The sequence below is a fragment of the Cornus florida genome, unplaced genomic scaffold (genome assembly GCF_030987335.1).
Source record: "Cornus florida cultivar Cherokee Brave unplaced genomic scaffold, ASM3098733v1 CherokeeBrave_3.0.0_Hap2_Chr03, whole genome shotgun sequence".
NCBI classification, from domain to species: Eukaryota; Viridiplantae; Streptophyta; class Magnoliopsida; order Cornales; family Cornaceae; genus Cornus; species Cornus florida.
Genome location: NW_026775573.1, coordinates 5228114 through 5299896, shown reverse-complemented (window position 1 = coordinate 5299896; position 71783 = coordinate 5228114). Strand labels below are relative to the sequence as shown.

The 71783-nt window shown below is 34.1% G+C and overlaps 6 protein-coding genes across 7 annotated transcripts; 3 read left to right on the top strand and 3 right to left on the bottom strand.

Moving 5' to 3' along the window:
• The first annotated feature begins 10293 nt into the window (after nucleotides 1-10293).
• Nucleotides 10294-19277, top strand: LOC132299163 (uncharacterized). The gene is made up of 13 exons (XM_059795641.1): nucleotides 10294-10451; nucleotides 10594-10655; nucleotides 10926-10997; nucleotides 11736-11817; nucleotides 12100-12170; nucleotides 12446-12547; nucleotides 13597-13686; nucleotides 13815-13889; nucleotides 15134-15166; nucleotides 16004-16081; nucleotides 16764-16829; nucleotides 18430-18545; nucleotides 18902-19277. Exons 1-13 carry the CDS (start codon nucleotides 10397-10399, stop codon nucleotides 18921-18923), a joined length of 924 nt encoding a protein of 307 aa, XP_059651624.1. The 5' UTR covers nucleotides 10294-10396; the 3' UTR covers nucleotides 18924-19277.
• Nucleotides 19278-19871: 594 nt separating this feature from the next.
• LOC132299162 (uncharacterized) lies at nucleotides 19872-27745 on the bottom strand. The gene is made up of 8 exons (XM_059795640.1): nucleotides 27694-27745; nucleotides 25667-25796; nucleotides 24475-24733; nucleotides 23176-23304; nucleotides 22996-23045; nucleotides 21970-22067; nucleotides 21610-21897; nucleotides 19872-20619 (listed from the first exon to the last, which is right to left on the bottom strand). Exons 1-8 carry the CDS (start codon nucleotides 27739-27741, stop codon nucleotides 20131-20133), a joined length of 1491 nt encoding a protein of 496 aa, XP_059651623.1. The 5' UTR covers nucleotides 27742-27745; the 3' UTR covers nucleotides 19872-20130.
• Nucleotides 27746-28321: 576 nt separating this feature from the next.
• On the bottom strand, nucleotides 28322-30941 carry LOC132299164 (type III polyketide synthase A-like). Its single transcript, XM_059795642.1, has 2 exons — nucleotides 30185-30941; nucleotides 28322-30081 (listed from the first exon to the last, which is right to left on the bottom strand). Exons 1-2 carry the CDS (start codon nucleotides 30384-30386, stop codon nucleotides 29105-29107), a joined length of 1179 nt encoding a protein of 392 aa, XP_059651625.1. The 5' UTR covers nucleotides 30387-30941; the 3' UTR covers nucleotides 28322-29104.
• A 131-nt stretch (nucleotides 30942-31072) lies between these two features.
• On the bottom strand, nucleotides 31073-44444 carry LOC132299161 (probable helicase CHR10). 2 transcript variants are annotated; one of them, XM_059795639.1, is made up of 17 exons: nucleotides 44208-44444; nucleotides 43914-43921; nucleotides 42883-42961; nucleotides 42583-42743; nucleotides 42247-42378; nucleotides 41539-41719; nucleotides 39460-39595; nucleotides 39102-39219; nucleotides 38557-38646; nucleotides 38154-38261; nucleotides 37649-37852; nucleotides 35909-36034; nucleotides 35179-35837; nucleotides 33562-33707; nucleotides 32623-32787; nucleotides 31403-31517; nucleotides 31073-31305 (listed from the first exon to the last, which is right to left on the bottom strand). In XM_059795639.1, exons 1-17 carry the CDS (start codon nucleotides 44386-44388, stop codon nucleotides 31281-31283), a joined length of 2634 nt encoding a protein of 877 aa, XP_059651622.1. In that variant the 5' UTR covers nucleotides 44389-44444; the 3' UTR covers nucleotides 31073-31280. The 2 variants fall into 2 exon arrangements, with proteins under 2 accessions (XP_059651622.1, XP_059651621.1); XM_059795638.1 differs by lacking the exons at nucleotides 43914-43921; nucleotides 44208-44444 and having other exon boundaries at nucleotides 31424-31517; nucleotides 42883-43059.
• Nucleotides 44445-48607: 4163 nt separating this feature from the next.
• LOC132298613 (carotenoid cleavage dioxygenase 7, chloroplastic) lies at nucleotides 48608-54268 on the top strand. Its single transcript, XM_059795015.1, has 7 exons — nucleotides 48608-49423; nucleotides 49552-49680; nucleotides 50162-50293; nucleotides 52008-52286; nucleotides 52707-52792; nucleotides 53554-53868; nucleotides 54125-54268. Exons 1-7 carry the CDS (start codon nucleotides 48676-48678, stop codon nucleotides 54266-54268), a joined length of 1833 nt encoding a protein of 610 aa, XP_059650998.1. The 5' UTR covers nucleotides 48608-48675.
• A 1256-nt stretch (nucleotides 54269-55524) lies between these two features.
• Nucleotides 55525-65076, top strand: LOC132299160 (nuclear pore complex protein NUP62). The gene is made up of 9 exons (XM_059795636.1): nucleotides 55525-57028; nucleotides 58633-58726; nucleotides 59170-59248; nucleotides 59498-59620; nucleotides 60099-60176; nucleotides 61355-61458; nucleotides 63778-63865; nucleotides 63947-64045; nucleotides 64723-65076. Exons 1-9 carry the CDS (start codon nucleotides 55609-55611, stop codon nucleotides 64807-64809), a joined length of 2172 nt encoding a protein of 723 aa, XP_059651619.1. The 5' UTR covers nucleotides 55525-55608; the 3' UTR covers nucleotides 64810-65076.
• Nucleotides 65077-71783: the final 6707 nt, after the last annotated feature.

Here is a 71783-nt window from a genome sequence, read left to right as displayed (position 1 = left end):
GATTCTTCTAGAGGAGGGGCAGTCACGTAGGAAATGGTAATTGTTGGGTCATATGAGAAATGGTAATTGTAATGTCCCGCATGGCACGAGGGATACCCCCCCCCCCCCCCCAACCACACGCGCGCACACACAGACAGTGAATTGTCACAATATTGGTACCCCCCCCCCCCCCACACACACACACACACACACAGAGTGAATTGTCACAATATTGGTACTATCGGGAATTAAATGGCGTTGTAGTCCTTGGGAATTAAATGGCGTTGTAGTCCTTCAACAATAGACTCCCCACGTAAGAAAACTATCGCAGCAATCTCGTCTAGGGCTGTTAGGCATTCCAAGTTTCCAACCATAGAAAGAGAGTAGGGGACAAGAAATTAGTGGAGGCAGTAAGACACAATTATTCTCTGGGGTTGCATGACATTCTTATATTTGAACAATCTCTATCACTACGTAGAAAGATTTAGCACAAAGGACATGCATGATAATTGAATGAAAAATAAATAAAAGCAACATAAAGATGTGTTGTCTCACCCCCCCCCCCCCCCCCCCCCCCCCTCCACACACACACACACACAGTGTGTTGTCTCTTTCTCATTTAACGTACACATGTTGTTACATATATGATATGTCCATCTCTAGTTAACCCCATTTTTTTCGTTTGTTTGTCTCCACTTGAAACTCGTTTGAATTCTTCTTTTTTGATCCAATTATGAAGACAATTCGAACGTCCGTTGTTTTCTTGTTCTTTTCTTGTTCCGGGATTCTTAAACTTTATTGTGAAACATTGAATTCATTTAGATATTACTTCTGCAATATTTTAATTCAATAAATGAAGTGGTAATATTTTGTATTAATAAGTAGAAAAAAGAGAAATGGGAGGCTGCTAAATTATCAATGGTATTGAGGAAATCATATAAAAATAATAATAATTAATGACGAAACTGGTCGAAGGGAGTTCAGTGTTGGACCTACTGGTTCATCAAATTCGAATTGAAGAATTGACAAACTCCAAAATTTCGATTTATTTTGTGAACAATCCAGAATACAATTAAATTTGAGAAATAGTCACACAATATATATATATATATATATGAGAAGTAGCCACACATGAAGAAAAAAAAAAAAGGCAACTCAGTGCTTCTCACCATTACAGAGTCTCGAAAGGTTCAGTTCTAAGCAGACTTACCTTCGCATATCCATGCCAAAAGAGTCCATAATTTATCCAAGTTTACCAAAATAATAAATCACAAATAAGAAAAGCTAAATGTTGAGGAATTAGCAGAATAATTGAAGATATATAAAGATCTTACATATATATATATATATATATATATATATATATATATATTATCTTCATAAATAGGCAAGAAGGTTGTTTTCTTAACAGTAACAGTGTTGGGAGAGATGGAGCTAAAGTGACTGTCTAGTTCAGTTGTGCTTTCCCAATAAATTCACTGACATTAAGGCACACAACATCTGGGTCAAAATCTGCTAAATCCCAGATAAAATCTGGAGTAATATACAAATATAAATATAAATACACATGTATGGTATCAAACCCTAATTCTAGAGGGGGGAAATTACTCTACTTCGAAACCTTAGTCATACAAGGATTATTGGAGTTTCCCATCCCTCTTTACTCCCTCTTGTCTTCCAAACCATGAACTTTCTTTTTATTAATCATTAGATTTAGACCGTTTTTAAAATATGTGAAAAATCAAAATAAACATTTTAATAAATCTCTTAATCTAGTGATCAATAAAGCCAAAACTTTATATTATTATTTTGACAATATTAATCTTTTTATATTTATTTTGTCGTTTAAAATGCGAATACATACACCATTAATGTTCAATGTTTTTTTTGGGTAATATTAATGTTCAATGTTCCTAGGGAAGACACATCTGGAAAATTTGTTCACATGGAATGGTCACGATCATGATTTCAAAATAATGGATGATATTAATTCAAACCAACAGTGTTTGTACTTTCGAAGTATCAAGAGAGAGTAAATGGACGTAGGAGACGGGAATTTGAGAAATATGACGGGGGTAGTTTTGTCATTTACTGTTTTAACTTCTACACCCTGTTGGTATTGGAATTTTTATCGGAGGAGAGGGAGAAGACGGTTAAGCTCTCTCTTTGACTTTTGTTTTGAATTTTATTGCTCCGAGCATCTCCAATGATAAAATACTAAATTTAGATGCCAAATCTCCAATGATGTATTTATGCAAAATGCTATTTTTTAACACAACCACTATTCTTTTCAACTACCATTCTCACCATTCATATTTGCATCAGTAATATTAATATTAGGCACATTTCAAGTCAAGTTGTAACTATCATTCTCACCATTCATATTTGCATCAGTAATGTTAATATTAGGCACATTTCAAGTCAAGTTGTAGACATTAGAAGGAAACTAAAATTAAACTTAATTAAAAAGAATCAAAAATCTAAAATATTTGGTCAAAAAAGGACTCAAAAAAAAATATATATATATATATATATATATGTGTATAAATTTATATATTTGATTATATTATTATATAAAAAAATTATATAAATTTTTTTTTCTTTTTTAGAAATTTATATTATATATATATATGTATATTATATATATTTGATTATATTATTATTAAATATATATATATATATATATATATATATATATATATATTTAGGGCAAATCATTTCAGCCTCCCCAATCGCCTCGATCTCCCCCCCCCCCCCCCTCTCTCTCTCTCTGTGTGCAACTGCAAACTACAAAATCAACAAGAATCAGAAGTTCAAAACCCATATCGATTGATCAGAACCAGACACTAGATCAAAACTAGGCATTGTTCCCGGGTAACTCAATGTTCATTTGGTTTCTCACACGCACGATGATGTTGGATGGTTGAAGACTGTTGATCAGTACTATGTTGGTTCTAACAACACCATCCAAGTCCTCTATCTCTCTATATGCATGTGTCTGTGTGTATATAATATATATTACATTAGTATCTCAAATTTTTTTCTTTGCTTTATTATTTGATTTTTGAACTCCATGGCACCATATCCCCTTACGCATGCATGGGTATTGTTTTAATTTTTTTTTTTCTGTAATTCAATATTATGATGAAGGTTGTAATTCTAATTTTTTTCTTGTAATCAAGGATTGTAATTCTTTTTTTTTAAAACTAAATCCTATTTGGTGTAATTCTTTTTTTTTTTTTTTAACATATATATATATATATATATATATATATATATATCTAAATAGTTTCTCTCTCTGGAATAGATGTTCTCTCTCTCTCTCTCTGAGATAGCAGTAGCTATTTCTTGTGCTACAATTGGCATAAGAAATAGCAAAGTTAAAAAATAGCAGGTGATATAGCATTGCATTGGAGAGCCTGTTTTTAAATCTATTTGTTATATTTTGAATTGGCAACCCATATCACAGCCCCCATTGGAAATGCTCTTATATTATCTTTTTAAAGCTTTTGTCATTTTACTGGACTAGTCCATGTACGAGGTGTGAATCAATCTAGGAATAGGCCCACCATGGTGTTTAGGCTGCGTTCATATGGGCCCTACCAGGACCCAAATGCCCGATAACAATGGATTGGGCTGATAAAGGTTCTATTCATTTTTTGTTTGAAGCCCACCATGGTGCCGGGTAATATGGGCCTTTCCAGGACCCAACAGCCCAATGACAATAGATCGGGCTGATTAAGGTTCTATTCAGGCCCATTCCAGGACTGCCCACAACATAGAGCCCATAGAAACTGGCATCACATTAACAAATAAAAAAACCTTTTATAATCCCGCATAACCTCGAATGTTATTAGTTTTGGTACGTAAATCAAATAATACAATGTAAGTAAAAGTTCTTAAATTCATAAAGATAACAGAACAGTATATAAGTTATCATGCTTGAGTCAAGAACCTTAATTATTGCAAGTGTTTTCTTGAGTTGAAAGAAAGATATTTGTAATTTTAGTTTTAACATTTTTCTCTCTTTGCATTGGTGATAAACTGCTTGCAAATTCATCAAAATCTTGATACAAAAGCCCTGGTGCATTCTACGGATACGTTGGACATCAGGTTATACTAAGGATTTTAGACTTGAATTGAGCTTATTTTTGAGAAAATTAAATTTTGGTGACCAAACCTAAATAAATTTGTTCAAAAGTGACCCCAAAATCAAAAAAAGATGAATAATCATCAATTTTGAAACTTAATTGCTAATGAGTGACTATTTAAGGATAGTTTGGTCAAAACATCTACTTATTTATTACACATTCTAAAAATAATTTTTAGATGGTAAAATTGCCCTTGGATTCATCCTCCTATCTTTCTCATCCAACCTTCTCTTTTTTCCTTTTTAGTTTGCAAACTTACCCATTAAAACATTAAGTTTCTTTAACAACCTTATCTCTTAAAATTAGGGTTTTTGTGAACCTTATCTTTTTTTCAAAGTTCTTCACCACAGTTTTTAAAAATAGAAATGCTTTTCAGTAGTAGAAAAGCAATCCCAAACACCCACTAAATACATTAACCAAAAGAAAATACAAATATTACTTACTTAATTGATGTATATGTGTGTGTGTGTGTAAATAACTACCTTCATATACGTATGAGTTTTTTATTTATATTTTTTTCTCTCCTCAGGCTCTCATGTGGTCCAAAAGAACGGATTTTTCAGCGGACTAAGAGTCAACTAGTCAATTAGCAATTTTTTTACTTTATCAGACCTAACCTAATTAATATTTGTTACCTTAATATTCAATTTACCATAGTTAATATTTGTTATTTTTATTCAATCTCTCTCTTTCATCTTCCTTGCCATCTCAACCACTTCTGCCATATCCACACCATCATAGCCACCATCTTCACCACTACGACCACAACACAACTACCATATTCATTCTCCAATGGGCACTCTCTCTTTCTTTCTCTTCTTTTTGCACTTTGATTTATTTATTTATTATTTTTTTTGCTCTCTTAATTTTTTTTCCCTTGATGGCCTGACTGTTGCTCTCTTATTTATTTATTTATTTTTTTGCTTTCTTAATTTTTTTCTTCAACCCATTATTTTTCACATTTCGTGAATAATGGAATCTCAAACAAAAATCATATATTGCTTAATCCTGACATGGAAATAATAAAAGGTCTCCAAATTTGGATTTTCTAAGACAAAAATAAGAAAAATCTCCAAATTTGATTTTGGCAATTTTCTCGTTTTCATTCCCATTTATGTTTTCACGGATTACAATTTCCTTCAAATTTTATGTCACAAATATAATTAAATATCCAATCTCATCATCCCAATTTTGGAAATTGTTTATGGTATCGAAAAATCATGCATCCGAGTGATTAGTATCTCCTCTATGTCCTCTATGCTCTTCTGAGGGATACACTGGTGTATGAATCAATTGGCCTCCACCCACCTCCATTGAGCTGGAAGTCGATTTGGGGAATGAAGCTTCGAAATTGAGGTGGCTAATGGTCTTTGTTTTTTGGAAAAAGTCCAGAGTGAATGATATATATTTTTTATATTGTGTTTGGAGGCAAAGGGTTTGTTTAATAGTGTTGCAAATGAAATTCTCTCTTGAAAGAAAAAATAAAAAAAATTGAAAGGATACAATGGTGACTGTGATGGTGTGGATATGACGGCAGTAGTTGAAATTGCAAGGAAGATGAAAGAGATTAAAGGAGGAGAGAGATTGAATAAAGATAATAAATATGAACTATGGTAAATTGAATATTAATGTAACAAATATTAACTATGGTTACGATAAAGTAAAAAGTGTTAATTGACTATTTGACTTTTGGTCTGCTGAAAAATCCGTTCTTCCGTTCTTATATATATATATATATATGGGACAATACTTAGCTACTCACCGGTGAGTAGCTTCACCCTACTCACTCCTTAGGTGTGTGAATAATAAAATAACACATCAATTTTAATAAAAAAATTATCAAAATAATAAAAGAAGAAGAAGAAGAAGAAGAAGAAGAAAATTGGATAGACCCTTTTAATTAGGGAACCACCCTTTCTCTTTTATCTCTCCTGTTTCATGGAATCCAACCCACGCCCTCCTCTCTCTACTGTTCTTCTTCTTCTTCACCCCCTCTCTCTTTTTATTTCTCTTTTTATCGCTTCACAAAATTAATTGTCAAAATTGCTGGTGATGTTGCAATTTCACGGGAGGGGGTTTGTGAGTGAGAGCAATGATTCGGTGGCGAACAACTTCTCCCTGTCAGCGGATAGCAAAATTGGGTTACGTAATTGTTCTTGGCAAATCAAATGAAAAGTCAGCTAATCCTTATTCTGACACCGAAGATCATAACTCACACCAAGGAACCTCAAGGCAAATCTTTATTCTGATACCGAAGATCATAACTCACACCAAGAAACCTCAAAGCGAATGACCAGGTTTGTTTTATGAATTAGATCCCCAAAGGCAGAGAAGAAGAGGTATAGGCTGGCGCCAGATAATCGGTATCCGGCAGCCTTTGAAGATGGGTTTAAGGTGTTGCATTGGCTGACATAGCAGGCAAATTTGTAATATATATATATATATATATAAACAGATTTAAGCTATTCTGTTGCTCTTTTGGTTTGGTTTAATTTTGTCAATTAATTTTGTGAAGCAATGAAACAGAAAAATAAAAAAAGAAAGGATGAAGAACAGTGGAGAGAGAGGAGGGCGTGAGTTGGGATTCAATGAAAGAAACTGGTCCGACTTGTTTTTATTTATTTATTATTTTGCTAATTTTTTTTTTTTTATTAAAACTGATAATATTATTTTGTTATTGAAACACCTAAAGGGTGAGTAGGGTAAAGCTACTTACATAAGTAACTAAGCATTGTCCATATATATGTGTGTAAACAACTACTTTCATATCATTTTATATATATAGTAAAAATATAATTTAAAAAATAAAATAAAATAATCAATTCTCATAATGTTACTCGTTTTGACAAATAAAAAATAATAATAATAATAATATAAATTGTGATTATAGGAATTGGATGTGAATCCATATATAGCGCGCACACATATATATAGTTAAAATATAATTAAAAAAAGAAAATAATATATTCCTGTATTTTTTTTTTTTTTTGGCAATCTAGAATGTTATATAAGGGATAAAACTGAAGAGAAGAGAATAAAAGGAGAGAGATAAGAAAAGGTTAAAGGATAATTTTGTCATAAAAAATTATATTTCTAAATTTTCTTAAAGGCCGAAGATATCTCATAAATAAACTTGTAATTATAAGAATTGTAACCAATAAAAAGCACCAACTGTGGAAGAGTAGCCGTGCACCCCATATTAATAACATCAATAATTGAGTTTCTAAACCACACACCTATCAAATTATATCTATAATGTAATAAAGTAGTCATCAAATTTTCCTAGTAACATCAGTTTATTATTCTGGTAAAATAGTGTATGTGTAATAATTTAATTAACAATTTAATATGTTTAATTGTGTTTAATGGTCAAGGTAAATTTGTTTAATTAAAAAATAATGTATTACAATAAGGATATTTAAGTAATAAACTATCAAATGGTCACTTGCTAGTAATAAAGTTTTAAAATTTGTGTAAACCATTTTTTCTTTTCTTTTCCCACAATTAATAATATATAAATACAAAAAAAAAGAGACGATGTTAAATATATCTATTAAAGATCCTTATTGGAAATGACCAATTAATATTAATGCTAAATATATCTATCAAAGATCCTTATTTAATCTGCATTTTCATGAAAAATGATGATAATGTCATTGAAGAAGCACTGTTTATAAGTACTATTGTTATGAGAGGGCTGTCTTCTTAGCCTTACTGTTGTTATTTTATACTACTTTGCTGACAATTTTTAGTGAAGGCTTTAAAAGTCAATGAATGACGCCAATTACATGTACGTATTTATAACCCTTCAAGGATGCAAATAAACACAGAAACTGTTGCCATGTGGAAGGTGAATACGTATATGGCATACAGTTGTGCCTTCAAAAGACTGAAAAAATAGGTTAGTTGATTGAGTTAATTTGATAATAATTGCTTAATTATGGCAGTTTGTTGAACAATTCTTCTATTTAAGTCTAAGGAATTCTTTTTGTGGCAGAGATTTTTTTTTTTTAGGCAAATACTCACACACACACATTCACATATGTCCATTACGGGATTAGAATCCCTTACCTAATCTTTACCTATCTTTTGAAAGATGAAATATTATACCAACTGAACTAATGATCTTGCGATAATTTTTGTATGGCAAGAGAAGCCGTTGTTTTCTTCTTCTTTTGTTTTTATTTATTTATTTATTTTTCCCCAACATTTTTATAATATCGTATTTTTTATAGGGAGGCGATATGTATTAATAGTTAATAGTACTATACTATTTGATAAATGCACTCGACTTTTAAAGTAAGTCGATATTATCGTTCTTAACTTTATAAATGAGAGATGGGCAACACGGAAAGTTTTTTTTTTTTTTTCATTTATTTTTTTTAAAAAAATTATGGAGTGCAATTATCAATAGTGAATAACATCGTCTCTTTTTTTTCTTTTTTTTTGTATTTATATATTATTAATTGTGGGAAAAGAAAAGAAAAAATGGTTTAAAAAAAGAAAAAATAATTTGAAAAGATGAAATTGTCCCTTAATATTAAAATCAATTTAATTGTAAAATATTAGACATATTGAAATGTTGAAATTACCCTTGAGTTAATATGAGCTATAAAATGATGCCAATTTATTATGCTGAAATTCATTAATTTCTCTCAGGTGTTGTAATATTTTGATTGCGGATTTTTTTACCAAAGATTTCTTTGTATGTTTAGTTATTGTATGAAAATTTTCGTAATTTTTGGCCAAACAGATATTTTTATAAAAATTCAACAATAGCTACTGTCTGGAATTTTTCACTTTTTGAAATCAGGTTTTTAATTTATTTATTTGACAGCCTTCTTAACATCTGATCATCACCAAAATTTTCAGTTTTATACATCCGTGAGTCTCTTTCCAAAACATTTTTGTTTGCTCCATTTCAATTTCAAATGAAATTTCTATGAAATTTTTATTTATTGCTGTGCAGATTTTTCCTTTAAATCGGCACTTCAAGTTTTTTGCTCCAAATATTAATAAGGAATAGATTGGTCCAATTCATTAAGTTGTAAAGTTAAAAAAATTCACTAAACAATGAAAGGGCAAGTTGGTTAATTTCCCATGTGTCATATGTGGCAAGTGGCTACAGGGGTGTTTTTGTAAACTTTTTTGAAGTTTAGGGGTGCCATTGTTAAAAAAATAACCAACTTGTATATGACTGTTTAGATGACGGACGTGGATCCTCTAGGTTAAATCTTTTTCTAAATTATTCTAAATTGAATTATCTGCATATTGACACGTGACATTTAAAATCTATCTACTGCTTGTGGTAAATCACGTCAACTAATTTAAAGGAAGTTTGAAAACTGTTTTGAGATAAAGAAAATTTACTAAAGTTTGAAAACTGCACTGTTTTGAAATAAGAAAAATTCATCCTATTTTAACGACGTTAAAATCGTTCTCTCTCCTCATTTTTTCCAAAAAAAGATCGCTCATTCTCACATTGGGGAATATTTCATTCCAAAAATGAATGTTTTCCCATGATTAAACATTCTCCTAATTGTGAGAATGAGCAAGAGGAGAGAAAATGAGCGATCTTTTTCGGAAAAGATGAGGGAGAGAGAACGACAAGTCCCTTACTTGACAAACAAAGCGGTCGCATAGGAGCTCCAATTTGAAAGGGTCTCAAACTTAAAACATAATGCAAATATGTATATATATGTGCGTGTGTGTATATATATATATATGACTTTCGGTATTAAAGGTCCATACATACTTATTTTTGAAATTTCAGAATTTCCCTAGACAAACCTCAAGGTATCATTGTACTAGATTTTCATATGAACTCACACAATTGTAAAGGACAGTTCTTAGACTTAGTTTTGATTCAACTACAAAGGACGGATATAAGGAAATGATCAAAGATATATCTAATTTTGACACTATTTCGATATATCATCACATCAAAGGACAAACGTTACACGCTTGAATAAATAGGAGCACCATATAATGTTAAAAAATAATTTTTTGGGAATAATATATTAACTTTCTTAAAAAAATAATCAAGTCAACTAAATTTATTTGTTTTATGAACTCACAATCCGCACGTGTATTTTTGCACCACAAGGCCCATTTCACACAGTCGGGTGAGGGTCAAAAATGTCGCCGACATACAAAGGAAACGGCGTCGTTCTAAATAAGTAAGTATATAAACAAACCCAACTCTATTGCTCCGAACGTTTCACCTCTGGTCGGAGAAGGAGAAAGCTGTGTCTAGGGTTCCGGCGATGGCGATGCAAACTGGCATAGGGTTTTCTAGGATCCTGTTCCTAGCTGGAGCAGGTATATAATATATCTGTTTGTATATGTATATCTATATGCATATGTATGAACAACATAGGTGATTGATTTCGTTACCCAACTGTCCTGCCTTTTAATTTCGACTTCGTTTTGTATGTGACTGCGTGTGTATATACATGTACAGGCTACACTGGTTCGGTCCTTATGAAGAATGGTAAAGTATCTGATATAGTCGGCGAAGTTCAGGTACTCGATTATCACTTCCTCACTGATCTGGTCTTATGTTGTGTTGTGCAAATTCAAATATAGACCAAATGAAACAAAACGCAATTTTCGTGTGTGTAGCGAAGGAACAAATTGGTATTATAGTTTAATACATGGTGAATTTTCAATTGGCATGATTGGGTTTGATTTCTAACCAAGAGAGACAATTTTGATTTTGGTTGATTATCTTATGTGTATGTTCAGTTTAATGTTTAAGTGAACTAATTTAAATGTTAATTTGGTTCTTGGCAGTCACTGTTGAAAAGGTTGGATGCGCCTGAGGATTCGTCAAATGCTGACTCGGGGGATGCAATTACTGCACAGGTGTCTTTTATGATAGAAAGCAGCTAAATTGAACAATGAATTATTTTATTGTTTCTTAATCATTTTTGCTAATAGGAATGAAAACTGGAATGACAAAATTGACTTCATTTATTTATTTATTTTTTTTTTCTCTCTAAGATTTGGCAAAATTTTTGGTTTTTTTGGTGTAGCTCTCCTTTTTACATAAGTTGTGTATTTTTAGGATTTACCTTTACTTATCTAAGAAAATGTGGAGTTATGTTTAGATAACAATGGATGTTGTTATATGAAATTTTATTGATGCATGGGTTTGGCTTATGAGCTTTACATTTGAGCCTACCTTCTTAGAGGCCATGTTAGGGAGTATTGCTTTGTTGCTGAAGATGATGCGCTCTATATAATATGGTAAAATGTGTTTTTTTTGGGGGGCTATCTTAAAATGTATACGTTATAGAATCCAGATCTGAACGCCGGGATTGGTTTTTAGTTTCTCATTACTTGCAGACTATATGAATTTTATATATCATTGGAAGTAGTGACCTTAAATTGCTCTCCGTGCTGCAGTAAACTTTGATATCAAAATGTTATTGATCCATTAAGTTCATTTTGTTATCATGGAATAATTAAGAGCTAAAGCAACTGCATAATGTTGTATTACTTATAGCAGTCCATTCTTAGTTACTTATATCGCTGTGTGTCCCATTCTTAATTGAGATATTTATTCTCTTGTATTTGATTTCTTTCTTGGCTGTCTTGTAGGTGCGTCGATTAGCAATGGAGGTCCGACAACTGGCCTCCGCACGACAGATAACAGTTCTGAATGGGGATTCTGGACAAATCGGTATCTCCTATCTATACTTTATTATAGCTTATAATACTGTTACTCTGTTTCCTTTTCACTTATAATATAAGTAACACGATCATGCATCATGATTATATATGCATTTTTTTTCAGTTGATAAATTCTATACCTGCACTCTCGATACTAGTATTAGAGATCTGGACACTTTTTTTTTTTTTTTTTTTGTTGATATCATTTTATCTATTTGTTTTTACATCTCACTTTTTCTTTCTTTTTCATTTGTTCTTGTCTTTTTCTTGTCTTGTCTTTTTACACATGCAGGAAACATAACATCTCTTGTAGTACCAGCTGCTGCCGTAGGTGCATTGGGTTACGGATACATGTGGTGGAAGGTAGGATAAAAAACTACATCTTTTTTTTATAAAAAAAAAAAACTGATTTTTTGTTGTTTCTTTCCAGTATCTTTGTGGACTACTTTTTTTTTTTTTTCTTTCCCAGTTTTGGGAATGGTTACTTTCTGTTGAATGTCCTGCCTTTTCCTTTTCCTTTTTTTTTAAGAGATCGTTGTGTGTTTACTTTTCATGTAAATTGATTCTTCTTTTCATGTAAATTGATTATTTGAAGAGACTAACTCAATCTTTTGTTTTGCTTTTTAAAAAATTCTTAGGGTATTTCATTTTCAGACCTTATGTATGTAACAAAGCGTAATATGTCAAGTGCTGTTTCAAACTTGACCAAACATCTGGAAAATGTATCCGAGGCTCTTGCGGTAAGTTCACAGATTATAATTTCTTCTTATTTGATGCTCTATTTAGTAGTTTCTTTGATGGTAGTTGTGCATTATGACCTGACAATGAAGTCTATTGTGATTAACTAATAGATCTACTTAGCTCTACTACATTGTTCATTGTTGTGCCTTTACATGTATCATGAATCGTGCTGAATATGCATTTTTTTGTCCATTATCTTGTTGTTGCTTGAACCAAGCATTATGTTTTGTCATAAACATAATGATGAAAAATAATTTAGTTCCATGTCAAATAAAATTTGATGTTTGTTTCAGCATTAAAAAAGAACCAACCTGACAATATTTTTTAAATTGAAGGCACGTTATTGTGGAGAGGTACTTCCACATTTTTATGTTAGTAGACATATACTTGTCTTGTACTCTTTCCGTCCCATTCTGAGTGTCTCTTTTTGGGAACCTATCTTTTTTAAGGTGTAGTTTTTAGTATTCTGTTATTGCATTGGTAGTTGTGAATAAATTACCAAATCTACCGATGGTGGGTCCAAGCGATGTGATTGATGTTTTGTTTTTATAAGTCCGATGCAAGAAGTGTAAATTGGGAATGTTGTAAAATATTGTACCTTGACTTTTGAATTGGAACAATTATTTTATGACAGCTAATTATGGAAAGGCGGACACTTATTATGGGAGTGCGTTACCGTGTTAGAATCAAGTCATAACAGTTTGTTACATCTGGCTCCTAGTGATTCTTCTATGAGAACTTCAATGTAAAGAAGCTTATCTCCACATGAGAAGCACCACAAATCATTGATCTCTGTTATATAGGCACGTTTCTTGTTGTCTGTCAGAGCGGACTAGACCAAAATAAGTGAGCCCTTTAATTAGGGAAAAAAATTGTTAAAAAATAAGTGAGCCCTTTTTACATACATACAAGATTTGTTTGTTAAAAAATTGTTTTCCTTTTGAAGTAAATTTGTGCCAAGTTGCAATCTTCATTTTAACACTTCATAAACATTTATGGAATTCGTTTGCAGCTAGTCAATTGTTGCTAAATCTTGTCTTTTGACCAGGCAACAAAGAGACATTTGACACAGCGAATCGAGAACTTGGATGGGAAACTGGATGATCAGGTGGAGATATCGAAGATAATTAGGAATGAGGTACATGCATGAGAGGGGTTCTGTGATGTCTTTATGTGTATATTTGGGCAGGCTGATCAAAGAATCTGATTATGATTTAAATCTGCTCAGGAACGGCATAACTATTTTTTATCAAACATTTGAAACAGGTTACTGATGTTCGCGATGATCTTTCTCATATTGGAATCGACTTGGATGAACTACGGAGAATGGTTTCTGGCTTGGTGAGTTGTACATTTTGAAATTTTAGATCTCACACTTGGTATCAATTCAGAAGAAATTTGTGAGTTTGATTTCATCTAATTTGTCAAAAGATCTTAGATGGAGAAAAGTCCCAAAGGAAGGGTATGTTCTTGTACTAAAAGGAACAAATCATAATGTTAAAGGCCATTTGTATTGAATTAATATTTCAAACTTTAAGAAATTAAGGTTAGCTGATTAACATAAGCTTTAAGAATCAAATCATTCAGATTGTCTTATTTTTTTAAGTATCTCTAGAAATCATCAGGAAAATCTCGACTTTGTGAACCCCTTCTTGTACTTCCAGCTTTTGTTGGACTGCTGAATAGTTTAAGATCTTAAAAGCTTGTGCCTTCACTCTCGAGGGTTTTTCAGAGTGTGTTAACTACATATTCGGTTTTACGGGTGGATTGGGTGATGCGAACTACTTGTTTTGTTTCTTTGATGTGGACTGGATTTGATACGAGATAGGGGCTAGCTTGTTTTTTTAATTTGGGAACTTCATATGGCATCTTCAGAGGGATAACCAGAGTCTTAATTGTTATTGGTAGAGTGGTCATTGCACACTGCCTGCTTTTCTATATAAACTAAAGTCACGCAGCATGCACTTGAGAAGATGGAGTTTAAGAATGAGAAAATAAGAGTCTCTGTTTAAGCATTTGGATAATGCAGTATAGAACTCTCTCTCTCTCTCACTCACTCATATACAACATGGAATATAAGGTCTAACTATCTTTGACAAGTGGAGCTGTTCATTTGTAAGCTTTGCACTCATATGGAGTATTTGTGCTCTTGAAACATTGGGTACCTGTTTTTTTCCCCTTTTCTGAACTTATGCGAACTCCTGCCTCTCCTTTAAAAACACTGATCATAATGACTCTAGTGTCAAACGGAAGGGAGTCCCACTCTCTTTTAGACTCTAAAGCATTGACCTTTCACTCTTGATAGAGATCGGGATCCTAGTAATATGATAGCAAAGCATTGACCTTTCAGTCTTGATACAGATCGGCATCCTAGTAATATGATAACTGGATCATTAATAACTACAAGAAAAGACATCAGAGACTTATTTCGGAGTGGCTAATGCTTTGGTAGTTGACACAGTACAACATCCTTAGCATACAGTGACAAATTTTCCTGCCATTAGTTAGTTATTTATTATTCTGGAAGTCTTTCTTTACTTCTTGTTGATTGCTCTCTTTTTTCATGATTGTTTTTTGGTTTGCAGGATGGGAAGATTTGTTCGTTGGAATATAAGCAGGTGAAACTTGTTCCTTGTTTTATCTGATCTGAAATAACAAAGCATATTTTAGTATGGCACTATGACCCATTGACCAAAAATTCACCTTCAGTTCTTATTTCAGCCCTTGAGAAGTTTACAATTCAAAAGGACAAAAAAACCTTTAAGCTCTCGAGCTATCCACAAACTCATTTACCTCAGCAAAAGCTATACCAATTCATTAATCTGAAACCTAGCATTCTTATTTTCAATATATAACTTTTTTAATATATATATATATATATATATATATATATATATATATATATATATATTGGTGTTTGAATCGGCAGCCTATTGTAAGAGATTTAAAAAATAAAAAGTCATGTTGTACCTATTAACGGCTCCTTACAACCGGTTCCAAACCAGAAAACGAGAGTTTTGTCAGTTTTGACTGTCAATATAATACCTTTCAGACTCCTTATGGCTTTATTAAGTTGAGTTGGTAAAGCTTAAAAATAATAATAAATTATGAACCAAGCAATCCTGGCAATTTATTATTTTGGCTTAAACTGTTTTACTAAAGAAACATCAACTTAATTTATGTCGTCAATTTAAGAACCTAAGGTAACAGGTGTGAGCCATGCCCTCATCAACCCCCTCTCACACACACAAAAGAAAAGAAAAGAAGGCTTATCTGATCTTATTTTCAGTTTTACCTTCACTTGGTTGATCTTGGTATTTGTAATTATAAGTTGTATTCTACATATCCTACTGAGGGAAACGGCCTTTTGATCTGGCATTATGTTGATGCTTAAATTTTAGCACTTCATCTTTAATTATCTGCTGAGGGTAATACTTACAGAAGTTTGGCAACAGGATGACACGAATCTAGGCATTGCATACCTCTGCAACGTTGCTGATGGAAGAAAAGTGAAAATGCCTCAAAGACTGCAGGTTTGTACTGGTTGCTACATAAGTTTCAAGTTTTCTGCTGACTGTTTTTGGGTTCCTGTTGGCTGAATTTTTTGAAGATAGACTGGCAGCTTAACTGATTTGTGTATGTCATACTTTTAAGGTAGCAGGGTGATTTCGTGACTGTCTTAGTGCGATCACATTATAGATAACCATCAGCTCTAAAAGCTCGAGCTGGTAGAGTGATGTTACTTATTTATATCAAAATGTCCTCTACATAGTTTGACTTATCCCGTTAGTGATTTGAACACAATAATGTATTGTATGAGCAGAGAGGTTTGAACATGCAACTTGTGATGTGTGTTTGATACCATGACAACAAATGGCTGCCTTGAATGGAGAACGATGTAACTTATTTATATCATCACTACATTGTAATTCGCATGTTAATGATGTCATTTCATATGCTACCTGCTCTTTGTGGCGAGACTTTCATCAATCACATGATTATTGTATCCGCTACAGTAATGGCATATGTCTTTTCACTGCGATTAATTTAAGACATAAATCTATCTATGTAGTGGGCAAAATTGTTCACTTGGAACTTCTTCAGTATTAGTTTTGTCAATTTTTTTATGGTTTTTATATTTAAGTCTCAACTAAGAGTTGGTCCTATCCTCTATAAGCATTCGTTTATAATTGTTTGTTTCGCATGTTCTTGCAGGAACAATTTAAACTTTCTGGCCGGTCTCATGCTTATCTCACATCTTCAGAAAGTCCAAGTCTCAAGGTTTATTTTTTAAATTATAAGTTTTTTTGTTTCCGGATTTATTCATATATAAGCTAGTCATACCAGAAATAGAGTCTACGTTTCTTGTATCACAATCTAGTTGATGATGATATTTTCCTTCAAAGATTTTACTACCTCATTAGCTCTTATATTGCTTGCTTATAAAGTTTAAGGGTTAATTGCAATAACCCCCTTGAACTGCGTAAAATTGTCCCAAACTATGGTAAATCTGCAAATAAGGCCACAATCAGAAAGGGAGGTCAAGAGGAGTATGAAACGACTTGTTTGTCCTTTTGTGAAAGAATAAATAATTTTACCAAATAGTTGTTGATTTTTCAATACTAAGGTTGCTCCATTGTGACTTGGAGGTCATGGATTCAAATCACGGAAACAGCCTCTCAGCATGCGGGGGTAAGGCTACGTACATATGACCTCCCTAGACCCCGCAATGGCGGGAGCCTCGTGCACGGGCTTGCCCCTTTTTTAGTTGTTGATTGAAATGACGTCGTTTCAGTCGTTTAGCATACCCTAATTCAATCTGAGTGCTTCATTTCACTGCTGCATTATCATAGCTTGTCAACTCCCCTTTGGCAACTTTGATTGACCCAAACTCCGTCTACCCCATATCAACTTCCATTAATCTAATTTTTCATTTCTCCATCTCATATCTCAATCATCCTCAAGAAGCAAAACTATCTCTTCAGCTTAACTCCAGATCTTCAATGGGTAGGTTTTGTTAGATGTCTAGCTTTTATCTGTCAAAGTAACCAGAAAATATATATATATATATATCCAGGACTTGACAGATTGTATGCACTTTTAGGTTTTAAATAGCAGTAGTATGGGTTATAATGAGTAAGGTCGGGTCTGGCAAAATGGTCATAAAGGGTGTTCTCTGAATAGAGGAACAAATGAACATATGCTTTGCATTTGCAGAGGCAGTGGGGGATAACTTGCAAAAACTGTGATAGCTCAAGGTTTTATTTGCAACCAAAAAAAAAAACATAGTTTAGGGGTTTATTTGCACAGAATGACAGTTTAGGGAGGGTTTTTTTTTTCAAGTTTCTCTAAAGTTAAACGCCATTTTCATGTAATCACAAGTCACAAATTGGTTTTTACCATAAATGTATGTTTGATTTTGTGTAATATCAATTATTATTTTGAACTTGGGAACGAAATTTAAATCATTCAAATTGCACACTTAGATTTTGATGTAAATTTCCGAGCACTAATCCAATGAAGGAGGATATTAACTAAAGATCATGTTAGGCAGACCTAAGAATTAATTGTTTCAGAATCTAGTGTTCTTCTTTAATCGTAATTGGACTTAGTAAAGGGCTTTATGTGCATTTTATGTCATCTTAAGAAATCTAAAATTTATAAAGGCCTTGGATTTCCAATGAATCTATAATCTATAATTGTTTGTTATAAGTTATTGTAATTATTCCAGTATGAGCAATGTAGATTGAAGATGTTGAAATTTGGTTTTCTCAATTTATTTATCTATATATTTTGACAAGTGAAAGGAGGAAGACGATTCTTGTGTAAACATGTATGCAACTTCATTTGAAACCGAGTTACATTATGTTTGTTTTTGCAGGGTCTCAAAGAGATTGCGGATTCTTTAGCGTTAGGAAATGCCAATAAGGCAACAACGGATGGTGTCATGGAAGATGATATTGCTAAGATGGATGAGCTGCCTAGAGAACTGATGAGGTATGAACCAGAAAGTGCATGTTGAGAGAGAGAGAGAGAGAGAGAGAGATGTTGGGGGATTGCATATAGTAATATCGAAATGGATAATATTGTGATGTTGGGGGATTGCATTTAACTATTTAAGTATGAGATTTTATAGTTGAATTTTGTATGCACCAAATTACAACATGGCGGGAATGTTATCCACTTTGGTATAATTCTCCATGTCCAAAGCTTGATTATGGATTGGACAGCACACGCTTTCATGGTCATATGCCTTTTTAACTTTTGAGGTTTTCATTTAAAAGCATATATGAAAACTGTGATCATATCTTTCTCATGTTTTGTGATTTTGTATTGACATGATATTTTTACAGGATGGCTTCGACCAAGTGTTGATTGATATATTGGTAAAACAAGCGGCTTTCTTTTCGGCATACACGTGGAGGAAGATTACGTAATTTCCACAACAGAAATTTCAGTTATATATGTGGTCATACTAAATTTGATGTGTTACTACAAAACAAATTATTGAGTTAATGAATTGTCTTGCTGTGAATCATTGAGGTGCTTGTTTGATTTTTTACTTTACTGAATGGAGGTCGAAGATCCTGTGACTTCACCTGGCTCAAATGGTTGTTGAGTGTCAGGTGGGGTGTGGGTTTTGGTGTGTTCTTATCACATTTTTGTTGTTTAAATGACGCAGTCTAGTACTTTTGGGAATGAGATTGGAGCTCCTCCCTAAAGGGCTGATCCTGGAATTGTTAATGGGGGTGGGCTAATACTAGTAATATAATATTGGACTGGGCTAAAATTGACTTTATATATATATATATATTTTTTGGGTGGGCACAAATCCACCAGAGCCCATTCCTAAATATGCCCTTGAACTCTTTTGTATGACTGACTGACTACATCCATAATCTAAAAATTTATTACATGGTCCAGAATTACATGATCCTGGACAATTACAATTCGACACAGCAAGTAAAAATCTAACCGAATATTTTTTATTCATTCATTTAGTTATTTATGCAAAATATAATCAAGGACCCGACTCCTTTATTTTTGACATAAATGACCAATTAAAAAATAAGCTTGTGATCTTTCCTCAAAAGAAATGAAGCCGCTTGTGATCCAAGAACTGACAATATGAACAAAGAATACTCCAACTAGTAAAAAAAAAAATGAAGAATATTGTATAATACAGTTCCGAAGGAGCAACAAATATATTCAATGAAGACTGAATAGTACTACCAAAAATATCATAATTACAAAATGAAAAGTGAATAATGTTGGCCTCATGATTACAAAATTACGGGAAGACTATAGAGAAAACTAACACGATTACAAAATTAAAAGTGAATTATATTGGTGAATTGCAATTAAACTCGGCCCAATCTTTTACTAAAAGGATTGAGCCGAATACAAAGATCCTAATTGCATATATTTTGGATAGATACATACTTATCTAGATATATAAGATTTGAAATAAAAAATCTAAGACTGAACAATTCTATTATTGTGTTGGATCCTGGTTACAAAATGAAAAGTGAATTATATTGGCCTCATTATTACAAAACGAAAAGTGGGATTATATTTGGCCTCATTCATCTTTCTTGGCAAGTTCATGTCTTTTTTTCTGTCCAACTTCAACAAGCAATGTCAGAAGAGCCTCACAGACTTGAGATGCATCTGCTTCAGAAGGGTCATCATTCAATGATGAATAGACCATCCAAGCATGATCGAGTTTACGCTGTGGCCTCACGACAACAGAGCCAGGGACTTCTGCATCCCGACGAGTTACAAGCCCGTCACTCTTCTCGCCGTACCTGACCTGAAGTAGCTGGGCACATGCAGCCATTGCAGCACCAAGGGGCATCACCACGGGGAGTTTTGCAGGTTGGCCTGCAGATAGTGGGGCAACCATGGGTACTTCTGCATGTGCAACTCGAGATAACGTGGCCAAAACTGCAGGAGAAATGCTGGCTTCTGTATGACATGAAACAACAGGGAGTTCTCGTGGCAAAGGGTTTTTGCTCAGGAATTCTTTCCTCTTCTCATAAGTCAGATCTTCTAGAGCTTGCATGTCACCCTTCAAAACAGCTTTAAAGATTAGAATGCTTTCATCAATGAAACACTGATCAAATGAACATATTGAAAATATTATCCTACATAATTCTCAAGCACATGAATACTTGTATATTGAGAATATTATCCTACATAATTCTTTGGTAGTGTCATGAATACCACCGTCAATGGGTAAATAATTATTTCAATATTTTCTTTGAACAGAAGCAGATAAAGTTTACTAGTATCCACTTAGATTCTTCAGTCAAGGAAAACTGTTTTCCATATAAATGCACCATGACACAATAACATAAGATGTGGAAACCATTTCAGACTACTGTTAAGTATTGGCAACAGGCCTGACAATTATCTAGAAAACCAAGTTTTGATCCAGTTTGTGTCTGTCGCATTGGTGCATACATGATCAAAGAACATGCCTAATTGAACTTTAACAGCAAAAATTTCTTTGGACACCACAAACACATTTTACTATAAATTTTCATATATCCTGGCTTACATCATCAGTCCTCTGAACTACAGTTTCACACGCTTGTGAATTGAGCAAAGTAAATCATCCGTTGCAACTTTACATGGTGTCCCTATAAGCATAACACTGGTTCTTCTCATTATGTAATTGTCATTAAGCAGGAAAGCAAACAAAAACTTCAAACTGAGGAACGGTTAAAACCTCTGTATCTCCCTCAATTAGTTGTGTGTGTGTGCACAGCGATACACGGGATTTCTACAACTCCTGCAGGCTTCAGTTACCAGTACCAAAGGGTCATGTGAGAGTCCATGGGTAATTTGAACAGAAACACTATCCCAACTTAGAAAAAAAGGCTGAACTAGTTCACGAAATTACACATCTATTCTAGTGTGCTTACAAAGATGCTCTTTAAAGTATCACCAATTTCTACACTACAAAATTAAAGATCAGACACGAGAAATAAAACTAGAATAGGGAACAAAACACGGCATATCATGCGAACACAGCAATAAGAAAGTAGAACTTTACCTTAATTACTTTACAGATCAGGATCTCCATGAGTTTCCGTACATTAACATAATCACCAAGCTGTCCCTCTCTCAGTATATCTGAAGCAATTGGACTACCACCATATGGACTCTGAGCTAATGCCAACCCAGCAACTTTATCTTTCAAATCAGCCCAGTACATGGATAAAGCAGCAGCTGCATCTACTCCACCTTTGCTATGTCCAAGAAGCAGGACACGTTTCTGGGAACCCCAATAGATTTCCTCAATGTACTCTTTTATCTCTCTAGCATTTTTTGCAACTGAAGCCTGAATATTAGATGTTCAGTATGGGACCCAATGAGCAAAGAATTACAGACTAGTTGGAGTAACCAAGCATACCTCGCTGTGAATCTTGGCAATATGACAGGCCAGACCCATCTTGGAGAAGCTTGTTTTTGTATTAATAAAGTAAAGTGGACCATGGTTACTGAAAAGTCCTGCAGATAAATGTGACCAAAACTAAGGAGCACTTAGATTCAACCCAAGTTGCATTAACCCTGAACAGTCGAAAAGGAAATTATATCATGAGCATGACGGCTAAAGAACTTCCTTCTCTTACCTCTGCCATGCAAGTGATGCCAGGCCAATTGAATCAGAGATTTGTAGGAAATAAATTCCTATCAAACATTTGACTACTATTTTAATCTAAAACCCATTTTAATAGTCTAAATTTCATTTTCAGACTCGCTTAGTTTTACTACAAAAGTCTCGGGTCTTACCAAGAACCTTTAACCCATACGATATCAAGAATTTCAAAAATGACAAAGAAACTGAATCAGAGGCTGATCTCGCCATTTGGATATCTTGGGAAAAGTAAGAGTAGTTGGCCTAACTATAAAAGATATATTACGGTAGTTAATTAAAAAGGCGATCATTGCAGCTTAACCTACATAAGCATACATATGAGTCAATAGTCCGCATTGGAGTCACATGCTTTTACTAGTCTGATGCTTACAATTGTAGGTAAATGATCTATTCAGTAGTAGGGAAGTGAAAGGAAAGGGAGGAAGGGGGGGAATAGAGAAGGGGATTGAAGATAGAATATTCCCCTTCCAATTTGCCAACCCCCTTCCCAATAAAAAGCATAAAGATTAACTGACTGATGATCCTAACCTACGACCTTCACCATATTTCTGCACAAAATGAGAGAAACACTTAAACAGAACACATAAATATGAGAGATACATTGACCCAAACATGTAATTTGTTAAGCGGTTTGAATCAACCATCATTGGGACCCATCAGAAATGACCTTCACATGCATGACATGCCATATAGCAGCTGGGGAAGAAAGGTTTCTCACACTATCATGCCCAACTGAAGTAGTACTACTACTATATTGGGACATAAAGTATTTTTTGCTACCTGGAACCAACAAATAAACCACCGAATTTGGCAATTTGTGTAGACCATGCCTGATAAAGGGAGAAGCAGCTTAATCAGCAATTGTAACCAAGCCACGGAATGTAGGCATGTGAAATAGCACCAACCATAAACAAGCAAGGGAATGTAGGCATATGAAAATAGTAAAGAACCTCATTTTACCTAATATCATCAAGTATTTCAATAAACCTCTCTGTTCCATCTTCAACTGGAGGCATTTCTGAAGCACGTTGTAACCATCCTATGTCATCTGCGGACCCACGAACAGTCCTTCGTGCCCGTTCAATGAGGCTGAAGTTCAACATCACCATGATAAATTCATTCGCATTGATAAATCTTAAACAAAACTGATTGTGCTTATGCAAATCGGTAACTCCATCAAGTAAAGGATATCTTTATGCATCTGATGAATATTAAATCATTTTGTTATTTCGTTTAAAACATCTGACATGAATCCGATTCATCCTAGTAGTTGAAAAGAATTTACTTTCTTTGCAAGTCAGGCTTACATATATAGAAGTTTCATGCAATGAGGAACACAATCCTCCATAATTTTTGTCAAAAATACAAAATCCAGTAGCATATGTTGAACTGAATGGTTCAGTTCCAGGGCAGAAGACATGTTCTCTGTAATGACTAGATTTCCCATGCATGTGTGACACAAGGCTGCATATTGTTCTCTCCTACAACATAACCTTCACACATTGGCCAGAAGAAATCATAATAGAAGTACATAATACATTAGAAGTGTACTACATACCCTACAGTTTTCTAATACATCACCGATACCAGAAACTTCTAAGACATCTAAAACCTATCATGTCAGGTAGGAAGGTCACATACCAAAGGTTAAATAAAGTGTCCCTCATATGTTATGTATCATTCACTAATATAATTATTACAAATCAAGGGCTTTGTGGTTGAAGTGTCAGCTTTTACAAACAAGGGAGGTAGTACAGAAAATGGAAAGAAGTGCTTACATCTTGGCTGCAGAGGAATTTGATGATGTTTTCAAAGAAAGAAAGAAATTAAGGAGGTCAGAGTACTGTCAGGGCACAAGGGGAAACAATTAAAGAATGGGAAAGTAAAAAACAAAAGAAAAAATAAATAATTTTTTAATCAGGCGTCAGCACAAAAATAAAATGGAAAAAGATCAGATATACGTTATAGCCATTGGCCACATTTTTTTTGATTAAAAATGCATTCCTATAGAGTAGTCATAACCTAGCAAAGGATAATTGGGATAGGAAAAAAAAAAAAAAGTAACAAATTTAAAATCAAACATTATGTATACAAGAAGACAAAACATATGACTAGTGAAATTGCAAAGATCACATCTAATTAAACATCTTAAATAAAGTTTTACTAGGTCATTTTAGTGCTACGTTCATATTTAACATCAGATTTGTTTTAAAAAATTTAATCATGAAACTCATCCATGCTTATCGAAATAATAAATACCCTTGGAAAAGAGAAATGCCATTTTGGCTGGAAGGAGTTGATTGCACAAGCGTACTAGCATTTTGAGATAAATCTCCTGCTGAACTTCTTGTTATTCCATCATGTGTAGGAGGAGCATCAATTGCTATATTACATGATCCAGAAAAAACTGAAAGACTTCCACTTGGAGACGTATCGGTGTGAGCAAGAGATCTATGGGATTCTTCAGAAACAATTGTAACCATTTCCTGTTGATCAGGATCCTCGTATGAAGGCTCCACTGCAACATGGGACAAAAAAGAAAAAAGTGATCACCTTAACCAATTATGATGCTTAACTTGGAGAAAGGTACAGCCTATAAACAAATCCATGCAAAAAAACAAATATATAGAACACCAGATCTTATAGAGGAAAGGGAAACATGCAATCAGAAAACCACCAGGAAACATCAGCAGAGCTAAGAAGTTCTAATACTGACAAGCAAGAAAATAACCAGCCTGGTTCCAAATTAAAATCTTCATTGTAAGAAAGTAGAGCCAGTAATAGAACACAGCAAACAGTACTCATCTAAAAATCTTGAACATAAAAATCAGAAATGGCCAAATTGGTAGGCCATTGCAATCCATGGCCTTAAAAATCAGAAAGTGTGAAAATGAGAACTCTAGGAAAAGGCATATAATGGAATAAGCTCTCAAGGGACAAGCAAATATTTGTACCAAAAAGAAGAGCCCCAAAAAAAACATATTGTTTAGCAAGACATAATTGGACAAATTTTCAGACTCCAGAAGCCATTAAGTCTTATTATACATTGATGGTAATTAAACTTTGATTTATTTATTTTTTCAAATTATAAGAAACTGATTTATTTATTTATTTATTTATTTTTATGCAAACTGTCAATCCAAATGTTGCTACATGCTAAAGACAGTGCAGACACATGTATAAACAAAAAAATAAAATAAATAGAAAATAAATCAAAACAGCAATATCCTCATAAATCCTTCCTCAACTAACATATACTTTGTTAACATAAACACCCATAAATCTTAATAGACGCATTAATGCTAAAAATAAATAAATAAATAAATAATAAATGCTTGACATGAAGGAACACTTTCCAGGATGATAAACCTGATTTGTATATTATATTTCCATACCGAAAAATAAGATAAGCAAAACGAAGGAGAGAAGCAGAGAGAGGGAGAAAGCCCACCAGAATAATCAGAGAAACAGCTGGTTAACAATGAGGTCTTCTCCACCAGATAAGAAGCAGCTTCATTGATAGCTGGAACGGAGGGAAATAACTGGGGGATAAGACGGTCATTTCTCAAACCGTTGTTTGCCTGACAAACAAAGGCAGCTGTTACAGAGATTTCAGATAGTCGACTAGCTTAACAGATTTTCAAGAAGGGAAACATGGACCTTAAAAGAATTAAAAGCATGATATGACAGAGATGCAATGAGCAGCATATTACAAAATGTAAGATCCTTTTTAACGGTAATATCCAATGGATGTAACTAGAAATTTGTTATAATATGCATGTGGAGTCATATTACACGAGGCAGTTTCAAATAGAATACCCAAAAGTTGCGGAACTTTTTCAAATAGAAACACTGCTCAGGAAGACAGTATTATAACACCAACAAAAACTCAGAGATTGAGATTTTACATAATGGAGGGGTAGAAAGTGTGGAGTCACCCATCTCCAATCACTGATGGTACTATGGGAAGAAAAAATTTAGAGTTAAGGCCATTTCCAAGTTGCCATTGGGTTGAGATAGAAATATAATTGAAAGCATTATGGCTGCTTTCAATATGTCGAACAATAACTTGAACGACAAGCAAGTTCTTTTGGTTGTCAAGCCAGTCAATGACTTTAAAATATTCGGGTTTCGACCTTCTGCTAAAAAGCATGGACAGTTCTAAGGAGAAGCCATGTACGTGTCATACATTTTGGATAACCAACTTTAAGCTAAAAAGCAAGGACAGTTCCAGGAGGAGCTGCAATTGTGTCAACAGACTCAACACATGACAAATAACGACATTTCTGAAACACTTGAGGATAAGTGCCACTACATTTTGAACAAATGTATAGTATAATATAATTCTAAATCTAAAATATTTGGCTACCACTTCTCATGCACTTCCTGGCATGTTACTAATAAACCTTGGACATTGGGTAGAAATTCTTTTTAGCAAAAAAAATAAAATAAAAAAATTGTAAAAAATATAATAATTGAAGATTTATAAAGAAAATATAAAATGCAGAAATCTTTAAATTTAGGTCTGGGCATGAGTAGGAAAGAAATCATCAAATTGTTATTAGACTTATGTAATCTACATATAACAATGATGATTATGACTATAAAACTATGTCACAAATTTCATGCAATCGTTATTAGATTTAATTATCAAGAAATAATGTTTCTCGTATATGTTATATAAAAGGTATATTTAAATGTAGTGTCTTGCTCCTTACCAGGCTTGTTCGAACTCTCAAGTGTTGCAATGTCAATGTCCCCATATCATGTCTTGTTCACATCATTTTTCTTAGCGTTTAAGCTGGCAATCTAAGGCCCTGGTATTCTGGAGTCAAGGAGAGGATTGTGCTTTTACAAGCTAGCCTTGCCAACGATCCAGAGTACTTTCTTTGTTTTTTGTAACTACTACATAACTTGGCCAATTGGATTAGGCAATCAGTACCAAAAAAGCATAGAACTTCCCAGTACTAGCCAATGGCATCAAAGTAATATCTTAGAATGTGCCATTTCTCTTTACATAGCATCACTCTTCCTATTCTAACGTTTGCCTCATGTTCTAACTATTTACAGGTTTTTATCCTTCTGACAATACGTATCCATGAAATTTAAAGTAGATGGCAACTCCATTTATTAATACAACTACCTAGAAGCACGTTCACAGATAGTAGTAAATACTACTATCTAGCGAATTTTTTTAACTCCATAACTAGCGAACGGTAGTACTATTTGGGGTTTTAAGAACAGGTATAGACCTAAATTTTGCATTATTTGCAGAAATACCAACTCGACGATTCCACATCCCCACCCTTATCTGGGATCTCAAAACTTCATTGAATCATGAGTTTTTCAAGTTATTCAGTATATATATATATATATATATATAAAGGCAACAATTATGAAAAGCACAATAGTTGATTGCTTCAGAACAAAGAAATTCCAAATGAGAAACAATTCCTCAGACGATGAAGAGAATAATACCACCAATGGCGCGCTTGATTCTCCCGTATTAGGGTTTCCGGTGTCCATTATGGAATTGCTAACAAACACAGAAAAACTAGACGCGTTAGATTCAGTAACACAAATTCTCATTTCTCACCCATTTCTCACCAAGTAAATTCAATATAAGAAGCAAAATTTTGAATTCAAAGCTAAGGATTTAAATAAATTGAACAAATGAATCCAACAACAAAAAGAAAGAAGAGAAGAGGAAATTAGAATTACCGAAAATGCATGAAAACTTACACGAAGTTTCGAAACCCTAACACATGGTTGAAAGGGGCATCTACGGAGATAAATTGCGCTTTATTCTATAGCTTTTGTATGAAATTCAATTCTCTTCTTTCGCAACAAGCGAGCGAGAGAGAATTTTCGAATGTTGAAATTTGAAAAAACCTTGGAAATTAATTAATGTTGTAAAAGGAGGAATTAATCGGGAATTTTGAAATGCCCTACAATTCAAGCCGAGTCGGTAGGCTCCAATACACACAGGTGGGTGTGTTTGACGTGGCCTTCTCACACTCACTGCGCATTGGGCCATAGGCCTTACACACAGGTGGGTGTGTTTGAGGTGGCCTTCTCACACTCACTGCTCATTGGGCCATAGGCCTTAGCCGCCTTAGTCCATAAAGTGCCAAAGAAAAAAGAAAAAAAAAAGGTAAATTACACCTGACACAAGTCATTTCAGGATTATTGCTTTGACCTCCCTTGAGCTCTGGGTGTATGCTCAACAATCCTCTTTCTATCAAAATTTATAAAAAATATTTATAAAATGATCAAGTTGCCCTTACACTTTTTTTTTTTTATTTACAATATTTTTTTTAGGAGGGGTAACGGTGGTGGAGAGGAGAGAGAAAGTAACAAGAGAGATGAGAAAGAAAATTAATTTCTTTAGATTTTATATTTTTTATTATAAAAATATATTACATATAAAGGTATAATTAACTTTTTATAATCTTAAGGGAAGTCAGAGTAATAAATTTTAACTTTCTACCCATATGAGATTTGTCCAAACATCAAGAAAGGTAAGTGTAATTTACCAAAAAAAAAAAAAAAAAAAAAAAAACCCCTGAACTATTTGATGCTTGTAAGCTTGTCCTCCCATTAATTTCATCACCCATTCACACGTATGAATTATCTTAATGATATAGGTTAAAAGAATAATCAGAAAACATAAATAAAAGGAAAAAAAAAAAAAAAATGGTGTAACTTTTGCATTTCCTTGCTCAAGCTAGTATTTAAATGAAAAATAAAATATAAAAAAAAGGTTAAAACCAGAAACTAGGTATATAATAATGCTTTCTTCATTGCAGAAAAGTTCAAAGCTTTGTCATAGCATAAATTTCTTTAACCCCACTTCTTTCACTAACATCAAATGCAACATTGCTTCAATCTAAATTAGGCTACGAATGAGAATGCCTTCAAAAGTAATCCCAGGTCCAAATGCCAAAGCAAGTCCCCATTCTTCACCTTCACCACCCTCTTTCTTCAACTTCTCCCTCATATATTCCATCACATAGAAGATGGTGTTGCTGCTCACATTCCCAAAGTCCATCAATGCCCTCCTACTGCACTCCAGTTTCTCTGTTTTCAGCTCCAGTTTCTTCTCCAACCGGTTCAGAATCGCCGGTCCACCCGGATGAACCGCCCAAAACATGTCATTGAACTCCTTCAAACCACCCTTTGCCATCAGCTTCTTGCAGAACTCCTCTATGTTGTCCTCGATCTTCTGTGGGAGGTCTCTCCCCAGCTTGAAATTGATACCCTCTTCCGAAATCCGTCCATCGATCACATTCTGTGTCCCGGGGAGGAACTGCTGGACTGCGTAGTTCAGCTCCATGAAGGGCGATTCCGTCCCGGTTATCGGATCAGAGCCAATGATCACAGCACCAGCACCATCACCGAAGAGAGCAGCCCCCACCAGGTCATAAGGCCGGGCATTGTTTGGTGGCCTAAAGCCAAGGATGGTGGTTTCGGAAGTTGTTAGGAGAACCCGGCTTCCCGGGTTGTTCTCAGCTATGTCCTTGGCGACTCTGAGGCCAGTGACACCTCCATAGCAGCCCAGGAAGTAGAGCATTACGCGGCCAACGTCGTTCCTCAGCCCGAGCTGGCTTGCAAGGTAGAGGTCACCGCCAGGCAAGCGGATCTCACTCGAGGAAACGTAGACAATGTGGGTGATGTCTCCTACTGGCCTTCCCCATTCCTTGATGCAAGCTTGGCTTGCTTCCATTGCCATCTCCACCACTGCCGGGTTGGCTATGTCGAGCCTCTGCTTGATCGTTGGCGACCCTTCCGTTGCTAGCTCTGGATACTTGTCCAATATTTCCTTCGACATGACTGTGTACCTTGTCTTCACAGTAGTGGTTTTACCTAGCAAAATACAAAAAAATTGACATATATGGTTAGTCGACTGCACGCGCATAAATAAGTGTAAACTGTCTGCCGTTAAATGATGTGAATATAGTTTTCTTACACAAACGCTCCAATTTCTCCTTAATAGCCAAGTCGTCGCACTTTGTGTCACGAATGTAGCCCTCCACCAAGCATTCCTGGGGAATGAGTTGGCTAGGGAAGGCTTTGCCCATGGCAAGGATTGTGGCCATTCCTGGCGTCGGAAGGCGCTTAGCTACTGAAGGATTGTGCTTAGAGACGCCATTGTTGTTGCTGGTCGACATAGCTTGATTAGCAAGAAGTAATTAAACTTTGGTTTGGTGAACACTTGGCATAGAGCTATCATAGCTCAGATGAATATAAAGGGAAGCTTGGCTCATTCTTGGAGAGAGGTTGGTGTCGAGGGATGAGTAGCATGAAAAGTAAGATATGCGTACTTTATTAGTTCTGGTTTTCTTTTTGGTTCTTGGGGCTGGAAGTGTGAAGGTCTTAAAGAGCAACAATCTTTTCCTTTCTTTAAATGGGTTTCTTAGCTGAGAGAGAGTACCCAATTCCAACTTACCATCCTTTCCTTCCAAACAGTTGGATTTGCCAGGGTACCCAAAGGCCACAAAACAATTGTACATCACTTTTAGGTTGAAGTGTATCTAAATTGCCCTTCATGTCATTATCATGGTCCATCCTATCATTTGATAGTACCTAGGCTGAACTAATTAAGCCTATTTAGAACTAGTGAGACGATATTCTGATTAATTTAATTTACAATTAATTTTCTAAGATAAAATCAGGCTTAATCACACAAATGTGTAACTCCCAGGGAATTTCAATTGCGCCCATATTCATCACTGTAGGAATGTGGTTCGTTCAATAAATTCCTACCTCTCTATCTATCTCGGAAATGTTCGGATTTTTCAAAACTCCATGGACATGTAGAAGAGAACTGCCATCCCCACTCGGACCAAGACACAACTTTCGTACTAACCCATTGGAGAACACATTTTTTAAAAAAATATGTACAAGAAAAAATGCATCCATAGAGAAACTGCTTCAAGACAAGGGAAAAATAAAAATAAATCCTCAAATGGTATACAAAAGCAAGCCAACAACGAAGTCACAACAGTCAGTTTCATAAAAGGACATCAGCACCAAGGATATCTCACAGGAAGATCTGTCCAGCCTCAAGATGAACGTCGGAAATAATAGCTGCAGAATATTATTAGAACTTGTTAGTAAATATTTGAGAGGTGATATTACATGTGCGTTTGGAGAGCGAGAGAGAGAGAGAGAGAGAGAGATGTACACAAAAATCTTGATGCCATACATAGCAGCATACTTGCGTAAAAGACGTTCAACAGTATACCATTCTGAGCGATTTGATCCATCTTGATACCCGATTCGTGGCATGTGGATTGAAGCTATCAAAGATTATGGGGATGAAAGGCGTATAAGATGATTGCAAATGTAGACAAAATTCATGACAAAAAATGGTCTTGTTCATTAAATAATGATCAATGGGAATGTCTCCATAATTCTTCTGTGCAATAATGAAGACCATGCAAATACATAAAATCCTACCTTTCTGTTTCTATATGAATGAAGAGTTCAATTGCATATATTGCATCCGTACAGTAGCATCAGATTAAATATTGAAAGTTGATGCTGAACCATCAAATTACGCAGTAAAAACACATTAAATGGAACTATGATACTAAAAAGAGTAATGCTGCTCAGGCCGAAGAGTTGCAGTGAAATGCCTAACCGAATGGTTTTGATGGGTTATTTATGCAAATTACAAGCAAGTGGAGGGTCTCACTCCCTTATTTCTACCATAGATGACCAATTAAAAGTAGTAGATCTTGCAATTCACTGCAAATACATAGACTCCTACCTTTATGTTTCTATTGCATATATTGCATCCATACATTAGCATCAGATTAAGTATTGAAAGTTGATGCTGAACCGTCAAATTAGGCAGTAAAAACACATTAAATGGAACTATGATACTGAAAAGAGTAATGATGCTTAGGCCGAAGAGTTGCAGTAAATTGCCTAACCGAATGGTTTTGATGGGTTATTTATGCAAATTACAACCAAATGGAGGGTCCCACTCCTTTATTTCTACCATAGATGACCAATTAAAAGCAGTAGGTCTTGCAGTTCACTGCAACTACTCGGTCTAAAAATCATTTTCCTACTGAAAACATAGTGTCACTGTCTCAGAAATCAACACTAGGACCCACAAAACAGTAAAACACAGTAAATTTAGAGAATCTACATTAGCTAACTCGAAAATCTTACATATCAAAATAAGGAAACTAACATAAAAAATGTCTTTTTAGAATAATTGTATAGTGAAAATGCTAGAAACTTATATAGAATTGTCAAATATGGACCAATAGGCCAGTAGCTTAACGGTACCAAGCCCCTACTTCTCAAAGAGAGGTCAGGAGTTCGAGTCTCAGTGGAGGCATGTGTGTGTGAATACCAACTAGGGAAAAAAAAATTGTCAAATATAGATACCAGAATTTTGAGCAGCCGAGAATGATGCTTTCAATATGCAGCGCTCCAAATCAGGAATAGAGATATTGCTGCGAGGGACTTTACGCCTAGGATTGTACGATTGTACAACAGCCAAAGCCACCCACTGACGAGCATTAATATCCTTAATGTGTTCATCAAGGTCCTCTGCATAGCAACAATTGGATTTGAAGGTGACATTCAGGAAAATAAACTAAAGAACTAAAAGTAAATATACACAGCTCTTAAATGCTAAAACAATACCGAAAATAAAACTATTCACAGAACGCAAAGCATTTATTCATCACATTGGCACAACTGTTTGTACTAATTCTTTCAACAGTTACTTCAATTAGCTCACGAGAAAATGAGATACAAGAAAATTAGGTTACATATATAATGGCCTCATAAATGCCCCAAGGGGATAGCCTAGTGTAGGGCTGTCAACTCACACCATGGAGGTTGGGAGTTTGAATTCCCTTGGGGCCACCCCCGATATTGTTCCAGTAATTCCCTGCGCATGAGGGACGAGGGGACTAGATGTGCCCGCTGGTGGATTATGGGGTGCTCTAAGAGGCCCAACACCACCGTGGCCGACAAAATAAATAAATAAATAAATAATGATGATGATGATGATAATGATAATAATAATGGACTCGTGAAAAGGGATGCAAAATTCGCAAATAACTAATGGCATATGAAATTTATATTCTCATCGAGTATTGTCAATTTCTTCACTGGTATCTGTTGGTACCCCAGTTTGCTTGTGGGGTTAAAAGATGAAAGAACCCCTAGTTGTTTGGTAAAAACTAATGGTGTCGGTATTCATGTGTGTGCGCGCGTCACCAATTCTGGAAAAAAGTATAAAAATCTTGAATGTAAAAAAGTAAGAAACAAATTTATTATAAAAAAAAAAAGGTATGGTAAGAAACAGGGGCTAACCATTGATTTCTATAAGATGGAGATCACCCAGATGGAGGTCTCCAAATTCAGATGCTCGTTGATACGCACTAGGAATACTTGCTGAAAGTTTGGCCAATGCATCAAACATACCTCCGTTGCCCCAGTTTCCAGAGTCATCAACACAGCTGCAAAGAAACATGTCGGTAAGAATGAATTTTTAAAAAATAAAAAGTGAAGTGGATGGCTCATCAAAGGAGTAATAAATTTAGTTCAATCAATTACACGGCAGCCAAAGAAACATGGCTCATGGTCTATTCAAATAAATAGGTAGACCGTGGGGAAAATATCCACTAGACAGGGTGACTTGCCAAGGGGAATAAGCAATAATTGTGAAGATGCTATAAAGAAATGCAAATACAATTCTGAATGAAGCCCACAAAAGAAAATGTGGTTCATTAGCAAAATCTTTCCTCTCCATTTCTACAGCAGATAGTCATGATTCATCAAGTACATTATATATTAATAAGACCATATTGACCATCATCGATAACAATTGATATTAGAATTCACAAGATTAGGCACCACCAAACTCGGTTCTCAAATGTGGGAATCAACCCCCTTGATTCCATTTATCTTCTAGAGGGTTTTCCCTCTATAATGTTAAAAACTCATAAAGATAGCATAGAATGTTGCTCATCAAGCCTAGCCACCACACAGCATTCATGATGACAATTAAATAGAAAATTGAGATAGAGGACCAACTACACTAACTAATGAGTCATGTCACTACATACATATTAAACCCTAAAATGATAAGCCTTTACATATACTCGCGAGAGCACACTAATGTGAACTAGGAAAACGAAACCCAACAAATAAGGCTCTCTAATGTTATATCCCAATATGTAATGACTGCATTAAAAAGTAATTAAAAAATTTTGACACTACCAAATGTTGGTCCCACATACGTTGGTTGTTGTCGGGGGAAAACTGGACATAGACCTAACCTTTAACATTACTTTTGCCCAAAGTAGCGGCATTCAGACATGAACAACGTCGTCATGCTACATGATAGACCAAACAATATCACCACTCAACTGATCTCAGCATTCTATAACTGTTAAAGAGCAACACAGTGGCCCTTACAAATAAAAATATAGTTTGGATGGAGATGAACCAAGTACTTGAACAGCATAGAATGATAGCAATGAGGTATAATCTTCATTTATGGTGCATGACAAAATTTTTAATTTCTTCAGCAAAAGCAACCATCAAACTATGGGCCTATGAATATAATTATTTATTTCTATCTTGCAAAGAGACAGATAAACAATCACTGACCAACAGCAAGTAATAAGAATTTATTTCCAGGAATCACAAACATGAAACATTTATTTATTTCCTGTAAAGAGACAACAAAACAAGATTGAGTAATATTCACCAGATGGTCACGTTCAAAAGATCCGAAACAAGAAAAACAAAAGGAAAGCAAATGCACCAATAAAAGAGAGAACAATAAGGCAGGTGTTCCACAAAGGACATATCAGCAAGCATGATTAATAATGGAAAACAGGTCATCTACAACTGTTTCTCCTGAAGTATTACAAGAAAAGTCATGAAAGATGATTCATGTGCATTTTCTTAATGAATATTCACCTGAGTATGACTGTTTGCTCTGATGGACAAACCTTTGATGGACGTGTACAGTCTCCATAAACAAAATGAACAGAACCTGAATCTGACATCGCATCAGTTTCTGCAGGGCATATAGGATCCTGCAGGGATAATGAATGGTATCCAAGAGCTTCCCACTTGGACAACTTTTGTTCCTCTGCCTCTTTCCTTGCAATCTCAGCTTTTAAATGCTTCTCCTTGGGCAAGCTTCTCCTATTTCCCAACTCCACAATAGAATTATCATTAGCCTGTGATGCTTCTTTTATCTTTTCTACCCACAAGAGATATGAAGCTTCATCAAAACCAGGATCAGAAGTGACAGAAGCTGGATCCTTTTCCAAAATATCGTTTCCATTTAATAGGTTCACTGAATGAATCTCAAACATCCTTTCATCCTTGTTTGATTGCTGTTTGTGGCGTAATTCAATTACCTTTTCAGCCATAGCATTCAATTCTGGCATAGTTTGATCTGATTTTTCATTATCTACATCTGTAGGATCAAACATATGTAACCCAAACATGACAGATCGCAAGTCACCAACTTCAGCTCCTGCCATTTCCTTTCCTTCACGGTCCGTAACATCCTCTCCTACGACATTGTGGCTAAGCTGCAACTTCCTCTCTGCTCTGCGCATGATAACCTACTTCAAAATTGAAATCAAACAGTAAACAAGTCAGCTTCAACTCTAAAAACAAATATGTATGATCTCACCTCCTCTATAGTACGTCCGGTGACTAGGTTTATAGACAACACGTGATTTATCTGACCAATCCGATGTGCCCGCTGCAGAGCCTGCTTGTCCACTTGGGGATTCCAATCTTGCTCATAAAATATAACCTACCATAAATTATTATCACCAAGTCATTAGAAATGCACAAGTAACATAGAAGTACACATCTGTTGAAAAAGAAACCAAAAAAGGGTAAAATAAAGAGCACTTATGCTGTACTTGGGAGCAACTTCAAGGGCATCAACTTACCGAGCTTCCTTCTCCTTCTTGGGTAACATAATATGTTCTGAACTCAAAAAACAGGGCTCAAGACTTGGTAGAGGATAAGAGAACTTCATGGGTATCAACTTGGTCTCTTACATTGCAGGTCTATAGAACTTTCCAACCAATGATCTCTTTTGTTGACCTCTAGCAGTGTCAAAGTTTAATATAAAAACAAAAGAAGCAGGAACCACCTGCACTGGGGCATTTGAATCTAAGAAAGATGCATTCAGTTGAAGAATCTTTCACTTTGAAAAGATACCTCAAGTCTCCTGCTAAACAATTTCTAGCCAATAATATCATTCTTCTCTGAAGTTGGTTCTAGCTAGTCATGATGGAAGCCTCTTCAAAGACTTATTTGACAAATAAGTTAACAACTAACTCAATGACACTATATATCCAAAAGGTTTAGCATTGCCTAAACTAACACTTTCTGCTATTGAACTCTATATAGAGCCATGCCTTCTGTGGTCCTATTATCCTATAAAACTAGAGACTATTATTTGACTCTCCTCAGCCGCAATTCATAAACAAACTATTAATGTTTAAAAAAAAATTAAAATCTTATTTTACAAAAAGAACAATATTGGCTACAAAAGAGGATTGTGGTTTCTTACATAGCAGCTTAGAGCCGAGAAATCTACTGACAAAAGATTTTATAATTCTTAATCTGCGCTTTTGCTAAATTGATGGTTGAAATAGAGGGGATGAACTTGATGTGGTCATGACAACGAGACGCATAGAGAATTCGGGATAGAGAAGAGAAAAATTGACCGGGCTAAACACTTTTTATCACAATTCTAAGAAAATATACATGTAAAATTATAATTAAAAAAAAAAAAAAAGGATCAGTGGGGGCAACAGCCCCCCACAGGACTATATGTGCCTCTGCCACTAGTTTGATACACTTTAACACTCTTGATGATTTTTAAAAAAATAATTCATTGACACTGTGGGTATCAAAATTTCTAGTGGTTTTTAAGTTGATGCCAGTTGAAATCTATTGATGGTGCACTAGCTATTATACATAATAAAGAACTCTTAGAACCAAATAATTATGGTTATATATTTTGATCTCTAAAAGCATAAGTCAGTTTCAAAATAGAGTTATGTGACCTTCATGTTTGCATTTTATTAACCTCCTTTTAAGGCTTTATCTTTTCATTATATTACCAATATACTTATGGTTCTACATTATTCTCCACCAAAACTCCAAAAGATGATCTGCATTCTTGGTAGTTCGAATTGCACTGGATACTTACAAACTATTTTTTATATCACCTCTTAACTAAGTGTATCTTCAGACTTTTACCTTGAAAATTAAAAAGTTAAGCTCCTATGAAATACAAACACTATGAATAAGTTCCGCATGAACCATAAAAACCAGAAACACACATTTCAAAGCCATTTGAGGTAAAATTTATAAAAGAAATAGTTGGTTGGATTTCCATAGTACTCACTGTATCAGCAGCCACGAGATTCAAGCCAACTCCCCCAGCTCTTGTAGAAATCATAAAGACAAATGCTTCATTCTGATCAGCTTGAAGATATGAATTCCCCTTTACTGGTTGTCGGCTAAAACTTCTTATTGCAGCAAAGCGTTCCTCAGCACGAATTGATCCATCAAGACGCTCATAAGAATATTTCCTTAATTCCAGAAAATCCTACATGGCATAAAATTATATAACTTTATGATATTATAAGCTCAAGCGACCTACTACTTGATGCAATGATAATAGTGCAGACTCTGAAGAATAAAAACTTGAGTACAAGTCTTAGGACGGCCACTTTATAAAAATATGTCAAAGGTCAGGTCTGTATCCAAATCATCACAACACCCTGATAAGCAACGGCCAACTCTAGGTAATGGCCAATAATTTAGATGTTCACGCATGTATAATCAGTCACAGAGATATAAAGCTTCTACCTTAAATTGGAAAATGAAAAAGAAAAACAAAAGAAAACCTGTAAGATGTCAAGTGTATTGGTCATCTGAGCAAACAAAAGAACACGATTTCCAGAATCATGTAGCTTCTGAAGTAGTTGGTCCAAGATTATAAGTTTGCCACTAGCCTGAACAGAAATCACAAATGAACAGGAGAGAATGTCATATGATTGCCAGAAACTTGATGCAACAACAAAACACACAATCAGATGGTAAGAAGACTAAGACACGCAACACAAAGGTTTGATTATGTAGGCAACTGGAGCATAACCAGGCAAAAATGTTATATTCCTTCTTTTTCTTCTTCTGAGTGGTGAAGATGTTGATGAATCTTGAACCACATATTTGGTTCATAGGTAGTTTTAACTCCCTATTTGTAGAAATTCTGTTATTATTTAAATATGCACAAAATAGGTGGGCTACCTGAACCAGGTGTTCCCCTTCTTCGTATGGTTCAGGCTCGATACCAGGGAAAAGATAAGGATGACTACATGTTTTCCGTAGCTGTATTACCTGGAAAAAAAATAAAATAAAAAGAGAGAAAAAAAATTTGTTAATTAAAATTTTAATCAGCGATCACATACTTGAGAAAGATGAGTTTCTACTTCCGTTTGTGTTGATCTAATTTCTACTTATTTTCCAGAATAGAACTTAAAATACGTTTCATCAAAAGCAAAGAGAGAAGGGATCATAAAAGCGAAAGAGCAAAGAATCAATCGCAATCCCTCCAAAAGTATCAAGAGATGGGATGAGTCTAACAACTCAAGAAATTCCTGGGGTAGGGAAAGTGGGAGATACATTAAGGAGAATTTGGACATGGATGACTTGAGATGAGGAGTAGGCTTATGGTGCATGCTCATAAAAAAATAAATTACTTTCTTAAACAATTGGGAGTCAAGTCTGCAGTATGATAGTAGATGAGTTACACCCATAAAGGAATATGCTAGTGTGAAAAGATATCAACATACAATATTTTGTAAGGATTGATGACTAGAAGCTCCGGAAGATAATGCGAGAAGCTTAGGAAGCTCCTTTCTCAATATTGACATATACACCTTCTTTTGCAGGGCCACCAAGGGTGCCATCCTATCATAAAAAAATAAAAAAATAATTATAAGCATCTCAGCATCACTCCATGTGAACAAACAAGACAACTTTTGTAAGAGATGTTTGCAAGAAAGCTTTAAATTACATGTTAAAAAAATAAGCAAGCTCCAACTCTGTTGATTTGAGGAATTGTGAGAGGTTATATATTCAACTTTTTTCAAATGGAATGATAGCCAGAAAAAGATAAAAGATAAAACGTAACCAGGGTAAAGAACGAACACAGTGATTTCAGTAAGAGGCGGCAGCATAAGAGTTCCAGACTTGATGAGCGTAGATTTCGTTCTTCTAAGCATAAATGCTCCCAATATATACTTTAAAATTTTAAATTGTTCCTTCACTTTTGCTGCATTGTGAACTGCTAACAAAAGGTCACTTTAGTTTAATAATTTCCCAAAAAGAAGTTCCAATTATCAGAAGAATGCTAACTGAGTGAGATGGAAACTAACCCAATAACATTAAAATAAATGCAAGCAATTTAATAATCCAAGAACCAATCAGATGATGTGCATAGTAACATCAAGCTAGAAATAGACAGAACCCAGGCAGAAGATATATGACACAAATACACACAAACACACACACACACACATCTATTTTGACAAAATCATCTTCTTTCACTACAAACACCAGCAGTAACATTTCAATCCAAATCCCATTGAGCTGGAGATCTGGAATGCACAAATCTTAACATTGCAATTGTTTTGCATTAAAAGGTAGTCAACTCTTAGCAGGCTACAAGTAAGAGATAAAGTTCAGAAATAGTGAACCAAGACAGTAAAATTTTAGAGGAAGGAGAAGTAAACCTGAAGCGACTGCCTTAACAACCATCTTACTAATCATAATCAGACCCTTATCCTGACAGCCTTGGTACATTAATTTGAATCATTTCTATCTGACATATCTTCGAACATTATCGTCTTCTCTCTACAATTTTGAACCATTATCATATACAAAGATGGTGCCAACAACTGTATTTTTGCCCAGAACTAAACCAAGTCAAGCAATGGTCCTCAATTTTCCCAGTCTAATACTGTAATGCAGCAAACATCAGCTCTGATGAACCAAAATGAGTGTTATACTAAACCAAATGCCGCATCAAGGTCCTCAGTACCAAATGCACTTAAAAGTTTCAAGCTGATTTTTTTTTTTTTTTTTTTAATGGAGGACTGTAATATATTCCAGAGTGAAAACCAATTAGTAGTACACAAAATTAACTCCTAAATTCCATGTGTGTAATTAGAGCAAATATCATCTCTGCAAGAACTGAATTTATAGAAAACAAAAGGGCTTACATAGCATTTTATACGTGATATTTAGTCCCACTGCTTAAAGCCTATAAAATGGAAAAGAAAATTAATAAGAGTAACCTAATAACTCGTGGTAAGAAATAGAAAAGGTTAAGAAGAAACTTTTAGTGCAGTGGCAATGATACAAGAACACTCGGCCAATGGAGCTTTAAATGAAAGAGTACTACAACTAAAATGAAGGACTCAATCACATACTAAGATTATTTTATTTAAGCTTTAAGCAAAGACATATTCTTTACGCCGTCATGCTTATAATAAAATTGAGTTTGTCTACAATCCACCAAAAACATACAACACCATCAATAAAAGATCAAAAGATAATGCGTGCATGACAAAGTGAATCTTCAAAAATTATGCCCGATTGTCAGATGCGCTTGTATTATGTTTGCTCAGGTATGGTCCTATGGATTTAGGACTTTGCAACAACTTTCAGCTAGGACACCAAGGGGCTCCCTTGGCAGGTGTGGTGGTAGCACTCCACACCAGAATTAATATTGGGATCTTTTTTTCCAATCCGACCAAATTCAGTGAGTATAAATAGCCCTTAAAGTAGTTTTATAGTGTTAAGAAACGTAAGGTTTCGAACTTTCATAGTGAGAGCTCAGAAGGTGTGGATTTCTTGTAAACCAAATTTGTAGTGAATTTGACCTCCCTTCCTCCATGTTCTTATTGCGTTATTGTATCTTCCCCATAATTTTCTATTATTGATCCTGTATTTGTACACAACAAACTGTAAGAATGAGCACAATTTTCAGCTTTTAATTTGATAAACGAGCATCAACATAGAAAAATAACAGACCTCAAATGAAAACTTTTACCACAAGTTGCAAGTATATATATACACACAAATTGAACAACTAGCTATTCCGGTAATGCTTGAAGGAAGAGGTAAGGAAAGATAAAGAGCAATAATAGAGCATCTGAAATCTAGAATTTTGAACGTAAGAGAGTTCTGCTCACACTATGGATCCATGACAAGTAAAAAATTAACCTGGTAAAGAGTTTCCGGCATCCTTAAATTTGGAAAGGAATTGCTCCAATGTCCCAAAAATTGAAGGCATACAAAAATGCATCAAAGCCCAGAGTTCAGTAAGGTTGTTCTGAATAGGGGTGCCAGTCATCAATAACCGTCTTGGCATAACAAAGCGCTCTCTAAGGACATTATACAATACCTGTTAATCTTTTAGTAATTAGGAAACTGTAGTGAAAGCAAACAAGGAAACTAATTTAGCTAAAGCATAATTCACCTCTTCAGGTTTAGCCTATTTTTTATCAGTATAGCACTTCAAAGGATCATTAAAAAAAAAAAAAAAAAAAAAAAAAAAAAAAGAAGAAGAAAGAAAGAAAGAAGAAGAAGAATAAATTGTAGCTGGTAGTTTAAGCCAACATATCTGAAACATGTAAACATTATTACGCATCGAAGGGAGACAAAACTTTATATTTATTTTTCTCTGGTAGACAAATTACCAATATATATGTGTGCTGATTCTCCTAAATAATAGAATCATAACCACATTCTTAGCATAATTCATTGAAATCCAATTATTTTTAAAAAATACCAGGAAAACCAAAATGTAAGAAGTTCTGTAAGCATTTAGTGAGTTGTTTTTCTCAATTACCACCATGCAGCAAATCAGCAAACAGGTTGCTAGTATAGAAATAAGAGATAATGAACATATTAGAGGGGCTTATCACATACGCTGGAAGGATTTTTGAGTCTTTGAGCTTCATCTATAATTGCAAAATGCCATGGAATTTGAGAGAGAAAATCCTGATCCATCAATGCTATGTCATACGTAGTTAATAGCACATCAAAAGGTAATGATGATACCTGCAAACGCATAAAACATAATTAACCATCAACATATACATATAGACCGATAGCAGACACTGAGATAGCAAATCAAACCCTATGGTAGTCCTAGAGGGTTTGATGAAATCACAAATTTGAAGGGCACAAAACTAAGACCAGTAAAAACAATTTAAATAACATTCTATCTTGCAATGAAATACATCAACAGCATCCAAAACGTACATCAGATTGTAAGGACTGCTCTTTTACGTGCTCAGACATTTTTCTGCGTAAGTCACGCCTGAGTTCTTTCTCGCCAACATAACGAAGGACTCTTAATTTTGGAGTGAAGTTGGCTACCTCTGACACCCAACCATCAGTCACACTAAGAGGACATAAAACCACTGCATGTAATTTAACAAATCTAAGAGCACAATATTGATGCCAAAAGAAGGGGACGAAAAAAATAATAATAATAAAAAAAAAACCATCATTTACACTTCAAGCTTGACATAATAGATTAAAAAAGGCTTTGTTACTTACAAAATGGCCCGGGTGTCATCTGACAAACCTTCAAATAGCTCAAGAAAGAGATAGCCTGCAGTGTCTTCCCCAGTCCCATCTGCCAATAAACCATATCATTTACAACCACAATGAACGTGAGCTCCGGTGCATTGCAAACAAGCATTTCTTTGACACTTATTAGCACCACTGTAAGCTCCGGATTTACATTTTTGGCTTATGGGCTATTGCAGCAAAGCTTTACTAGGGTGAGATTTGCACAAGTTTTCTGCTTCGTGAGTAAGCTTAAGAAGAATATAATATTGGGAACACCACAGAAAAGCCGTGTTAAATAGGGTCTTACACATATATCCTAAGCAAGCATCAACCATTCTACCCCTTGGGTTAATTTACGAGTATGAAATATTAATTGCAGGTTTTTCAATATCATAAAAAGGATTAATATGGACAGCAAATGAAACAAACATCTATCCCGGAAATTCCAGCTGAACATACTAAAGCAACCTAACTGAAAAATACACTAAAAGCAAGGAGCAACTGTCAGAACAAACAATTCAATAAGGAAAACATAAACTTGACAATCTGTATTTGAAATAAACACCTAGGAGGGAGAACCTATTCTTTTTAAATGCTGACAAGAATCCTTGTTGAACTCTATCCACTTGAGTAGCCCAAAAAACCAATCAATTTTCGTACCATTACTCATTCAATAATAATTTTATTTAATAACACAGCTGGAAGTTATACTAAATTAACGACCCATTCAATTCTTCTCTGCAGTGACGCTTAGATAATAATGACTTCTTTTGGTGGTCAAACAACAGGTGACTGGATTTGAACCCTGGTGAAAGTGGAGAGTAATGGCCCCAACTCATCATTAGGCCAGGAGACCAGTTATTAAATAATAATATAAATCAATATACAGCTTCAGCACATTAAAATTGAACCATCAGTAATTGGGTTTACCTCATTAACCCAACAGGTGAGAAAAATTCTTACACTGTGCGAATCCAATCAAGTTCAGAAATTCACAGTTCGTAAAGAAATCATACCTCATCTCCTACAAATACAGTCAAACAGTACAATCACCATGGATATTCTCATATTATAGACTTGTATACAAATAATAACCATACTGCTCAAAATTTTAAACGATGCTCAGTTTGGTTTCAGAGAAAAATGAAGAGCCAAAAGAAAATAAACCACCAATTCACTAAACCTATTTTGCAAAATTTGTTCGTTTAGCTATATTGGGTTTTTCAGAAACCAATTTTACTTTTCATTTCCAATGATTTCTCGGTAACCAAACAGATTGTAAAGAAAATGATGTTCCAGAGAGACCTTACCGAGGATGACGTTGACGCCGAGATTGTATCTCCGTATGAGCCAAGAGACTCCTTCGACTTGGTGGGGTTTAAGTGTCGCAGTGACCCCGAAATCGGCACAGTTGACCGGCACGTCGCCGGCGCGTGAATCGCCGGCGAAGACGTACTTCGCCGCCGCGATAAGTCTCTGCTCGTAGTTCATGTTGAGTGAAAGATACAGAGTAGGCGGGAAAGACCTGGGTTCCTTGTGTGAAAGAGAGAAATGGTTTTGATTAAATGACTATAATAGCCTCGATCGGGTTATGAATTTAGGGAAGATGCTACTGTTTTGAAGAGACAACGACTGGAACACCAGGAGGGTACTCTGGTGTTTTTGGTGCTAATTTTAAATTATTTTGTATACCACGTGGCGTCTGACTAGGCTACAATAAGGTGACCGACATTTTGATTGCTGTGACATGATTTAATGAATTTAATTGAATATGGGCAAATATATAATAAAAAATATTAAATTCATAGGAAGTTATTTTTTGAATTTGTAATAAAAGATCTTACCTACCGAAAGAAAGAAAAAAGAGAATTTGTAATAAAAGTTTAAACATGATTTTGAAGTACAAAATTAGTTTACAAGATTACACCACCACTCAAATTCCACACACAGTCTAGGTTTCATATGAATAATTTTAACATATATTTGTTTTTAATATCTCGGGCTAAATCTCGTATACATATCATTTTGTTTTGTGAAAATTATTAAATGGTTCTAAACTTATATGTCATTTATTGATGGATCCCGAATCATATAATAATTTCTCTTTATTTTGGACATTATTAATGGATTGACCAATTTGATCATGAGTAATTTTTACTCCCACGACTTACCTTATAATGTTAAGGTAATATTATTCAAATTGAAACTATAGAAATGAATTTAATACATATTTATGTTTGAGGAGGAACATTAGCACAATGGTAAAATTATGTTGGCATGAAGGTTTTGAGATGGGTGGATGTAAGGATGTATACATTTATCCCCCTTTTTCACACTAAAATGCTTTGCATCAATTAATTGACTTCTTTCTTTTATGTAAGTGCAGGAATGTAATATGGGGTTTGGGACTCCAAATAAATTTTCTAACACACTATTTTTAAAATCTAACTATTAAAAGAAGTGAAATATAGAGTGTTTTTTTTCTTTTTCTTTTTTTTCCTACGTGTGTTCTTACACATTTTCAGACAACTATGATTATGAAGGGTTTGTTTGGCAACTTTGCCTTTATTTTTTCCACTTGAAAGAGAAACAACGTTTTGTGATATTGAATGTGTTCAATAGTGATTAAAAGTATATTTGGTAACATAAAATTTACAAATTAATAAAATAAAATAACTAATTAAGAGACTATCTTCGCACTCCACTTACCTTTTTTATTTTAAAAAAAAAAAAAAAAAAACCCCTAAACTAATTAATGCATCATGGCTTTATTTCATAATGTCATTACTAGCTTTTTTATAACTTCAACTTTTTTTACTATTTTTTTTCTTGTGCTATACTCTTCAGTCTTTTAAAATTGGTGTTTTCAATTATAACATTTTTTTAAAATTGGTGTTTTCAATTATGACATTTAAAAATAATAATAATAATAATACAATTCAAATCAGAACAAAAATTACAAAACACGAATTTCGCTTTTGTATAAAGTGAACAATTCGTAACAAAACAAATAATAATAATAAATAAATAAATACATAAATCGGTCAGAAAGAGCCAAAGTATCAGCTCCTCTCTCCCCCATTATAAAAAAGCATCCCCCCGCCCTCAATTTCATATGTTGTCACACATTCATGCAAAAAAAAACTCTGACAAGACACTTGTCACCAAACAATGTCCTCAACTCAACCTTCGACCTAACCTAAACCATGGTCCTACAATCACCAACCCCACTGTGGTCGGTCAACCTAACTTTTTTTTTTTGTTTTTTTTGGAACTTTCATGAATTTAGCCAGAAGTAGCCATTAGCATTTTTCTAATGCTAATGTGTTTTGATGTAATTTTTTTTTCAGGTAAAATATTATTTTATTTTTATTTTATTAATATTTAATAAAGATTTACATTGAGATTGAGTTTGAGTTCATCGAACGGAGCATGTAAAATAAATTATCAAAAATTTATGAATAAATTTTTTTTGTTAAATTTTTATTTTATTTTTTTTTGTAAATATTTTACGACGGCTAAATACCAAAAAATAAAAAAATATATTTCAAAAAATATATTTTACATACAAACAAACGGAGGCTAAATGTATCAATGTCTTCATTGTATGTGTTGCAAGTTTGTGATATATAACTTTTGAAAAAAAATATATACGTGATATAAGGTCTAATAAATTTTTTTTTTTTTTTTTTCTCACCCTTCAATATTCACATTAAACCGGACATACGACTTTAAGTACATCTCTATAAAATTCTTTACGAAATTGTGCAAAATTCACGTATTCAACTCGTGGGCTGTTAAAAAATTTTAATTCGATAAAGAGAGTAGTGGCATGGGAATATATATATATATATATATATATACACACTAGTATATATAAGTGTCCTTCCCTTTAAATATTAGTACTTGAATTGTTTTGAATGGTGCACTAGGGCGTTAGTTTGGAGGATGACCTGAGCAGATTCCTCTATTGACGGCCAAACTAGATTCGCGGTCCCCTTGTTGTCATCATGCGAAGCGTATCACACCAACAATGCTCTCTGGTATCAAAGTGCTCATCATTTGTTTTTTTAGTGCATTTGGTTTAATAATATTATTTTTCTACACCGTCAAATTGCTCTTGGATTATGCATAAATTACAAAATAACCATTCTCCATTTTTTTTTTTTTTTTTTTTTTTAAGGATTAGGATTGTATAAGAATTTGGGAGTGTACATTGTTATTGTATTGTATTTTAAATGTATTTTCGTATTAGTTATAAACTCATTGTTCTTAGTCTCAAACATTCATTCTCTTCTTTGAGGACGAGAGTTCATGCCATTCGGACGGATACTTATTAGTTAATCACTCACATTTAATTGAATGCTTTAATATGTTTGGAATGAATTCATCACAAAGGTGAAATGCAAATTTGTACTTGATTAAATACAACATATATATATATATATATATTTTTACCACACTGTTAAAAAATTTAATTTTGAAATATACTTGCTTCGTCATCATTAGTTACTCTAGCTCTAGTGTCATAATTACTCTAGCTCTAGTGTCATAATTAGAATTGGAATCTTTAAATTGCATTATATTGTGGATATTTAATAAAGTAATGATATTTTTTTCTTGGTTGAAATTATTTCACTAACTTTCATCAATCATCAAGTTATATAAAAATTCATGGATTAACTATAAATATATATTTGTAAAATTTAAATAAATAAAATAGACTCCACTTCATTTAACATCCCATAAATTCATGATTTTGTTCTAGAATTTTATTTTTAAAATACTTTATACCAATTCGAGTGTACAAATTTTACATATATACTCTCTCCGTCCCATATTAGTGGTCCATTTTTCTATTTTTGGTTGTCCCATAATAGTTGTCCATTCAAAAATTAATGTACTATTTTTATTAACATTCTCAATTTACCCCTAAAAGATAAAACACAATAAAGTGTCAAAATGGTGGACCTCATCAAAGAATAACATTTAAAAGGAATAAATTTGGAAACCAATGTAATAAAAACTAGTGTCTTAAAATGTTTGAATTTTGAATGTGGACATCAATAATGGGACAGAGGAAATAATATTTTTTCTTTTCATACTCAGACGATGTGGTATTATGCACTTGTACCTCAGCCAGTGTGATAGTCTATCATTGGTCCTTGCATCCATCCACAAAATCATCACAATTACTCTAACCTAGCGCCTCATTAACCACATATTTTATTATGTCAAGTTTTAATACCATTTATAACAATTCACTCCTACACATTTAAAGTTTTGGCTCATCTAGACGAATTGGCATAAGGGTGGACGATTTGCAACTAATAGATCGATATGTCTGCCGCTTAATAAGCAGAACTTGAGCTTGTCGTCCATTGATGCACAGTTGGCCCACCACCTCTTTGTCCCACAAATCCGACATTTTGACACAGACCCACCATTCACAATATTACAAATTACACAATAAAAAATTGCGAAAAATAAAAAATAAACCAAAACAAATGGCAAAGACCCACCATTCACAATATTACAAATTACACAATAAAAAATTGGGAAAAATAAAAAATAAACCAAAACAAATGGCAAATCCGTAAATAAAACAAATATAAAATTCAATCACATTGCCCCCAACACCAACTTGTATAATATATAGTTTATTTATATAATATAACACTACATGCCACCTTCATTTGCATTACCTAGTGCCACCTTCTTCATAAGCGAGGCTCATTCCACAGATATAACCAAAACAAGAACAAAAAGAAAAAAAAAATGCAGGCCCAACCGCTTCATATAATCCCACCAAAATTCTTGTCGCCGGTGAAGCTACCGGCGGTGAATAAAATATCGTTGCCGTTTAGAACGTCACGAGCCATCTCGATCACTGCCCCGGGTGAGCAAATTTTGACTCCAGACATCGTAGATGATTCCATGGCAGCTTTTTGGGATTACCAATTTCTATTTGTGTCACAACGCTCCGAAACAGCCGAACCGGTCACTCTTCGTGTCGTGGAGGGTGCAATACCGCCGGACTTCCCTCCGGGAACGTATTATCTCACCGGACCGGGGATGTTCACCGATGACCATGGCTCCACAGTGCACCCGCTAGATGGTCATGGTTACCTTAGAGCATTTTCGATTGATGGGGTCAAAGGAGAAGTCAACTTTATGGCAAGGTACATTAGGACCGAGGCCCAAGTGGAGGAATGTGATCCGGTGACCGGCCGGTGGCGGTTCACTCACCGTGGACCGTTTTCTGTCCTGAAAGGTGGGCAAAAGGTTGGTAACACTAAGGTCATGAAAAATGTGGCAAATACTAGTGTGCTAAGGTGGGGCGGACGGCTGTTCTGTCTGTGGGAAGGTGGGGCCCCCTATGAAATCGAATCTGGGACGTTGGATACAATCGGGAGATTTGATGTGATCAACGGGTCAGAAACGTCGTCCTCGTCGGCCGATGAAGGGTTAAAAGAAAATGATATCTGGGATGTAGCTGCAAAAATTTTGAAACCAGTATTATATGGTAGATATTAAATTTGCAGAACAATTAACTATTCATGACATGAATTTCTTATATATATATATAGATATTGGCATCTGTATATATCTATATATAATATATGCTGTTGAAACTTGAATCTACTTTTATAGGTGTGTTTAAGATGCCACCAAAGAGGCTGTTGTCCCATTATAAGATCGACGCAGGTAGAAATAGACTTCTAATCATGTCATGCAATGCAGAAGACATGTTACTCCCTCGCAGCCATTTTACTTTTTATGGTAAGTTATTTTGCTTTAATATATATATATAAAGATGGTTTAATATTTTCTTTTCCATTTTTAAGTGTTCAGTTTGCTTGTAGTTTTATTAAAAATAAAAATCACAAAAAATGATAGTACCTGCAAAGCTTATAAATGGTTATGAAAAAATATACACGTGTAATTTATATGTCCAAACCCCAAACAATAAATAATTTATTATATATACAAACGTGTTATATAAAGTACAAATGTATGCACATAGTTTATACTTTATACATGTTTTATGCATGTGTAAATATACTATATATGCATATGCGGTGGTATATATATCCAAATTTTAATTTATTAGTTGGGTGTATGCACACATGTTTGTGTTTTTTTTTTTTTAGGTTTTTTTTCACTTCTATGCATGTGTAAATATGCGATATATGCGCATGCTTTGGTATATATATATTAATATTTAAATTTTTTTATTATTAATTTCTTTGTTTATTTTCAGAGTATGACACAAATTTCAAATTGTTGCAAAAGCAAGAGTTCAACATTCCTGATCATCTAATGATCCACGATTGGGCATTTACGGATTCTCATTATATACTGTTTGGCAATCGCATCAAGCTTGATATTCCCGGTAATCACTATATCACCATATAAATTATCAATTGTGAATTAAAAAATAGTAGTTTTTGCTTTACCATTTTTTTTTTTTTTAATTTGAAGTGCAATGAAGTAATAAATCATTAAAATGTACAGAGAATTTTATTTTATTTCATTTAATTTTTTTCCACTATGTACATAAATAATATTTCACCAAAGTAGTAAAAGATCTAATTTTAATACTCCGTATATATTATTATATTTGATTATATTACCTCACACTCACATAAATGTAATTAAATGAGTAGGACTTTTAAACCTTGGATCACAATTCATACATGAGTTGTGATACTACATCCAAAAGTCAACGAATCTAAATGCAATTACGTGAGTAAAGGATGTGTCACGTTATAATAAAAAAATAATCACATCAGCATTACAACTCATGTGACTTTCTAAAATCAGACTGCATTTATGTGACCTCCATTCACAACTCATTCAACATTTTAAAATCGGAGTGCATTTATGAGTTCGATACGTCTAACCGACCTTACTTTATATGAGTTCGTTACAGACCTTACTCTATATGAGTTCGATACATTTGACTGGCCTACTCTATATCATATTTCTGGCAAAGTACAAAAAAACTCCTCTTGGACTTGTACTCTTTTTCAGTAAACTTTTTTGTCTAATTTTTTATCAAAGAACCTCTCTCGACTTGTAACCATTTTCAATAAATCTCTCTTTTTTAATTTTTTACAAAAGAACCCCCTCAACTATCTAAGAGGGGGGTAAAAAATTTAAAATTTGGACCAAAATGTCCTTTTATTTAAATTTTAATTTTTTTGAACTTTAAAAATTCATATCTTACAAACCGTACATTCAAAAATTATAAATACTATATGCACAAAAAGCTTATAAAACAAGGATTTCATAATTATAAGATTTGTTTAACAAAACTTCATAACCAAAGTGAAATAGATAATATAAAAATCTACTGCAACTGTCTTATTTTATTTTATTTTTTATAAAATACTCGGGTTATTTAAAAAAAATATTCAAAATTATTAATTTTTATATGGAGCATAACATATAAAAAAAATTAGTTACAATAGAGACCGAATATTTATTTTTAAATTTTTTAAATGGCGAGTTTATAAAAGAATGAAAATACTTTGACGCAAAATATGATATCTCATGAAATTGATCTGTTGGGGCTAAATTTTTTTATATATTTGGCTCTATATGTAAATGAATAATTCTAAAAATTTTCTTTCAAATATTTCCAGTAAATAAAATAAGATTGTTGGAGTAGATTTTTAGATTGCCTCCTTCTCTTTGGTTATAAAGGTTTGTTGTACAAATATTATATTTATGGAATCCTTATTTCATAAGCTTTCCGTGCATATGTTATTTACAATTTTTAAATATACAGTTTGTGAGATATGAAATTTTGAAGTGCAGGAGAATTAGGATTTAAATAAAATGGTATTTTGGCCCAAATATCAACTCTTTTATCCCCTTCAGATAATTGAGGAGAATTTTTTGGTAAAAAATGTTATAAGCTGAGGTGATTCTTTGATAAAAAAAAAATAAACAAGAGGTTTACTGAAAAATGCTACAAGTCAATGAAGGTTTTCTGTACTTTGCCCATCATATTTCTATATATATATATATATATATATATATATAACCCTTTTAATTATTGGACTAAAAAAGACAAAATATAACTTGGATTAAAAATGCAGGATCAATGGCAGCAGTATGTGGATTATCTCCAATGATATCAGCATTGTCGGTAAACCCTAGCAAGTCCACTTCTCCAATTTATTTGCTCCCTCGAACTCTTAATGGATCAACCCAAGAGCCATCAAGAGATTGGAGAGTAGCTATCGAAGCTCCTTCACAAATGTGGGTATTACATGTTGCTAACGCTTTTGAGGAGAGGGATGAGAATGGTAATTTCAATATCCAAATCCAAGCCAGTGGTTGCTCTTACCAGTGGTTCAATTTCCAAAAAGTGTTCGGTAAGTAGTTTTCCAAATTAAAAAAATTTTCAACTTTAATTCTTTAGTGCTGTCTAGTTTGAAATGTTTTGACTCACCAACTAAGCAATGACAAGGTAAGCACAAAGGTTTTCAAGTAAGCCCATTGTATTATAACTTACAAGGGGTTTATTCTTTGGGAGTTCAGCCTAGGCCTGGATTTAGTAAAAAACACAAGAAAACCAATAGTTTATATATATATATATATATTAGCACATATGACATACATATAAGATGGGAAAGTATTAAATTAATTGGTAACTTTCCTACCAATAGTGCCCTCTGTTAAAGGGTTTGCCAAGTTGTCTTATAAATTTATAACAAGGCTAGCTCTACATATTTGGTGAACATACCTAATTCGATGATGCAGGAACCAACTATATAATGTTGTTTTTTGGACAGGGTATAATTGGCAAAGTGGTAAACTAGACCCTTCCACTATGAACTTAAAAGAAGGAGAAGACAAGTTACTGCCTCACCTTGTTCAGGTTCTCTCTCTCACTCACACACACAAAAACAAACAAAAAAGAAAATGAATGGATAGACATGGATGCGTTTAAATTATAATTGAAGCATAAATCAAATTTAATCCCCACACATATTATTTATTTTTTTATTTTTATTTTTTTTAGAGGTAATTACTACGTGTTACCTGATAATGAAAAAATCATCATTTCTCTTGATAATAAAAAAAATAATAATATATTATTGACCGAATAGTGATGATTTGTTTGGTTTGTAATTCTGAAAATAATTTTCAATAACTCACAAAATATAAAATTATTTTTTAAAAACTATAAAAAACAGTTTTCAATAACCCATAAAACTATTTTCAGATAACTATAAAAGACAATTTTTTAAAAATAACACATTTTTATAACTGAGCTTAAAGGAAATGGTTTTCAAAAAATTGAACCAAACAAAGTTTTTATACAATTTTATAATTTTCAGTTCGAATTACCAAAACCTAGGGCCTCCTTCGTTTGTAACTTTAAGAACAATACTGAAAATAAAAATCTGTATAAAAAAACTCTGTTTGGTTTAGTTTTATGAAAACTCAAGTTATAAAAAGACCAGTTTTCAGAGAAATATTTTTTATTGTTCTCAGAAAATTGTTTTATATTTTTTAAATTATTGAAAATTGTTTACTGAGTTACAAACCAAGCATGCCCCTAACATGTTCTTTTTTTGCCCTGTAATTTGTATATAAATTTCATTTGCTGAACCATTGATTTACAATGCAATGCAGGTGTCAATCAACTTAGATGCTAAAGGAAACTGCCAAGAATGCTTGGTGAAACCTTTAAATCAATGGAATAAATCATCAGATTTTCCTACAATCAATCAAGATTTTTCAGGCAGTAGAAACACACACATATATGCTGCATCTTCTTCTGGTTCCCGCCAAGCATTGCCACATTTTCCATTCGACACTGTGGTCAAACTAAACACCTCGAACCAGTCCATTCACAAATGGTCTGCTGGTCGCCGCCGATTCATTGGCGAGCCCATTTTCATCCCCAAAAGTGGCAGAGAAGATGATGGGTACCTTCTAGTGGTAGAGGTGAGCATTCAATTTATATATACACACTGACACACCTATTTTGTTACATGGATTCGAGCATGTATACAAGAAGGGCATGAACACACAACTAAACATTCATGTTCGAGTATTATGCGTCTGACACAAGTACTTCAAACACGTACAGACATATACATACATACATACATACATATATATATATATATATATATATATATATATATATAAAATAAAATGTTCTTACACATGATGATGATATTATTTGTGATATTTGCAGTATGCAGTTTCAATACAAAGATGCTATCTTGTTGTATTGGATCCCATGAGGATTGGAGAAGCAGATGCAGTTGTTGCAAGACTTGAAGTTCCCAAGCATTTGAACTTTCCATTGGGCTTTCATGGCTTTTGGGCCACTAGTTAGCAATTGTGCATTTGGTAATAGTTGTTAGCAAGTGGTTGAAGTGTTTAATCCATCCCTTTATGGATTACAATCTCACTTTGGTTCAACACAATGAGAACTGAAACAGCTATATATGGTCTGTTTGGGCATCAACAACCTAGCTCACATGTTTCATTATTGAATCATAATTAATTGTATTTATAGAACATTAATTAATAACTTTTTATCTATTTGATTATGTGAATATTAGCTAATTAATAATTAATTATACTGATGGGGGTTTATTTTCTCCATTGATATCGTACGCAAAAATGTTAAAACCAACTAATTTCTTTATTTAGCTTGAGTTTCGTATCTTTTATAGGCACATCTTTAATTGCCCCCGACCAATGTGTTCACTTTATGAATCCATCTCAAAGGCAATAAAACCTGACGAAGTCTTTAGCTGTTTGGACATTTTTTTTATGTTTGAATATCGTACATGACTGAGATAATACTCGTGTAATATTTTAGTTTTGAATTAAAATTTTTTTCATTAACTACTGTATTGTGAATGAAATATGAACAAGGACCATATCATTATAAAAAAAAAGTGAGAAAAGATGACGAGTTCCATTTATACGAGATAGATAGAAGAACAATGACGAGTATGATGCATAACAATCTTGCCGTGATAAAAATAACTAAGTAATAATCTAACACTACTCACCAAATAAAATGTTGAGAGAAAATGTGGAATAATATGCCTCAAAATTGGATTTGTGTTTGCATTAATTTTTAGATTTATATTAAATAATAAGTTCGCTTTTTAAATTGAATAGTTATGGATTTCAAATGCTTTCATAAATATTTCAAAATTGAATATGACTATCGTGACTCGTGAGCTGGTTATAATTGTAATGAACTCGTATTTGAAGTCGTACATTTTGAGCATAAAAAATACATAATGATAAACAAATTATATTGTCAGTGGTCCATGTTAAAATAATTTCACTAAAAAAATTAGTTCAAAGTACCTTAACATAAAATAATAGTTTGATTTAATTAAATTAAGTAAAAAATTTATAATCCACTTGATATGCTGTATAATTGAATTCCACTACCAAATTTTTGGCGGGATAACCAAAGTGACGATTCAAATTAAAATGTCAATTGATTTGCTGAACCGCCAAAGGAAATACCGGTTCAACCAGCCGGTTGGTTTATCCGGCCCAGTTTGATTTTTGGGCGAACAACCAAAACCCTCGTATAATCTACTCATATACCAGAACCTCCCAAAACCCCCCAAAATTCATAACCCTGTAAATACAGTTTACACATAGAGCAATATAGAGAGGGAAAGTAGAGAGAGAGACGCAAAAATGGCAGGATTCTCATTTTCTAACAATCCATCATCGTCTTCTTCATCATCATCGTCCTCATCCCCTTTCTTCTCTGCATTATCTTCATCCTCACAATCTGTACCATTTTCATTCTCAAACCCTTTATCAGCATCGTCGTCGGCGTCATCATCTCCATCGCCATTCTCATTCGGAAATGCAAACCCTAACCCTAGTTCATCATCCTCTGCCGCACCTTTGTCCCTCTTTGGCGGATCTCAGCCCTCTTCTCCCTCGCCTTTCTCCTTCCCTTTCAATTCCGCTTCATCTTCTTCGTCTTCTCTATCCGCAAACCCTAACCCTATCTCCGCTCCATCTCCGGCTTCTACATTCGGTTTCGGAGCTGCATCGACTTCGTTCGGGTTCAGTTCTTCTGCATCGACTGCCGCGAGTCCTGGTTCGTCGCTGTTTGGAGCGCCTTCGGCCACTGCATCTTCGTCTCCGTTTACGGCTTCTACGCTTTTTGGATCGTCGGCTTCTGCGGGTTCAAATATGTTTGGATCTACTTCGTCTACAACCCCTACTTTGTTTGGATCTTCACAGTTTGGTACGGTTTCTACTGGTACGTCAACTTTATTTGGACCTTCTTCTTCTTCCAATTCGGGTTCGTCTGGTGCCTCAAACTTGTTTGGGTCTTCTTCGAGTTCGTTTGCTACTGGTGCCCCTACGGCATTTGGGATTTCTTCAAGTTCGGCTGCACCTACTTCAGCCTTTTCATCTACACCGTTCGGATCTGCTTCATCATCTTCGGCTTCAACCGCGCCTTCTTTGTTTTCATCTTCTTCATCTACTTCAAGTTCGAATTTAGCTTCCCCTTTTTCTGCGGCACCTGCCTTTTCGTTTCCTGCTGGTTCGCCTTTTTCGAAGGGGACAGGAAGTTCTGCATCTGCTAGTGTTTCATCTTCAACACCTTCTGTGACGTCGTCGTCTTCCAGCTCATCAAGCTTTTCATTCGGAACTCCATCCTCTTCTGGTCTTCAATCTTCTATTGGGTTTGGAAATGCAGCTTCTACTGCTGCTTCAGCGGCCACTCTATCTATTACGCCTGCCGCAAAGCCTCCTTCGATAGGTTTTGGAACTGCTTCTTCGTCATTGTTTTCTACTGTCACGACCACCACCAGTGCTTCGACTCCAGCAGCCACAACAATCCCTTCCTCAATTGGGCCGGCAGTAGCATTTCCCGCTTTTGGTGCGAGTTCTTCATCCTCAACTACGGCTTCAGTGGCTGCAGCGAGTAGTGCAGCTGCTTCATCTGCCCCTACTATTGCCTTTACCGGTTTCGGAACCACCAGCACACCTACTTCCTCGGGCACTACCAGTTCAATTCCAAGTTTTTCACTATCGACGAAGACTTCTACGCCAACCTCATCATCGCAAACAGCTGCTGCCGGGTCTCTTTTTGGTGAGTTTGATTATCCTTCCAAGTTTGAAATATTCAGTTCTTCTATACAATTGCTGTATCTATGTGACTGCAAGGTGATATATCTCTGATAACCTTGTTTGTGTTAATTTATTCTTCATGATTTTGTTCCTCTGCTTCAATGTTGCAAGTCATAAGTATTTTTTGAATGAACTACAAAATAAACCAAGAAATAAGTTATGTTTCATGTTTGAAGATGACTCTCACCATGAGTAAGTGGTTTCAACAGTGAAGATGACAAGCCAATCTTTCTGATGAGAAACGACATAGCTCAATATGGGCTGTAAAGGTTCTACACCATTTTATGCACAGAAATGGTGGTGCATACGTTTTTCTTTTATTTGTTTTCTTGGGTGAAACTAAACTATATGGAAGACGAAAATATAGCAGACTGATAGAAATAGGAAAAGGTACATAAATACATTAAATGTACCCTATAGTGATGACTGGTAAGATTCAAACGACTTTTTGTTATTAGCAAGAAAGTTGAATTTTTAGAAACTCATGCTATTGGAGGAATTTGTGGACTTGCTGTCCTGGGTGTCCCATATCCCTATATGGGTATTTGTCATGACCTGTGAATCATGAGAGATAGTAACATTGTGTTGCTTGGGGTACACATGGACTATCGTGATATTAGCACCCATAGACAGCTGGATTCTTTTCTAAGGAGAGCCTAGGATGGTTTTTGTACTCGTTTTGGCTTTTCTCATGGTAAGATTTAAAAATGTGTTCCCCATTATTGATATACCCTGATAGCTCTGCATTGAGTTGTCTGCCTGGTTTTGGTTTTGTGCAGTTCAATTTTCTATAAGAATGGCGTGAAGTGCTTAATAGCAATAAAATTTGATGACATCTGAATATGGGATCTCTTTCAGTTTGAGACTTCTCTTTCAGTTTGAGACTTTGAGATGATGCCCTGTCCTTGTTTATAGATTTAATTGAAACATTTCAGTTAAATGTAATGAATTAATGCCCTTTTCGTATTCAATTGTCTAACACACTTTTCTTAGGGGAAGAGCGACGTGTGCTCTTTTAAAAGAGTTGAGAACTCATTCAAGAAGTTAAGAGATTGCTTTCGGAAGTTACCTAGTATGGTGACTACAATCACAAGGAAGGCTAACACTTCCTCTATAAACTTTCTTGGTTTTTGTAGAAAATTTGGTGTCTCCTTTTAGGGGTTCGCATTTTTAAATTGTCTACAAAGCATGAACATGGATATCTCACTCTCTAGCATTATCAATAATACCTTAGCGGTGAAAAGGAAAAATAATTCTTTGCGCTTCCACATATTACGCTTAAAAAGTTTTTTTTTGGGCATGCGATTCAGCTTTTCACATTCTTTGAGATAATAGGTCTTTGTCAAATTATCTAAACATTTTGTGCCCATTCTGTGATGTCTCATGCGCTATTGCTTATGCATCTGCAACTTGGTTTATTTTTGTAAGTGTCCTTGGTTGGTAGGATCTCAGATTGTGTTATCCTTTTCTAATAACCACTTCATTTCTTAATTTTGCCCAGGAGGCTAGATTTGTTAGCTCTGCTTCCTGTCTGAAGTTCTGTGATCATGCAAATTTTTTCTGCAGGTGTACCTGCATCTACTTCTGCAGCTGCAAGTTCTTCTAGTACCAGTACTGCTACTCAGACAACTTCATCCCTTATTGTTGCTTCCAGTAGCGGGTTTGTATAAATTTTTTTATTTTTTTTTCTTTTTGAAATTTTTCCTTTTTTACTAAAAGAAAAAAAAAAAAATTCTGGCAATGATTCTTTAGTTTTCCAAATGATCCTTCTTTCAAATTTGATTTTAGTAGAATGATAAAGAGAACTACTTCTCAAAAGGTTTTAAGTATAGACCTACCTAAGGTCCTAAACTTGCCTGGATAGCACTTAAGAGAGGGCTTGTTGGAGAATGATATTGACCAAACAATGCCCTCCATTTCGATTTTTTTTCCTTCTCATTTTGTCTTATCAGTGTTTCATTCCTTGAAAATGCTTGATAACATATTTTCCTCTTTTGGTTTATGGGTGTCTTCAGTCAATTTTTTTTCTTCATTTAAGTAATGTTAGTAACAATGTTGGACATGGAATCTAGCTTATCCTGTTGTGTTCTGCTTGTGCTGTAGGACAACTTCAACTGTCAGCACGGGTGTATCCCCGGCTCCAAAATTACCGTCTGAAATCACTGGGAAAACCGTTGAGGAGGTAGTATATGTGTTCAATTTCTCTTCATATAGTTGTGTCCACTTCTTTCAATTTGTGGATCAAGTCACTTTGCATAAGGCAGTCAATGGTAGTTGTTTGTCTCTTTTTTAACTAAGCTATCTTTCATGGAACAATAGTTGTCTAATTGTACCCTTGAATCCAATATTTTTATTTTCTTTCATCTTTTTATTTCCCCGACTTTTGGTAATCCTTTATATTCTTAAATATTTATTCTATTGTTATCTAAAGATCATCAAAGAGTGGAACTCTGAGCTACAAGAGCGCACTGGGAAATTTCGAAAGCAGGCGAATGCAATAGCTGAGTGGGACAGGAGGATCTTGCAGAATCGTGATATTCTTCTTAGGCTCGAGGTGATTTATTATTTCTTTGAGGAAATTTTGGTATATTGGATCGATACATCAAAGATGTGGTTAACTTTGTCAAATGCAAACCATTAAATATTATTCTAGATGCTTTCATGGCCTTTTCTTGTGTATTTTGGTATGACCAAATTCTTGTCATTCTCATATAGTAGGTTTTTTATTTTTTATACATATGTGATATCCTTACGATTTACTGTAAGATTACCGTATGCCTTATTTTTGATACATCAAATGAAAGCTTGAATTCTCTTGCCACAAAGCTGTAGTTAGGAGAAAAGTACCAGACATCTGATGTATCCTTATATTGATGCCTTATCGTGCTTAGCTTTCTGTATGTGTTACAAATTGGAATGGTGAATCGGTATTCGAACAACAACCCACACCCCACCCCCCCCCCCCCCCCCCCCGCCGCGCCTCTTTTCTCTTACACATCACACTAATGTTGCATGTTTAACTGTAAATTCAGACAGAAGTGTCTAAAGTGGTGGAGACACAAGCTTCCTTGGAGCGACAACTGGAGTTAATTGAGACTCATCAACAGGAGGTATATTAATAAAAACTTTCACGTATGTTCTTGACTGTAAAATTCTTCTCATAATATTTTGTATTATAAGAAGCTTTGCTTGTTATCGTTCTGTATCTGTTGCAGGAATCTTGGTAGCCAAATAATTTTAAAAGTAATTTTCTTCTAACTATGTCCAGTTTAATTGTATCGAAAGATAAAACTGTCATTTTTGCCCTACCGTCACAGTTCTTTGTGTGATAAATCTGTAATAGGCCTGTTGTAGAGATGTTAAAAAAATGTCGAACTGTTGTTGCCTCATGGCCCTCATCATATCACCCATTGAAGTTAGTCCTTAGTTTTCTCGAGTATGTTCACTTTTAAATTTTATCCATGTTTATAGCCACTCCATCCATCCAAGTATTTTATCCTGCCATACTTAAAGTTTTTTTCCTTTGAAAGCGTTTAATGAACATTTCGTAAACTTGAGTAGCATATTTCTGCTCTAGTGACCTGCTATATAAACTTGTACGGATTCATTGAAATAATGGTCTTTGTGGGTCTTTCAATATGGAAAACTTCGGAAGCTCATCCACAACCGGGAGTAGGGCAACAATGCAGAAAGAGCATATTCAGGTTTCAAGCAGCTGGTGTAATTTCAAGGAGCTAAAGAGGACTTGTTTGTATTTATAATAGGTTTTGGGTTTATAAGCCTCAAATGTTTGATTGAAACACATATACCTTGCGGCTTGGTATATTGCTGCCGCTCACTCAGGTCACAAAACCATACATATTTGTTTAGCTCTTGGCCAAGTCCACTTTTTTCTTTCTAAATTAACAAATTAAGCTCACATAATATTTTAATAGAATAAACTCTTATGAATTTATCATTTGAATTTTTAATACAAATTACCAAATTTTTTTTACTTGTTTGTGAATGAAATTATGAAATAAGATATCCTCAATAGTGACCTAATTACTTTGATAAAATAACTAAATGTCATAATCTAATGCTACTCACCTATTAAAACGTTGAGAGAAGATAGAATAACATGTCTCAAATCTGGATTCGTGTTTTCATATACTGAATAGTTATGCATTTCAAATGATTTGAAAATATTTAAATCTAGATTAAGGCTGACGGGAGGCTACCTTCACTATAGTTGTCATCAATTCTTATTTGTGAGTGATATACATTTTTAATTAGATTCTATTGTTAGGTTGATAAAGCCTTGCAGAGTATGGAGGAAGAAGCTGAGCGTATCTACAAAGATGAGCGCGGAGTGCTTCTTGATGACGAAGCTGCATCCACAAGAGATGCGATGTGAGTATTCAACTCAATTAGTTCTTCTCCCAACTATTTGGGTCAATTAAATAAATCTTGTTTTGACATTCTGGTCAAATATATCTAGGGCCATGCTCTCTGGCCAAGCACACGATGCTATCTATTTCCAAATTATCTTAATGAATGCCGATTTATTTTACTTATCAGAAAAAGAAAAAGAAAAAAAAAAGAATGCCGATTCTAGTTTCCCCTTACTCTGGTATCATCCAAAAGTGGTTTAGTCAATTAACTAGGGAAAAAATAAGTGTCTAGTCAATTCATACGGTATGCAATGGAAACAGTTTATTGATTTTGTTTCACTTAAGATGGATTTGAGTGAGATGCTTTAAGTTTCCGGATTATATAGAAATTATTGAGGGAAAATTTGTGCCAGCCGGAATTGTGGGGATTTATTGATACAAGTTAATTCATACGGAATCTATAAATCCTATTCCTGCAGTCTTTGGTAATGAACCTGTTAATCTGACAGTTTACCGGATTGCAGTTTACTTTCTCATAATTAATTAATAATTCATAAATTAATAATCTCTAATGATTTATGTTATTTTTGGAAATGAACTTATTTTAATGACAGATTCTTGATAATTATTTTACTTGTAATTTCACTTTTTTCTTTTTTGGAGAATATATAGGAACATTCATATACATCTACATATGTATTCTTATAAAAGAAATATAGCCTTATTTATATTTAGTTAATTTTTTAATATCGGTTTATAACACGCTTCCTGTCTTTGTCTGATGGTATTTGGTCTACACTATTGCATGTATACGTACCCTGATGTCTTGTTCATTTGAAAATGAGGATACTTGCAGTTATATAGGCGTTTGACTGTTTGGGGATGTGAGGGCTGTCTAGTATGTATGTGTATGACCAATCATACGTCATCTAAAGCTGTCAAGATTCATAGTTTGTGCACTGCATCACTAGGTTACATGTTCGTTGATCATACATGGATTAGTTGGTTGGCTGAGGATGCATTTGAAAAGAAGGCACCACAATGTCTAGTGCTTTTGAAAACATGGATACTTGCAGTTATATGGGTGTTTGACTATTTGGGAATGTGAGGCTGTCTAGTTTGTCTGTGTAGGACCAATCATACCTCATCTAAAGGCTGTCGAATTCATAGTTTGCACACTGCATCACTTGGTTACAGGTTTGTCGATCATACATGGATTGGTTGGTTGGCTGGGGATGCAAAAGAGGGGATGAGCTAGTGAGATACATCTCCTAAATTAGGTTGACAGTTTGAGATCGGCAATTTTTTATAATTGTCACCCAGAACGGTTCGAGTAAATTTATTTCCGTCTTTTTATCATTGGATCTTTGTATAATACATCTTGTGTTTTGTTTGTAATGCAACCTAAGATTATCAATATTAGTATTCTGCTCTCCATGTATTAACCTTTTTGATTGCTATTAGTTCCTGTTTTTCTATTCAAAAGGCATGGTATTGCTACTAGTTCTTGCTTTGCTTCCTCTTGTATGCCCTCCGTGCACCAAATTTTCTTAGAGAGGGTTCTTCAAAATCTTCATTCATCACTAATACTAACACAATCACCAGCTCCTCATCTCTGTATACAATTAAATGTATCTAGCAGATTGATTTTCTTGTTTCAACTTTGTTTCTTGTATCATCTTGATTCAATACTAGAAACTAGAAACAAGTACTCTCCTTTAAGCCCGAAAACTATACAATGCAGTTGCAGCTGTTTTACCCTCAGGATTGTGTTCAACAATGGATACAAGCTTGATAACCCTTTCCAACCAGTGTTTAAAAAAAAAAAAAGGTTCGTGTTACATCCATTAGTGAATGTGGATGCTCTTTTTGCAATGGTCAAAACATTTGTTTTTGCAACACCATATGCTTTTTATGTTGCTCCTAGAGCCCATTCCTTTTTGATGGGCTATCCGTCCATGAGGCGGCTCATATTCTAATAGCCATTGGGACTTTCCTGGTCTATTAAACTTCTGTCTTGTACTTAGTGAGGCCCATCATGCAAGCTTAATAGCAGAATATCAACTTGCTGTTTTTATTGAAGATCTACTTAGTTTTATCAGATTCATACTCACGAGTCATAATGATTTTATTAGAGCCTATTAGTTTGAGTACTAGCATTATGAAGTAGTTTGGTGATGCATCATTTTGCCACCATTTATTTAACCTCATAATGACTAGGGAAATTTTTTTCTAAAATAAAAATGGTGGTCAAATGGCCAATATCTATAAATAAATAACCACATATATAGAGCATTTATGAGGAATACTTATATTTCTATTCTTTATGTAATTTCAGGTATGATCAAGCTGAACTCACAGAGAGAGAATTGGAACAGATGGCAGAACAGATCAAGTCTATTATTGAGACTCTTAATACCAACCAGGTACAAACCTTCAGTTTAGTCATCCTACCATTTTCCCTGATATTTTAACAGATAATAGTTTAACTATTTTGCTTCACTTAGGGTGGAGAACTCGACATGATTGATGGGATGACTCCATTAGATTTTGTTGTTCGGATTCTGAACAATCAGCTAAGTTCCCTGATGTGGATTGATGAGAAGGTACCTTTTATAATCATTCTTCATCATTCCTTCATACGTGAGACCCGTTTGCTGCACTTGCTAGTTTAGTTAGTGTGACGGCTGCTTAATTTTCCTCTAATATTACTTCTCTCTGTAGGGGAGTTGAGATGTTAAATATGTTTTACAGTGTTGTCAGTTTTCAAATGTTGTGAAAATTTCTATAATTTTTTAGCATTCCTAAAATATCTATGCTGTATGTTGTAAAATGTAAAATTTCCAATTTGTTCTGTAATTTTTTTTTCCCCGAAACCCAAAAAGAAAAAAAGAATGTTCTCTGTTAATTATCTCGCACTTTGTCCAGAATATAATTGTCATTCACATTTACTGGTAACTCATATATATATATATATATATTTTTTTTCTGCAACATATTTGATAAATAAAAGAATTTGCTTGTAGTTATTGTTCTTGCAGATAAGTCCATGTTCCTTTTTTTTCCCTTCTTCTTTATGCACTTTTGCCTTATGTTTTTCAGATTTCTTTTCAAGCACCCGTGTTCAGTGTTCACGTCATCTAATATCTGTTTGTAGCATATCATGGTTAATTAGTTTTATTCATTTTCTGAACTGCTTATTAAATCATCTTCTCTGTATTTCTGAAAGTTATATTTCCTTTTCCATTGCCCGAGCACTGACCTACCTCCCTTAAATCTTCAGGCTGAGGAATTCTCCTCACGAATTCAAAAGCTAGCAACCCAAGGTTCTGCAGCAGACCGTGAAGGTTCGAAATTTTGGATGACTTGATAAGGAGTAAGTGGAGACTAATCTTGAAAACAAACGAGTTCACAAAAAAAAGTGAAATGTAGAGTGCAAGATTACTTTTTGTGATAATTGTAGAGTGTGACATTGAAGTACAATTGTATCACTTTTTCCTTCTGCTATGCTCTTTTGCGTAGATGATTTGCTTGAGGCAAGGTTACAAAGATTAATTGTGTACGTGCACACTTTGGTGTGGTTAGTGTGCATATATGTATATATGTGTGTGTGTATTTTTTTGGCTATTGTGGATTACCTCTAAGTCTCTCTGGTGACTCCACCCAGTGAGCTCTTGGAAACTTGGGCCCGGGTTATATACAATATATCTCCTAATGACTAAGGAACAAAATATCTCACGATCCAACTCGTTTTTGTGGCTTGGTAATTAAACATGAAGGTACAACTCACACAATGCACGTGGTTTTTGGGTTTTGGTTGCTCAAAATGGGCAGAAGAGACTCTACATTCAAGAGCTTGTACAGAAAAACCTATTGTCAATTCGTTAGTTGAATAGATAGTTCATATTGGTAGGATCATCAATTTGGTGTGATGTTAGGCTCTTAAGAAACATTTAATCTGACATGTCAGTATAACAGGCTAAGAATTCCCTGAAATAATAGCTTATTTTTATTTTTAGCTCAGGGTTCGCTTTTGAAATAATTTAATCATCTCATGCGTGTGTTGTATAAATATAAAGCGGCAAACCTAGTGTACCAGTCTTTTATTTTGGAATGGTTAGATGTACGTAGTTTTATTCAAAAGTGTTTGTGTGTTTCGTATTAGTGATTTCCGGTAACTTTATCTAGAGAAGTTGTTCTGATTCGCCCTCGGGTTTTATGTACTACTCCTTCCATCCCTTATAAGTAGTCCATTTTTTTCTTTTATACTACTCCTATCCCTTATAAGTAGTCCATTTTTCCCTTTTAGCGTGTCCCAACTTAAATGTCCACTTTGAAAAGTTAAATAAAATAAATGTCATCTTTTCATTTCTAAAATTTTAAAAATCTTACAACTTGGTGTTATATATATATATTTAACAAAATCTTGAGTGACTTAAAAGATTATATATAGGTAAGTGAGTATATATAATTTTGGATGCATGAAACGCACCATGTTTGCGCTTTTATTTATTCAGATAATAGAAAAATGTATAGGCATATGATTATACTGTATACTTAAAAGATAAAAAAAAAAAAAAAAAAAAAAAAAAATCATTTTCAGGTTTTGCATGTTGATAAATTTTTATACTCAATGAAATTGCTAAAATATTTGTCTTTTTACAAACAATAAAACACTTTGTAGGTGCAAAAATTTGTCAAACTTTGAAAAGTCAAAGAATAGGAACAATGCACTCAAAGAAAGTAATAACCGAGATTGAAGTTTCAACCTTTTATTGAAGGTCTAAACTTCTATTTATACTAGTTTTTAAAACTCCTATAATTGCAATTTGCGTGATTGATGAACTCAAACAGATGAACCTTCTAGATGGCGATCTTTGGATCAGGCTGAAGATATGGAATTAGTCCATCTTACCAACTGGGCCGAAAGATTAAACCCTTCCATATCTTTGGGTCTACTTCGTTGGGCTTTTAGAGTCGGGCGACCTCAAGGAAATATTGTAAAAAAATGCGTGTGTTGACGTGGTCAGTGAGAGTTTTTTCTCCCCACACTTGAAATTCTGCAATTAATATTATTAAAATATTTCCTTTAAAACAAAAATCATATATACCGTTTTTTTTAAAGAAGAACCATGGTATTTTATTAAAGAAGTCAAATGTCATTCACCACCAAAAGCTATAATTTAGTAGTATTTTATTTATTTGAGTCTCAACAACATAAAATAGGTGTGTTAATTTGGCAAATGGTTACTTAGCATTTCTCTTGACTTAAGCGATTAATATTATTATTTGTATAACGTGATAGTTTTAAACTTTGAAGTGTTTTCATGCTTATTAAGAGAATAAGTCTCTTTTGTTTTCAAAAAATTGAGCTACATTCCGTTTCATAGCATTGCTGTAATCCACATCTCATATTTTTTATATGATAAATTATTGGTCTCGATCAATCACATACAAATAAAAAATAGCTAAATAAAACTAACACTGACACATTTATTTACGTATCAGCTACTACTGATTGATGAGATACTGAAACTGTTATAATAAATTTTCCTTTAATACAACTATCTAAATACTTTACATTTGGCTTAAGCTGATACCTTCACGAATAAAATAAATTGCTACAACTTTGTTTTGGTTTCATGGATATTTGGTGGGGCTAAAAGAAAAAGAAGACAAGTGAAGCCCAAAGCATCTCCAATGGTTTGTTACTTTGACACATCACATGTGAAGCACGCAGAGGACTTGGTAGTGTGAGGCTATTGAGTGTTTAACTTACCAGGAAGGGCATGGAATCATGGTGTTTGTAGCGTGAAACAAAGGTAATCTCTCTCTCTCTCTCTCTCTCTCTCTCTCTCTATATATATATATATGGTGCATGAAAAGAATAGTACTAACAATAAAATAAAAATTCAAAGAGAGCTTAAAGAGAAGGAACAAAAAGGAAACATATAGTGTGGATGAACGCAACCCAAAAGCAAAAGGTTATGGGATAAGCTGTCTTCAATGCTGAAATTGAGTGAGGAGTTACTTATCCTTGTTTGGTTGCCGAGAAAATGGAGGAAAATAGGGAAATTAAAGAATTCGAGCGTCCTTTTTTTTTTTTTTAGCTATAGTGTCTTATGTGTTTGTGTCACCTATCTAATTTAGGGTTTCTAAGCTACTTCTTTTCTTTTTGTTGGAGGGTTTTGGAGTTACTCAAAGATTAGGTTACTAGAAAATCGAATCTTCATGCATTGCAAATCAAGATTATGTTTCTTTGTTAATGGTGGTTAGGTTGTGATGAACATTTTTATTAGGTTATTACTAGTGGCTTTATGTGGTGGCATTAAATGCATGTGAAGCCATTTGGCTTTCACTTCATGGTAGACATTGTTAGTGGCTAAAATAGAAACATCATGATTTGCTTGATTTTACACCAATCCATTCACTAAATACAATTAACTGTTCTTATTCTTTTAAATTTCTTTATATGACTGGCTTTCAATGACCCAACCTTCCATTACACATTTTTTCCCCATGCAATACACTAATGGGTGATTTGTGAATTAATAAAGTTTTGGATTCATCAAGCCCTACTTACTAGAATCAGATCGAGCTTGGGTGCGTTCACGATTTATATAGTGCTTGTATTTGGGCATAACATCTATAGTTGAATATTAGCAGGGTTAAGAAAGTGTCAGATTTATGCAATCTTACCTTTGGGCGTAGAGAAACTATTCAAGTCCCTGACCTCTAACTTTGCGGTTAGATCTTTTTCTTTACTAAATGTCAAGGAGATCTAACCACATGTTAGATTTAACTAGCTAGCATCATACTAGAATCAGATTGAGCTCAGGGATGTTCAAGATTTATACAGTATTTGTATATAGCCATAACATATGTAGTCGACCATTAGCAGGGCTTAGAAAGGGTCATATTTTCGCAATTTTACCTTTACGTGTAAAAAATTTATTTAAATTCGTGATCTCTAACTTTACGATAAGATATTTTCCTTTACTAAACGTCTATTTATCTCGAGATTTTCATTGTAGATTCAACTAACATCTTTCCATCCATAGGAATGTTTCAATCTGTTATTAAAAGCAGTTAAAGATACAAACATATTAACTTACCAAAAAAACATATATATGCCATCAATTACTGATCTCACTAACTCTTACCACTGAGGAAAGGACTTTGGCTTTATTACATGTCTACTTTTGTTTCACACTGACATTGTTAGGTAAGTGTCTGGTTAGATGAGCAATATCACGATAATTGTATGCCACTTGCCTCATCTCTTCACATGCCAAACTCAGCCAAGTCCCATGTTGCCATTCTTCCACTTGCAAACTATAAGCTTGAAATTGTTTAATAGTGGAGGAGTATTGGTATCAAAACCGATTGGTTTTTGTAGTTATTTCAATAAATAGAGTCTAATAAAGAATTTTTTTTTTTAATTTTTAAAAATAATAAAATTTAAGGCCTTGTTTGGTTTGTAACTCTGAGAACAAAACTGAAAATGAAAAATTACACAAAAAACTCTGCTTGATTCAATTTTCTGAAAATTATTTTTTTAAAACTCAGTTATAAAAAGATTTGTTTTCAGAGAATTGTCTTTTATTGTTCTCTGAAAACTGTTTTCGGTTTTTTAAATTCTTGAGAACTGTTTTCAGAATTACAAACCAAACAAGTTTTAAGTGTTTATTCCAATTCCTAAATCTTCGTCAGGTCGATTGTATAGTTAGTATAACAAAATTGTCCATTATATTATTTTCCTTAGTGAATAGCTTAAAGTTGAAGGAATTTACTAATGACCTTAGATATAATAATAATTCATGAGTAATTCTTAAATTTACCCAATCCCAATGTTATCAAAACACACACACACACACACAGAGTAATGTTCAATTTTGAATTGCCAAGTTGATGAAACTCTTGACTGGAATAGGTGTTGGGAGAGATAGTGGGTTGATAATTGTCCCTATAGCTGATTTAGGCCCATTTTATAATCACTATGTTCCTTAGTAGTCTAACTGTTCAACAGACCACATTGCATACAAAATATGGAATCATTGTACCAAACAAGAATTATTTTTATTTTAGTGTTCTTTAGAATTCCCTCTTATCATATTTAAAGAATTTATTTTCTATTGAATCATTCATTGGAGAATCAAAGCTTTTTGTCAAAGACATTAACTCAACCAAGCTAATAATGTCAAGGCTTTATGAGATATTGTAATTACGCCACAATTTATGCAAGTTTATTCACGATTTTGAATTTTCTTGAGGAAGTGGTAATTTTGCCAAGACTTTAGCATAAAATTTTGTGCTCTTGAAATAAAATCTAAGAACCATGTAGTCCTTAGTTGAAATTTCACTAAAAATTCAACGAGTCATTGAGTCATGAAATAATGTTCGGACACATCCGATTCTGATAATTTGAGTGGAGTGTGGGTCTCACCATGATGTCTACTCTAAATCACACAATTCTTCTCAATATGCGCGCTCCCGCTTAAATTCTCACTACTTATGACTTAATTCTGTCGCTCTCACGCTTTCGCTCTCGAATTCACTCCCACTTTATGTGACTTAGTATCTACCTTGACGAATCAGTTGAAGAAGTAGAGAAATTGTTGATAGAAGTGCCACATTCTGTGAGAGAGTCACTGCAATTTTTGGTTCATGGCAAATCTGCTGTGGGACTCTCAAAAGTACTCAAAGTCACAACTATTGTGAGATTGCCCATATCACAAGATTGGAAAACCTCTTAGAAACCCACTAAGTACTACTAATGATTTGAACACAACTTTAGACCAAGAGGTGATAGTGTGAGGTTTCTCTTCAATGATCATAATGATGATGATGTAGTGTTTGTTAGAAATTTGAAGGAAAAAAAGGGTAAGAGTTAAAAGATCACATTGTTGACTCATTCTTTTTGTGTGGAATTTTTTTTTTCTTAAATATAAATTTATTTACGGAAAGTTACCAACATGTAAAATCAGTGCGTTTGTAAAAATATTCGATTTAAATGATAAGTATAATTTGTCGGTGATTGCACATATTTAAAATTGACAAACCATCAGAGAATCCAAACTGACTAATAGATGAGTAAATTCTTCATAAAAAATAAATAATAAAGAAAAAAAATGAAGCAATAAGTTTGCAAATGAAAGATTGTTTAGTTTATTCTTAAAAAAACCTCCAAAAAAAGACCAAGAATGGGGGTGACTCCAAACCCCACCACTTGGTGGTGAGAATGAGAATGAGAATAGTGAAGTGTCACTCACTCACTCTCAAACAAAAAAAAAAAAAACTTAGCCCTAGCTTTGGTTTCTTTTCCCTTTTTTTCAATCTTTTGAATAAGGAACAATTCAAGGACCGACCCACTGACTCGTGACCATCACACCACACCCACACCTCCCAACCATAAAGGCCAGCCAACCCAACCCAACCTGTCCTATCATTACTACTGTTCTTACAGTTTGGTAATGTTTTTTTATTTTTTTATTTTGGGTGATTAGATCAGCATTTAAAGGATGGGTGTGGGATAAGAGGTAGATACATCATGGGATGTTGTTGAACACCCAAGAAAAAAAGCTTCCACTTTTTATTATGAATATATATATATATATATATAACCAAATGGGGTTTTCAGTGGAAATATGTATATGTATATATTTGTATATAAAGACAATGGAAAAGTATCAAAGAAAGGGCGGTATATTCTAGCACTTATAAGTTGTTGTTACCCTTTTTTTTTTTAACCTTTTCTTTTCATGTGGAAAGGGGGATGGGGTAGGAATCTTAGTAGGAGTTCCAGAGAGAATATTAGTATGATAATTTTGACCTCTAGGAAGGCATGTTAGCATAAAGAAAATGGCACTGATTTTTTTTTTTGTGAGTTTTCAAATTAAAGTTATTTTTTTTTTTTTTGAATTTTACCAAATTAGATATTTGGAGATAACAAGAAAGGATTGAGTTCAGATGTTATGATCTACCAAGGGCATTGTTGCCCAATGATATCTCATTTACTTCCCAAAATAGATAGTGAGGGTTCCAATCTTTAAATGAGCAAAGTGGGTGTGTGACAGTGTGAGTGTGGTGTGTGTAAGTTTTTTACCAATGATTAAAAAAAAAGGAAAAAAGAAGAAGGATGTTATGATCTATCCACCCGAAAGGGGATTTGACTGTTTGTTTGAAAATAAAAAAAAAAATAAAAAAATGAAATGGAGTGTTCGGAACTTTGCCCTGAATAATTTAAAGGACCCGTGTAAAGTCGTACCCATACAGAACAGGTAAAGTTCGAATTATGTCCACGAACGTGAATTCTAAGAAATTGTTTGCACCTATAAAGAATTG

Bases quoted from the DNA above. Each gene is read 5' to 3' on its own strand.
- LOC132298613 (XM_059795015.1), top strand. From the start codon at position 48,676: ATGCAGGCCCAACCGCTTCATATAATCCCACCAAAATTCTTGTCGCCG. The intron at 52,287-52,706 runs GTAAGTAGTTTT...TTTTTTGGACAG, and splicing joins CAATTTCCAAAAAGTGTTCG to GGTATAATTGGCAAAGTGGT. The intron at 53,869-54,124 runs GTGAGCATTCAA...TGATATTTGCAG, and splicing joins GGTACCTTCTAGTGGTAGAG to TATGCAGTTTCAATACAAAG.
- LOC132299160 (XM_059795636.1), top strand. From the start codon at position 55,609: ATGGCAGGATTCTCATTTTCTAACAATCCATCATCGTCTTCTTCATCA. The intron at 57,029-58,632 runs GTGAGTTTGATT...TTTTTTCTGCAG, and splicing joins TGCTGCCGGGTCTCTTTTTG to GTGTACCTGCATCTACTTCT. The intron at 59,249-59,497 runs GTAGTATATGTG...TGTTATCTAAAG, and splicing joins CTGGGAAAACCGTTGAGGAG to ATCATCAAAGAGTGGAACTC.
- LOC132299163 (XM_059795641.1), top strand. From the start codon at position 10,397: ATGGCGATGCAAACTGGCATAGGGTTTTCTAGGATCCTGTTCCTAGCT. The intron at 13,890-15,133 runs GTGAGTTGTACA...TTTGGTTTGCAG, and splicing joins GGAGAATGGTTTCTGGCTTG to GATGGGAAGATTTGTTCGTT. The intron at 15,167-16,003 runs GTGAAACTTGTT...GTTTGGCAACAG, and splicing joins GTTCGTTGGAATATAAGCAG to GATGACACGAATCTAGGCAT.
- LOC132299164 (XM_059795642.1), bottom strand. From the start codon at position 30,386: ATGTCGACCAGCAACAACAATGGCGTCTCTAAGCACAATCCTTCAGTA. The intron at 30,082-30,184 runs GTAAGAAAACTA...GTATTTTGCTAG, and splicing joins GGAGAAATTGGAGCGTTTGT to GTAAAACCACTACTGTGAAG.
- LOC132299161 (XM_059795639.1), bottom strand. From the start codon at position 44,388: ATGAACTACGAGCAGAGACTTATCGCGGCGGCGAAGTACGTCTTCGCC. The intron at 32,788-33,561 runs GTTAGCCCCTGT...GTTGCTATGCAG, and splicing joins CCATCTTATAGAAATCAATG to AGGACCTTGATGAACACATT. The intron at 31,306-31,402 runs GTACATCTCTCT...AATATTCTGCAG, and splicing joins TATGGCATCAAGATTTTTGT to CTATTATTTCCGACGTTCAT.
- LOC132299162 (XM_059795640.1), bottom strand. From the start codon at position 27,741: ATGGACACCGGAAACCCTAATACGGGAGAATCAAGCGCGCCATTGGTG. The intron at 25,797-27,693 runs GTATTATTCTCT...TTTGTTTGTCAG, and splicing joins AATCAAGCGCGCCATTGGTG to GCAAACAACGGTTTGAGAAA. The intron at 23,046-23,175 runs GTAAAATGAGGT...TCCCTTTATCAG, and splicing joins GAAATACTTGATGATATTAG to GCATGGTCTACACAAATTGC.